The sequence below is a fragment of the Rutidosis leptorrhynchoides genome, chromosome 8, assembly GCF_046630445.1.
Source record: "Rutidosis leptorrhynchoides isolate AG116_Rl617_1_P2 chromosome 8, CSIRO_AGI_Rlap_v1, whole genome shotgun sequence".
Lineage (NCBI taxonomy): Eukaryota > Viridiplantae > Streptophyta > Magnoliopsida > Asterales > Asteraceae > Rutidosis > Rutidosis leptorrhynchoides.
This window is the reverse complement of record NC_092340.1, coordinates 115,944,254-116,016,342: the sequence shown is the minus strand read 5'-3', so window position 1 is coordinate 116,016,342 and position 72,089 is coordinate 115,944,254. Positions and strand designations below refer to the sequence as shown.

Here is a 72,089-nt window from a genome sequence, read left to right as displayed (position 1 = left end):
AATGTGAGATAGCGTAATGTAATGACCGGGATTACATTACGGTAACTCATATAGAAGTTCCGACATCGCGAAATAAGGAATTGGGGCCGAGTCAAGTAGGTTACCTGGATAGACAACGTTTAGAACACAAACCGCATAACCCCGAATGTGAGAAGAAACTTACCATGTGCAAATTAATTGTTAATATAGCTTGTAAGTAACTTGTGATCTTGACCCAACTCATCACTACTCGACACTGTCTGTCACCACCAAACACTACTTGTCACTACTAAGACACCACTTGAACACACTCGTCATCTCATACCACTACTCAGTACTGTTTATCACTGATAACTACTACTCAACGCCGCCTCTCACTGCTAGTCACGACTGATCACTGCTTCTCATTACTAAATACTACTTACTGCTACCCCTTGCTACTTACTACTACTCAATACTACTCATTACTGCTTACCACTACTAAGTACTACTCGACACTACCAACACCTCCGCGTTTTACTACTCGCTAATGTGCATCACAACTCATTTCTGATACGTCTTTAGAGGAGGAATTCATGATAACCGCCCACACAATACGTAGTAGATATTGTCCACTCGATTACCAACTTACCTATCATTCAGCCATCCGCCGTCCATGATTTTGTTTTCCAACACGACCCTACCGACTGAAGACCATTATGCCTTATTGGGTGCATTAGAGTACATGTGCATGTACTTATGATGTGAGCATGCTATCTAGCAACTTATACGTCACTACTATCATCACTGCTTATCACAACCCATCGCTACTTATCACTAATGCCACCACTCATTGCTACTAGTAATGCTACCCGTTACCATATCCCACATCATTTTGTTCCAACATACTATTCTTAAGCGACAATCATTTTCATTATACCCACAAACATTACCAACCAACTTTGAACACATCGACGCGAACTACACTTCATCTGTTCCTGCGAGACACACCCGTCTGGGAGTTTGTACCAACCCTTTTCAATTAAATATCATATTTTGTTTGAGTTGCCATTACACCTTTTTCATTTTCGTTTTCCATGAAAATCATCACGTTCTCGCTCATCAACCATAATGTTTATATATGCTATCAACACCGGTGCTGAGAGAAGCTTTAACGCTAGAGAAATTGGTCACGACATTTATAAACATGTACCTTCCTTAGACAACATGTACTCTATAAAACTATTAAACTGGGAAGTTTTAACTTAGTGGTTGAAACAAACTGGTTATCTGACCATACAACCGAGGCAGTTACGACCAGAAGACTATTCAAATTTCTTTCACCAACGATAATAGTGTACGAAGAAGAGATCAGTACACCGTCATGTTACACTAATTACTCGAAGGTCCAGAAGTACAGGAGATGAGAATGTCTCGCAAATCTGGCACATGTGAGTAAAAATGAGCCGACATTTAGGAGACCCGAATATTTCCTAACTATTAGAGATTGTCCTGAGGTTACACGTCCACCTCATCGTGAAGTCAAATTTCGGATTAATTTGGTGCCAACAGCTGCACCCGTTACGCGTGCAATATACGCATTTGCACCTTTAGAACTACAAGAGCTTCTCATAGTGAAGAACATGAGGGTTGTGATGCCCTAAATTGTGACATGTACTAGAAGGTGTGTCACATAACCACGAATTCCCAAGTTGGAGCTCCGGTCCTGTTTGTTAAGAGGAAGGATGGGCCGATGAGATTGTGTATCGACTACAGAGAATTGAACAAGTTGACAATCAAGAATCGGTACCCGCTATTGAGGATTGATGACTTATTTGATTAGCTGCAGGGATCCAGTTGTTATTCGAAGATTGATTTGAGATTCGGGTATCACCAATTGAGAGTCAAAGAAGTTGATGTCCTGAAGACAGCGTTTAGAACACGTTATGGAAATTATGAGTTTACAGTGATGTCATTTGGTTTGACAAATGCACCAGCAGTGTTCATGGACCTCATGAACCGTGTGTGTAAGCCATACCTAGATAAATTCGTCATTGTGTTTATTGATGATATATTGGTGTACTCCAAGAACAGAGAAGAGCACAAGCAGCATCTACGTTTGATATTGACTATGCTTAGAGAAGAGCAGTTGTATGCAAAGTTCTCTAAGTGTGACTTTTGGTTACCAGAAGTACAATTTCTTGGCCATGTTGTAGGGGCCAATGGAATACAGGTTGATCCTGCAAAGATTGAGTAAGTTAAGAATTGGGAAACTCCAAAGACGCCAACGCAGATTAGGCAATTTTTGGGTCTAGCTGGTTACTACAGGAGATTCATTGAAGGATTCTCTAAGATCGCCCGACCATTAACCGCGTTGACACATAAGGGCAAGAAGTTTGAGTGGTCAGAACCGCAAGAGACTGCATTTCAGTTGTTGAAGTAGAAGTTAACAACTGCACCAGTATTGTCTCTACCCGAGGGAAGTGAAGATTTTGTTATTTATTGTGATGCCTCACGTCAAGGAATGGGTTGCGTGCTTATACAACAAAACAAGGTTATTGCTTATGGATCGCGTCAGTTAAAGATTCACGAGTAGAACTACACTACGCACGACCTTGAGTTAGGAGCTGTTGTCTTTGCACTTTAAATGTGGAGACACTACCTGTTTGGAACCAAGTTCACTATCTTCACTGACCATAAGAGTTTACAGCACATATTCGATCAGAAGCCGCTCAACATGAGACATCGACGTTGGATGGAACTACTTAACGATTATAACTGCGAACTTCAATACCATCCGGGCAAGGCGAGTGTTGTGGCAGATGCCTTAAGCAGAAAGGAGCGAGAGAAACCTCTTAGGGTTAAAGCGCTTAACATATTTGTCCGTACGAATCTCACATCACAAATCCGCGAAGCACAACAAGAAGCCATGAAACAAGAAAATGTCGATGTTGAATTTCTCAGAGGAATGGATAAGAAATTTGACATCAAGGAGGACGGAACACGGTACTTTGCTAACCGAATTTGGGTACCAAAGTTTGGTGGATTGAGAGAACTAGTGTTGGAGGAAGCACACAAGCCGAGATACTCAATTCATCCAGGATCAGATAAAATGTACCAAGATTTGAAGGCGTTTTATTGGTGGCCAAATTTGAAAGCTGACATTGCTACCTATGTCGGGAAGTGCTTAACTTACGCTAAAGTCAAGGCTGAACATCAGAAGCCATCAGGATTATTAACTCAACCTGAGATTCCCCAGTGGAAGTGGGAAGGTATTTCCATGGACTTCATTACGAAACTACCGAGAACGGCGGGAGGTCACGATACTATTTGGGTTATCGTGGATCGTCTCACTAAGTCCGCACACTTCTTACCGATAAGGGAAATTGATAAAATGGAGAAGTTGGCTCAGATCTACATTAAGGAATTCGTCTCTAGGCATGGAGTGCCTATATCCATTATATTCGACCTCGACAGCAGATTAACTTCCAGGTTTTGGCAATCATTATAGAAAGCAATGGGGACCTGTTTAGATATGAGTACAACATATCACCCCCAGACGGATGGCCAGAGCGAACGAAATATTCAGACTTTTGTGGACATGCTAAGAGCGTGTGTCATTGATTTCGGAAACGGATGGGATAAGTATTTACCACTGGCTGAGTTCTCATACAATAACAGCTACCATGCGAGTATTAAAGCTGAACCTTTCGAAGAGTTGTATGGAAGGAAGTGTAGATCTCCCGTTTGTTGGAGCGAGTTGGGAGATAGTCAGTTGACAGGTCCTGAGATTATTCAGGAGACAACTGAAAAAGTTCTACAGATTCAGGAACAATTGAGAACGGCTCGAAGTCATCAAATGAGTTACGTCGATGTTAGACGGAAGGATATTGAGTTCCAAGTTGGTAACAAGGTTATGCTTAAGGTATCACCTTGGAAGGGCGTTGTACGATTTGGGAAACGAGGTAAACTGAGTCCTAGATATGTTGGACCGTTTGAGATAACTGAAAGAGTTGGACCGGTAGCTTACAGATTGGAATTGCCACAAGCACTCAGCGGTATTCATGACGTTTTCTATGTATCCAATCTAAAGAAGTGCCTAGCCGATGATAATTTGATTATTCCTTTAGAGGAACTACGTATCGACGACAAACTTCATTTCATTGAGGAACCTGTTGAAATCTTGGACCGTGAAGTCAAACAGTTGAAGCAAAGCAGAATTCCCATCATTAAAGTTCGGTGGAACTCGAGAAGAGGACCAGAGTTCACGTGGGAGCGTGAAGACCATATGAGGCTGAAATATCCGCAACTGTTCCCCGAGGAAAATACTTCAGTGAACGATCACTAAAATTTCGGGACGAAATTTTCAATAACAGGTGGGTAATGTAACAACCCTGATTTTTCCGTTACTTCCGTTAACCTTCCGTTAGTTACTTAACGACGATTATTTAACTTTTATGCATTTACGTGTATTAAATGCGTACTTGATCTTCGGAGGGTTTCAATAATTAATATGGGTTGATATTAATTCAAATAAATATTTCAGATAATGAAATACGATAAAAACGATACGATTTTGATAATAGCTTTTTGAGCAACGAAACGCTCGGGTTTATTTTAATAATTAATTTTATTAATTATTAACTTTTTAAAATATTTAATTTATTAGGTTTTTAATAAATCAAACAATTGGTTGCGTTTAACGATCAAGTTAGCGTTCCGGGCCTTCGGTACGACTAAACGGCACTTAAAATGGACCACGATTACACGAGATTGCAAAACGAGTGCCCGGGAACCCCATGTGGGGCCCATTCGGCCGAAACCCCCTTCCCTCCCCCTTATATTTTAATTTTTGACTTAATTGAGGGACTTATTTGTTAATTAGTGATATTTGGCCTAACTATATATGGACTAGTAAACCTAAACTGCTTATTATTTTCCCAACCCTATTAGCAGTCAATCCCTCCCTCCCCTTTTGCTCCATTCGGCGATCACCACCACCAACACAACACCCTTCAATTTTAATTTTTAGCCTTAACCTTGAACATTAAAGTTTCAATTCGTGTCATCCTCTACGCGTGTGTATTGTTCTTTTCGCGATCAAAGGTATAAATAGCTAACCCTAATTCTTAAAATCTGATTTTTATAAGAGTTCATAGTTATGTTGTCAATTGCTCAAGTCTATATGCGTACGTGTTAATTGTAATCGTTGTTTTAATTGTTTTATGCGTAATGGTGTATCCTAATAGATACACGCATAAAAACATCATTTTTATACAGAAAACTCGATCAAAGAGCACAAGAGATAGCTAAAATTGTTGATCTTCAGAATTTACCGCCCAGAGTCCAGCAGGCCGCCCAGCGTCAAGCGTAAGCCCTGCAGGCAACTTCTATGCATAAGCCCTTTAACTCAGCGCGTGAACAGCACGCAGCCACGTCAGCACAGGCCACCGACATTCAGGATACTTCACGTAACAGAACCATTCAGTGATTGACACGTGTATCCCGTGAATTTCGGACATTCTACGCCTATAAAATTTGACATGATTCGGATCTGAACTTCAGTCAGAGAGAAGTACACTTTCTCTCTCACACAGTTCTTTCTCACTCTAAAATAACATTAGTCGCTTAGCAGCAGTGCGCTAGATGAATCATTACAGATTGATCCACAGATTGATTGAGGCCACCCCACAGATCTTACATCTGTGTTCCGGGTCTGCAGAGATTATTTCTTGAGGGCAAACAACAATCAACAGTATACACCACACGCTGAGCAGCTAGTTTTCTGTACTAGTACCTTACAGCCGCTATACAGAAAATCGTACTAACAGATGGCGCCACCCGTTCTAAAGAACCACTAAACTTTCAAGAGCACCAAAAGGCGTAACTGTCAAATAACACCCATTGAAGCAAACATGATACATTCATGGCAAGCCGGACAGCGAAGAAAAGCAGAAACGTTAGAAGATTGGAAACGGGAAATGATTGCTTTTCCTTCCATGTTTAACACAAATCCATCTGACGCTCCTGTAGTGATTGAAGCTCGAATAGAAAATTATGTTGTTGGAGGAATATATACCGATACCGGAGCGGGAGCAGATATCATGTATGAACATTGTTTTATACAACTACCGGACAGAGTTAAGGAAAAGCTAAAGGACACATTTGTTCCCTTAGCAAGCTTTGCTAATGATCCGTCATGGTCAAAAGGAAGCGTAGTTTTAGAAGTTGTATTGGGAAAAATGCCATTTAAAAGAACTGCCCATATTGAATTTTTGGTTATAAAAGCAAATTCGCAGTATAATGTCATTTTAGGACGATCAGCCATGATGGCATTCGGAGCTGTGCCGTCAACGGTACACGGAATGATGAAATTCCCCACACCGGCTGGCATTGCCACGCTGTACGCTGAACGGAGAAGACCAATAGAATGTGTACAAATAAACAGAACAGCTGTTAACCCAATCATTCATGAAGATGGGTCAATATCACCAAATCCAGAGTTTCCAGATCAGAAAATAATAATTGGAAACACAATAACAAAAGAAACAAAAGAAAAGCTTTACAAAATCTTAGCCACAAATTTGGATGTTTTTGCATGGCAAGATTCTGATATGACTGGAGTACCACGTCATGTGGCTGAACATAAGCTTGGTGTGAATCCTAATATTCCACCAGTGTGTCAGAAGAAAAGAGGCATGGCTCCAGATCGAACAAAATTTCTCAAAGAAGAAGTTAAAAAATTGGTGGATGCTGGAATATTAAGGGAAGTAAAATACCAGACATGGGTAGCAAACCCGGTTATGGTAAGAAAGCCAGATAATTCATGGAGGATGTGTGTCGACTTTACAGATTTAAATAAAGCATGTCCAAAAGACAATTATCCTTTACCATAAATTGATTGGAAAGTGGAGTCTGTAAGTGGGTATCAGTTTAAATCCTTTTTGGATGCATTCAAGGGATATCATCAAATCCTAATGGCAATACGTGATCAAGATAAAACATCATTCCACACACCAGATGGAATTTTTTGCTATATCATGATGCCTTTCGGATTAAAGAATGCAGGGGAAACTTACCAGCGCGTAATTGATAAAGAATTTAAAGATTAAATAGGTAAAAATGTAGAAGCCTATGTTGATGACATTGTTATCAAGAGCTATACATAAGACAGCATGCTCAGAGATACTCTTGAAATGTTTGAATCATTACGAAAGGTCAATATGAAATTGTATCCTAAGAAGTGTACTTTTGGTGTAGAAGAAGGCAAATTCTTAGGTTATATTGTTACAGATAGAGGAATCAAGGCTAATCCAAAAAAGATTTAAGCAATTGAAAATATGGTATCTCCTAAAACAAAGAAAGAAGTTCAAAGCCTGAATGGATGATTAGCAGCTTTAACAAGGTTTCTATCAAGAGCAGCAGATCGATCATTACCATTTATGAAGGTTTTAAAGAGCTGTTTAAGCAAAAAAGATTTTAAGTGGACAGAAGAAGCAGAAAAAGATTTTCAGGATATTAAGCAACTCTTAAAAGAATTACCTACTTTAACTGCACGAATAGAGGGAGAAACATTAATTTTGTATTTGGCTACTTCTGCATAAGCTATCAGTTCAGTTTTAATCGCAGAACGGAAGGGAATACAAATGCCTATATACTTTGTCAGTAAAGTATTACAACAGAGTGAAGTTAACTATCCACCAATTGAAAAATTAGTGTATGCTTTAACACACACAGCTAGGCGACTCAGGCGATATTTTCAGGCACATTCAATCCTGGTAATGACAGACCAGCCGATAAAACATATTTTGAGAAATCCAGAGTCATCAGGACGACTAGCAAAATGGGCAATTGAATTAGGAGAATATGAAATAAAATTTTCACCTCGGCATGCAGTCAAAGGTCAAATTTTGGCATATTTTTTATTAGAAACAACAGAAAAGGTCGATCATCCGCCAAATGTTACAGCTAGTAATCATGTTTGGGAGTTGCACACTGATGGCGCATCAAGTGAGGAAGGTGTTGGTGCAGGGTTAGTACTTACTAGTCCAGAAGGTGAGGAGCATACGTATGCATTGAGGTTTTCTTTCTATGCATCTAATAATGAAGCAGAATATGAAGCATTGCTTTCCGGCCTCCGCATATCGTCAGAAATGGGAATAAAACATTTGCGTGCATATGTTGATTCTCAAATTGTGGCACAATAGGTTAATGGAGGGTTCGAAACTAAAGATGTCTCTATGAAACAGTATTTGCAATTAGTTGAGAAAATATCAAAACATTTCGAGACCTTAGAGGTCGTGCAGATACCAAAAAATAAAAACAAGAAGGCAGATGTTTTGAGCAAATTAGTAACATTAACATTTGATCATTTGCACAAGAAAGTTTTGGTGGAGGTCTTAAAAGATAAATCGGTTGATGAAAAGGTGGTGGTTGCAACAGTTGAAGAAAGGGAATCATGTTGGATAACTCCCTATGTCAAATATTTGCAGGACGGAATACTACCAGCAGATACCATGGAGGCAAGATGGATAAGAGTTAGTGCTCCACTTTACGTCCTGAAAAACAGAATACTTTATAGAAAATCCTTCAGTGGACCAAATTTAAGGTGTTTAACACCACACCAAGCAATTGATGTAGTCAATGAAATGCATGAGGGATTATGTGCACAGCATTCCGGTTATAGAACTATAGTTGGACGGATTATGCGATAAGGGTATTATTGGCAGTCAATTTACAAACATACAGCAGACGTAATTAAGACATGTGATGCCTGCCAGCGGCATGGAACCGTACAGCGTTTACCCAAGTATGATTTAATTTCAGTATCATCGGCATGGCCATTTTGTAAATGGGCAATTGACATAGAAGGCCCCTTCCCAAGAAGTGTAGGAAATGCAAAAATTTTAGTTGTTGCAATTGATTTCTTCAGTAAGTGGGTTGAAGCGAAGGTATTAGCAAAAATAACTGGAGAGAATATCAAGAAATTCGTGTGGAACCATATCGTGTGCAGATATGGATTACCGAATGAAATTGTTAGTGACAATGGAAAACAGTTTGCAGATAACCCCTTCAGAAGTTGATGTGAAGAGCTAAACATCAAACAAACATTTATCTCAGTTGCTCACCCACAGGCCAATGGGCAGGTTGAGGTAACAAACAAAGAAATTGTAGCCGGCATAAAGGCTAGGTTGGGTTTGAGTCAGACTAAGTGGGTAGATGAAGTGTCATATGTATTGTGGGCTCACCGCACAATGCCAAAATGGAGCACGGGTGAAACACCATTCAGTTTGGTATATGGCACTGAGGCAGTGATACCAGCTGAAATCCGTGTACCAACACAAAGGATTTTGGCATTTGATACAGAAAATAATTCATCCATTTTATGAGAAAACTTGAATTTATTGGAAGAAGGGCGAATCATGGCCACCATCCGCTAAGCGGATGCAAAACAGAAAATGGAAAAATATTATAACAAGCGGGTCAGATATGTGCAATTCAAAGAGGGGGATTTAGTGTTACGAGATAATGAGGCAAGTAGGCAGGAAAAACAAGGGAAGTTAGGGCCACGATGGGAAGGCCCATATAAAATTACAAAGGCACATCCTAATGGGTCATATACCCTCCTAGCGCCCTCCGGAGAAGAAATTCCATGAACATGGAATGCAATGAATTTAAAGAAATTTTATGCGTAGTATTGCATGTTTGAATAGCTTGATCAACTATTTAGAGCATGAGATGCAATCATAAATGTAAAAATTTCTTTAAAGAAATAAGAATTCAGAAATATTTCTTATGACATACTATTCATAATTTTTATCCAGACAAGGATTTTATATCAGATGTCACAACACAGTGTGTCATCCCTGCCCACAAAAGAGAAGTTTTTTCCTCGGTGGCAGAAGTTCAATCATAAACAAAAGATTGAAATGGCAGTGGATAAACGTAGAAATCCACTGAACATCCAGACAATAGAATGTATCTACGACCGTCATGACGTAAAAATTATACAAACAGTATATGACTAGTCATAATTTTGATTGTTCAAATCAAACATGTAAAGCTTTGACAAAATCATCAGCAAAGTAAAAAACATTTATATATATAATTAACAAATAACACAAGTAATGCAGATCACAACTTCAAATTTAGTACATCGTCTACTGAGGTAGCAGCATTATTACACAAATTCTCTAATTCAGGAAAGGACAGATGTTCTATTTCATCACCCAGCTTTTTCAGTTCATCTTCTGTATCTGGCTTCAATTGAGATATAAGGGATTCAGGCAAAGTTTTTGGAAAGTCAGGAATATCATTTTTTAAACTCTCAAGAAACCGTATCCGGTCAACGTCCAGCGCAACAGTTATAAATTCGTTAAACGGCTTAGTTAACTTTTCAAAGGTGAAGGCACTTTTCACAATTTTTGAAATACCTTCCATCAGACGCCCGGTCTCACCCTTGCTTAACTCCAATTGTTCCTTCAACGACGTTTCAGATTTTAAGGACATTTCAGACTGAGTTAAAGTATCAATTTTATGCAGATACCGTTTTTCCTTTGTTGCCATTTGAACATAACGCGCCTCTGCAGCATTTTTTGCAGCAACATCAGCCTCTAATTCAAGTTCGGCAATTTTCAGTGCCTCTGCATCTTTTTCAATTTTTTCAGATTTGTCACGATGTATTTGATCAGAGCGCTCCAAACGCTTTAAATTATTGAATTCAGATGCAATATTCCAAATAATGCCCTGTGCTTGATATTTTCGAGCATCACTATCAGATAAACTCTCAAAGAATTTAATAAGTGAAGGCGACATCATCGCTTCAAGATACTTCATAAAATCCTCATAATTACTAGGAGGACCAGCTAAGAGAGTTGTTAAGCCAGTAGTATCTAAGTTGGGAATACTTATTTGTGAACTGCTTTCCCCTATTCTGCTACGCTGAGCGGGAGGCAGAAGAGAAAGTTTCTTCTGTGCTTCTTCTCTCGCTGCCAGGGCTGAATTAAAATAACAGTTGTTATTCAAGAAGTTTTTCCAATCCAGAAAAGAAGATTCACAATTCAATATTGCATATTTATCAGGATCAATATTATAATAGCCACCATTGCTAGGCATATGGAAAAAGCAGTAAAGGTTTTCTTCTGCTATTGATTCAAAAGAGAAGTTACCAGCAGCACGGCGTTTCCTTGAATTTGCTCTATTTAAAGGAGCATCATCCTCATCTTCAAGCTCATTTTCACACAAACTATTTTCGAGCGTCTGATCAGCCAATTTTTCAGATCTAAATTGCAGATCATTAAATCTGGTGTAACGCAGAGCGGCGAGCGGAGTAATCACTAAAAAACATAAGAACACGGTAATTATTATTTATTATACAGATAATAACAATAGATAACCAAATCCTAATCAAATTATGCTTTTATTTTTCACCATAACAATGGCACAATCGCGTGTTTCTGCATCCCATTCAGCATTAAGGGAGCATAGAGAGAGCATATGTTCTGGATAATGATGGTTTGGAATCTTCTCTTTTTTAATCACATTTAATACTTTTCGTTCTTCAGATGTTAATCTTGGATGAATAACTTTGGGAGGATCAAGCGACGTACGCCAATAGCTAGCTTGCATGCACTCATTGGGGATAACTTCGCTATTAATAAAGAAGAATGTACTCTGCCAATTCTCATTTGTCTCACCAAAATTAAGCAAAAACCCATCCAAAGTAAGACAAAACCATCCTTTATCATAACGTTTTATGGTTGCAAGATTAGAAAAAAGACGAACAGAAGGGGTAATATCTCGAGCCATACAATACATCTCGAACAACATGATCTTACGAATGGACATAGGCTCAAATTGTCCAACTCTAACATCATAAAAACAGCAAACGTCCAAGTAAAATTTCGTAAAAGGAATACGAAGCTGAGATAAGTACAAAGCACGACCGTAAATAGCAACCTTTCCAATAGGAGGGTGACAGGCACGATCATGTGGACCTGGAACAACAGCATCGGCACCAAAAAATTTGGGAAAAGCAACTCTGACACGGTCGAGGTAAATTGATGAAATTCTGCTTGGGACATCTTCAACATTAAAAATAGCCATTGATTGGGAAGTTAAGAAGGGAATTTTATGACAGAAGTTTAAGGTAGATGAAGCAAATAAATTCAGATGGAAATAAATATCACACAGTAAAAAATTGGGTTTTAAATAGCAAACAGAAGATGAACAGTTGACGGTTAATCACATGGTTGAAGTGCTCCCACGTGTCAGACGTACAAAAATGCGGGAGAAGTAAATTTAATTGAAAATGAAATTCAAATTTCAAAAAGGTACTATCTGCAGGTCATGATCAAAAAAGTAACTGACATAGCAGAAAAAAGTTCGGCTACAACAGATTCTTGTTCCCGAGGAAAAGGCATTACTTATTTTTAGTTTAATGACTTTATTTTTTACAAAAATAAAGACATTAAACTGGAGGGACTTAATGGTGTATCATAACAGATACACGCATAAAAACATCATTTTTATACAGAAAACTCGATCAAAGAGCACAAGAGATAGCTAAAATTGTTGATCTTCAGAATTTACCACCCAGCGTCCAGCAGGCCGCCCAACGTCAAGCGTAAGCCCTGCAGGCAGCTTCTATGCATAAGCTCTTTAACTCAGCGCGTGAACGGCACGCAGCCACATCAGCACACACCACCGACATTCAGGATACTTCACGTAACAGAACTATTCAGTGATTGACACGTGTATCCCGTGAATTTCGGAAATTCTACGCCTATAAATAGACCCCCTGGGTCACCACATTTGACATGATTCGGATCTGAACTTCAGTCAGAGAGAAGTACACTTTCTCTCTTACACAGTTCTTTCTCACTCTAAATTAACATAAGTCGCTTAGCAGCAGTGCGCTAGACGGATCATTACAGATTGATCCACAGATTGATTGAGGCCACCCCACAGATCTTACATCTGTGTTCCGGGTCTACAGAGATTATTTCTCGAGGGAAAACAATAATCAACAGTATACGCCACACGCTAAGCAGCTAGTTTTCTATACTAGTACCTTACAGCCGCTATACGGAAAATCGTACTAACAATGCGTTAGGGTTTAAAAACGAATTTGTATGTGTTTGATCAGAAAAATTAAGTTTTTCAAATGTTAATTATTATGTTATAATCAGATTCCTTGCAAAAAACTATTGAGTTTAGGCTTTGGATTCGCTTGATTTCGTTTCCGTATGATAAAGTTATGTCAATTTGAATTATCGTTGTGTTTTTGTTGCTTGATCAGAAATATGGTATTGATAGACAATGAATTGGAATGAGAGACTTATACCACTGGAAATATAATTTAAAAACACTCAATTTAGACTAGGATATCATGTTTTTTGCTTATGTATAGCCCGAGATATGCTTGAATTAGTGTAAAAGGAGTTTTATACAGCACTTGCATGAAAATAACCTTGTATTATAAAATGTGTTAACTTCTGTGATTAAAGCTTTGCATATTTAAAAACTATACAAAAATTAATTCATCTTTCATGTGGATATCATAGGCTAATTGTATATAGATCTTCGGATAATTGCGTGCGAATGTGACTAACTAAATGAGAATCGAATCTGTAAATTGCTCACGGTTTTGTACTCTGTGAATTATGTGAATTGCATGAGCATGTATGCTTCTGTAAAATGAAACTTAACATGATATAAGACTTATTGTTAGTTTATGTCAATCTCTTAAACCTTATGCATTGGGCACAATAGGGCCATACTTTATGTGATTTCTGATTTGAGCTGAAAACTGAATGCTCAACTTGCACGAATGAACTGTACAAATTGGCTAAACAAAAGTTGCTAGATTTTTGATATGTGTTACTTTCTTTTGTCCTTGAACTATGGCCACCGATCTTGTATCAATTTCATGTTCCTAACTCCAGTTATAGCCAAAATGAAATCAGTGCGAGGTCAGAAACTGACTTGGAAAACCCCAAATGTATCCCTTCTGATTCCTGACTTTTAATTGTCGTATGAGTCCCTGGCTGGACTTTTTGGAATCGATTTTAAGTATATTTATGATCTGGAGTTTTTCATGATTACTTGAATTTTTTACTATGAGATAATGTGCTAAGTATGCTACATGTTCATGAACTTTGTGCATAACGATAAACTGAAATTGTGAAAATAATCATTCATGACCTAAAACGTATTGTTTGACTTAGGTTTGACATGTTGACCAATATTTGACATGAAACTACTGATGTTGACTTTAGTTGACCACATTGACCAAGTTTGACCTTCGGGTTGACTTTGTTTGACTTGCATGATATATGTTGACTTTTACTTAGAAACGCGTCGAGTCGAGCAATAAGACAACGTACACTATGAAACCACACTTATTTAAGATACATATATTGACCAACCTAAATACGCATAATTAGGTTTCATTACTCGGCTATAAATCGTACAAGTTAATTGTTCACTTTTCAATCCGAGCTTTATTCAAAGGTGAGTCTACAGTCCCACTTTTTACATGTTTTCAGGGATGAGAATACACGCTGTTATATTTACATTTTCAAATACTTTGTATTGACATGAGTACTACACATATGCATAATGAGTTTGTTCAAAAAGCCTCTAGCTTGAATACTTTTAATACCATCGGTGTAAGCACAATTTAGATGGACAGATCCGTTAGGTTGACAACCTCACCCGCTATAAAAACTGTGGTGCATTTAATTTGAACATTAAATATATTTGAACAAGTGTATAACATTTTACTAGGTAAGGTCGGGTATAGTGGCTTCTATACTCGGGTTATTGCTAGTATTCAGGTGCTCGGTTTATGCAGACGATAGAATCTCGTGGTCAAGGAAACTAAACTATTTTTCTTATAACTATTTTTCAGATACTGTTACATTACTTTAAACCTGTAGATTCACCAACATTATTTGTTGACCTATTTTTGCGTTTTGTTATTCTCAGGTATTAATTGCTTCCGCTGTAAATTGTTGCCGTTACGTAGAAGTCAGGCCAAGCACTGGGACCAGAGTTAACGTTGTTAAGACCCCGAAGTTGTATAGTGTTAATGTGAAATAAGATTAAATGAAGGTTCCTTAGAAGAGGGCTATATAAGGAACCTAAGTAGTCCTAATTAGATAGCTATTGCATTGTAACCGAGTTCTAGAAGCTGTGGAATGTAATTTTACCGATTCTCTCTAATACCGAGTCTCATTCTTACATATCGAATCTCTCTTTATCTTATCATTTCTCTCAATCTCAACATGATCTGACCTATCATTTGGTATCAGAGCTTCCAGGAAGTGATTCTACATCACTATATCGATCCAGAGATTGTAGATTACAGAATCTGAATACTCTCGGTATTTTGAATCACATTTGGTATTATCGAATTTGATAATCTGACGTTTAGATTCTTGTGATAAGTTCAGCGAAGGTGCATTAGGTCTTTTAGAAAGAGTTTCGATCATCATTACAGCTTTTTAACTTAAATTATGGAGAATCAAGTTGATTTTTAGAGTTTGTGGCTAAAACTCTCGGTATTGCATAATTCAAGCTTGATTCTGGATTTTTGTGAAGATTTAAGGATTCAGTTGTGTTCGTGAGGTGTTAAATCATATTTCTGACGGTTCAATTTCTTCAATTCATCAAGTTTTGAAGATTTGATCAACACTCGGTATCGTAACTGTCATACCGAGTCTGCTTCATTACTTAAATTCATCTTAAGTGTTGAAGATTGTGGTGTGATCGTGATTCTATCACATTCGGTTTGATTATATGCAGCTAATTGGTGTGGTTTGAGAAAGGATTCTGTCATATTTCTAAGTTTTAAACTTAGACTCGGTATTGTCAACTGCTACAGTTGACATTCGGTATCCTATACTTTCGGTATCTTTGATATTTTGTGTGATACTAACTTGTTTTCTTGTGCAGCAAGGTTACAGAATCTAATTCAAAAGGATTGAATTGAGTTTGAACTTCAAATTCATACAGAATCTGACTACCGAGTCAGATACAGAATCTGAGTTTCTGTATCACTTAATCCATTGTTTTAAGTGGTTACAGGCTACAATTCTTGTGATTACCGAATCTATACTGAATCTGGGTGTGTCACTTGTATTTCTGATCAGTTTCTTATACAGAATCTGATATACAGAATGGTTACCGAATCTGCTACAGTACCGAATCTGATACAGAATCTGACTTTCTGATCAAATTGTTGTGATTTTTCATCTTAGATTTGTGTAATACAGAATCTTTACCGAATCTACCTCATTTTCAAGATGTCTACTCAAGATACTTTGATCATTGGATTAGATTCCCGTCCTCCATTGTTGTTTGATGGCAAGTACACTCAGTGGCTTCACCGTATCACTCAGTACATAGACTATAAGGGTGAGAAAGCAAAGTACATTTGGGCTTCTCTGAGAGATGGTCCAGTTGTTGATTATCATCCGGATACTGGTATGCCAATTCCAGTCTATGAATTTTCTGGTGATAAGAGTGAGAGAGCTCAGGGTGACATAGAGGCAAAGAATATTGTTATGCAAGCTATCCCGTATGAATTGTTTGAAAATGTTGATAGCAACACAACAGCAAAAGATATATGGGTTGAGATCAAACGATAGCAAAAAGGTTATGACATGTCAGACGTTACTAAATTGAATAAGGCTCTGGGATTCTATGAAGATTTCAAGCAGGAAACTGATGAACCACTCAAGGATACCTATCGTCGTTTCAATGGTGTTCTTAATGAGTTGAAAAGGTGCAAGATCATAAAAGTAAATGCTGAAGTCAACATGAAGTTTCTCAAAAAGCTCAATGCTAATTGGCTTCCTTATGGAACCATTGTTCGATCTACTAAAGAGATTGACAAGTTGACTATTCATGAGCTTGTTGGAGTTCTTATGCATTACCAACCTAAAGTGTCTAAACTTCAAGAAGGAAGGAAAGAGACTTCTCCGGGCGATCCACTTGCCCTAATTGCCAAAAAGAAGAGCAAATCGTTGACGTCTTCCAAAAGCTTGTCCAAGAAAGTGCTTGTAGAAGAATCAACTGATTCAGAAGATTTGAATCTTTCTGATGTTGATGATTCTCACCTTGAATTAGTCAAGATGGCAGCCATGTTCACAAAAGCCTTGAACAAACACAAGTTTAAAGGCAAATCAAGCAATCAACGCAAAAACTCGTCATCTTTACAAGAAAGCTGATCAATCTAAACAACAACGTGCTGATGATTCCAAGAAGGAAGATTTAATTTGTTTCAATTGTGGCAAAGCTGGTCATTATTCTCGTGAGTGCAAGATACCTAAGAAGAAGGACGCAGCTTACTACAAGAAGAAAATGTTGATGGCTAAGATTGTGGAAACTGGGGGAGAGCTAAAACCGGTTGATGATACTTGGTTTAACTGGACTGATGATTCAGATTCAGAGGTGGAACATGCAAATGTTTGCAAGGTGACAAAGCTCATCAAAGCTAAGGAAGCAATGGAGAATTCTGACTCAACATCCGATGATGATGAGGTACAATCAACTGAATTCTCGCCTGATTTTATAAAAATGCAAAATGACTTGATGAAGAATCTGGTCTCAATGTCAAAAGAAGTCAAAGGCTTAAAATCTGAAAACAAGGTTTTAAAAGATAAAATCAAAATGAATGAGACCAGACCTTCCTCATCCAAATTGCAAACGGATGTGCAATGATTGACTCTCCAACTCAACTCTACGGAAACTGAGTTAGAAGATCTGAAAAAGACAATTCATCCGATTAAAGTTGAAAGAACTGATTATCGTTTAAAATTGGAACGACTTGCAGAAAAAGTTCAATTTTTAGAAAAAGATCTTTCTGATTTGAAAAACCAACATGAACCCACACTTTCAAAACTAAAGAAAATCGTTCATTTGGAAAACGCCATAATTGAAAAGAACACTGAAATTTCTTTATTGTCAAAAGAATCTTTTCAAATGAAAGCACAACTTGCTCGATATGAGGAAAAACTCTATCGAACAGAGCAATCCAAAGCTATCATGGATATGGAACTTTCAAAAAAAACGATTTTCATGAATAGACCAAAAACGATTCATGGTGAAAAGTGGGGGTTGGGTTATGAAGATCCGAAAATTTTAGAAGATGCTTCCAAAAAGATTCCAGGATTATATCATTCTGATTATTTTCAAGCCGGTTTACCATCGCATTTTGTACATGCTTCTGATGCTGATTTTGATGATATTATTGTGAATCGTAAATCTAGGAAATACCATCAAATTAGCTTAATGTATGAAAAAATCAATGCTAAGATAGGTAAATCGAATCCTGATTTCTTGAAAAATCTTGTTGAAACTAAAAAGAACATGCAACGTGAAGATTATGTGCCTAAGCGTAGACTGGTTTATATCCCAACACTCATGCTAGAGAAATACATTTTAATGCTTGAGAATGAAGTGTTTAACAAACCTACTTCTAGCATTACTGCAATAGATGAGGTGTTTGATGAACCAATTTTTGATGTGAAACCAATTCTACCAACTTTACCTGCATGTCCAGATGATGTTTTCCGTGAAGACCTAGCACATGAACTAACTGTCTTCTTTGAGACAGATTCTCTAGGTCAAAATTCTTTAGATGAAAAAGTAGAACCTCAGAATGAACCGAACATTGAACCTTTGATAGATTTTGAAAGTCAACTTGATCCTTTGCATGATTATTACTTGCATTTACCTGCTGTATATGATTTGAATCGTATAGTAGCTCAACTTGAACAGGAGAATATTGACTTGCAACTTAAGTGCCAATCATTAGAACAAATGCTTGCTTTGTGTGATAAATTACCTTCACTGCCTAAGAAAGAATGTACTTATGCTTTTAAGGAGGGTGAAGTGATAGTTTCTGCTGAAGAATTATGTCTTGAGATTAAAAGCTTAAAACAAAAGATACTTCAACTGAAACAGGCTAACACACTTAAGCAAACGTCTAATGTTGCAACCAATGTGCTTGAATGTACTGGTGGGATTACTAAGAAGGGGAAGGGAACAACAATATCTAAGGATGTAAAACCCATTACTATTCTTAAAAATCCTCTACGTTGTAGTGACCCGAACTTTTCCATGTTTATATATATTAATTGAGATTGATATTTACATGATTAAATGTTTCCAACATGTTAAGCAATCAAACTTGTTAAGACTTGATTAATTGAAATAGGTTTCATATAGACAATTGACCACCCAAGTTGACCGGTGATTCACGAACGTTAAAAACTTGTAAAAATTATATGATGACATATATATGGTTATATATATAGTTAACATTATATTATGATAATTAAACATATCATTAAGTATATTAACAATGAACTACATATGTAAAAACAAGACTACTAACTTAATGATTTTGAAACGAGACATATGTGTAACGATTATCGTTGTAACGACATTTAATGTATATATATCATATTAAGAGATATTCGTACATCATAATATCATGATAATATAATAATTTAAAATCTCTTTTGATATTATAAACATTGGGTTAACAACATTTAACAAGATCGTTAACATAAAGGTTTCAAAACAACATTTACATGTAACGACTAACGATGACTTAACGACTCAGTTAAAATGTATATACATGTAGTGTTTTAATATGTATTTATACACTTTTGAAAGACTTCAATACACTTATCAAAATACTTCTACTTAACAAAAATGCTTACAATTACATCCTCGTTCAGTTTCATCAACAATTCTACTCGTATGCACCCGTATTCGTACTCGTACAATACACAGCTTTTAGATGTATGTACTATTGGTATATACACTCCAATGATCAGCTCTTAGCAGCCCATGTGAGTCACCTAACACATGTGGGAACCATCATTTGGCAACTAGCATGAAATATCTCATAAAATTACAAAAATATGAGTAATCATTCATGACTTATTTACATGAAAACAAAATTACATATCCTTTATATCTAATCCATACACCAACGACCAAAAACACCTACAAACACTTTCATTCTTCAATTTTCTTCATCTAATTGATCTCTCTCAAGTTCTATCTTCAAGTTCTAAGTGTTCTTCATAAATTCCAAAAGTTCTAGTTTCATAAAATCAAGAATACTTTCAAGTTTGCTAGCTCACTTCCAATATTGTAAGGTGATCATCCAACCTCAAGAAATCTTTGTTTCTTACAGTAGGTTATCATTCTAATACAAGGTAATAATCATATTCAAACTTTGGTTCAATTTCTATAACTATAACAATCTTATTTCAAGTGATGATCTTACTTGAACTTGTTTTCGTGTCATGATTCTGCTTCAAGAACTTCGAGCCATCCAAGGATCCATTGAAGCTAGATCCATTTTTCTCTTTTCCAGTAGGTTTATCCAAGGAAATTAAGGTAGTAATGATGTTCATAACATCATTCGATTCATACATATAAAGCTATCTTATTCGAAGGTTTAAACTTGTAATCACTAGAACATAGTTTAGTTAATTCTAAACTTGTTCGCAAACAAAAGTTAATCCTTCTAACTTGACTTTTAAAATCAACTAAACACATGTTCTATATCTATATGATATGCTAACTTAATGATTTAAAACCTGGAAACACGAAAAACACCGTAAAACCGGATTTACGCCGTCGTAGTAACACCGCGGGCTGTTTTGGGTTAGTTAATTAAAAACTATGATAAACTTTGATTTAAAAGTTGTTATTCTGAGAAAATGATTTTTATTATGAACATGAAACTATAACCAAAAATTATGGTTAAACTCAAAGTGGAAGTATGTTTTCTAAAATGGTCATCTAGACGTCGTTCTTTCGACTGAAATGACTACCTTTACAAAAATGACTTGTAACTTATTTTTTCGACTATAAACCAATACTTTTTCTGTTTAGATTCATAAAATAGAGTTCAATATGAAACCATAGCAATTTGATTCACTCAAAACGGATTTAAAATGAAGAAGTTATGGGTAAAACAAGATTGGATAATTTTTCTCATTTTAGCTACGTGAAAATTGGTAACAAATCTATTCCAACCATAACTTAATCAACTTGTATTGTATATTATGTAATCTTGAGATACCATAGACATGTATACAATGTTTCGACCTATCATGTCGACACATCTATATATATTTCGGAACAACCATAGATACTCTATATGTGAATGTTGGAGTTAGCTATACAGGGTTGAGGTTGATTCCAAAATATATATAGTTTGAGTTGTGATCAATACTGAGATACGTATACACTGGGTCGTGGATTGATTCAAGATAATATTTATCGATTTATTTTTCTGTACATCTAACTGTGGACAACTAGTTGTAGGTTACTAACGAGGACAGCTGACTTAATAAACTTAAAACATCAAAATATATTAAAAGTGTTGTAAATATATTTTGAACATACTTTGATATATATGTATATATTGTTATAGGTTCGTGAATCAACCAGTGGCCAAGTCTTACTTCCCGGCGAAGTAAAAATCTGTGAAAGTGAGTTATAGTCCCACTTTTAAAATCTAATATTTTTGGGATGAGAATACATGCAGGTTTTATAAATGATTTACAAAATAGACACAAGTACGTGAAACTACATTTTATGGTTGAATTATCGAAATCGAATATGCCCCTTTTTAATTAAGTCTGGTAATCTAAGAATTAGGGAACAGACACCCTAATTGACGCGAATCCTAAAGATAGATCTATTGGGCCTAACAAACCCCATCCAAAGTACCGGATGCTTTAGTACTTCGAAATTTATATCATATCCGAAGGGTGTCCCGGAATGATGGGGATATTCTTATATATGCATCTTGTTATTGTCGGTTACCAGGTGTTCACCATATGAATGATTTTTATCTCTATGTATGGGATGTGTATTGAAATATGAAATCTTGTGGTCTATTGTTACGATTTGATATATATAGGTTAAACCTATAACTTACCAACATTTTTGTTGACGTTTAAAGCATGTTTATTCTCAGGTAAATACTAAGATCTTCCGCTGTCGCATACTTAAATAAGGATGAGATTTGGAGTCCATACTTGTATGATATTGTGTAAAAACTGCATTCAAGAAACTTATTTTGTTGTAACATATTTGTATTGTAAACCATTATGTAATGGTCGTGTGTAAACAGGATATTTTAGATTATCATTATTTGATAATCTACGTAAAGCTTTTTAAAACCTTTATCTATGAAATAAAGGTTATGGTTTATTTTAAAAATGAATGCAGTCTTTGAAAAACGTCTCATATAGAGGTCAAAACCTCGCAACGAAATCAATTAATATGGAACGTTTTTAATCAATAAGAACGGGACATTTCAGTTGGTATCCGAGCGTTGGTCTTAGAGAACCAGAAAATTTGCACTAGTGTGTCTTATCGAGTTTGTTAGGATGCATTAGTGAGTCTGGACTTCGACCGTGTTTACTTGAAAAATGATTGCTTAACAAATTTTGTTGGAAACTATATATTTTTTTAACATGTGAATATTATGTGATATATTAATCTCTTAACGCGTTTGATATTATGTGATAGATGTCTACCTCTAGAACAAGTCCCATTGACTCACCTAATAATAATGAAGAGTCAAATGTAAATTGGAATGATTCGTGGACTGATTCACAAGTTCCCGAAGAGGAACCGGAAGAAGAGTCGGAACCGGAAGAAGAATCGGAACCGGAAGAAGAATCGGAACCGGATGAAGAAATAGAACCGGTGGGGGAAATAATAAAACGGTTAAGTAAAAGAAAATCCTCAACCAACCGACCAAGGTTAATTATGGTCAATGGTGTTTCCGCCAAGGAAGCAAAATATTGGGAGGATTACCAATTCTCCGATGAATCAGATTCCGACAAGAATTCCGATGATGTTATAGAAATTACCCCAACTGAATTTAAAAAGGCAAAAGAAAATAATAAGGGAAAGGGCATAAAAATAGAGAAATTTAATTCCAACCCCGATGAACTTTATATGTATCGTCAACCCCCGAAGTCCTTAAGTTTTAACAATGACCCGGGAACCTCTAAACCACCGGGTTTTTCTAAACCAATGTGGAAAATTACGGCTCGTATTAGGGGAACATCATATATCCCTAGAAACTTGGCAAAACGAACCAAAACTGAAGAAGAAGAAACGAGCGAGTCGGAATAAGATAGTTGTATTCGTGTGGTGTAATATATGTAATATAGTGTTCTTATGCTTTATGATATATGTAAAAATTGCTTGTATTAATAAGTATTTTTTTATGAATCTAACTCTTGTCTATTTTACAGTTTAAAAACACAAAATGGATAGACAACCCAATATTTTAAGAGACCTACCCGGAGACATGATTGATGAAATCTTGTCTAGAGTCGGCCAGAATTCCTCGGCACAACTATTTAAGGCGAGATCAGTTTGTAAGACATTCGAAGAACGTTCCAAGAATGTCTTGGTTTATAAGAGACTTTCGTTTGAAAGATGGGGGATATCACATTGGGAAACCCATAAGTTACGATCTGTTTACTTTGACGCATATATTGCGGGGAACCCAAATGCTATTTTACGCAACGGGTTAAGAAATTATTTTGACTCAATATATCCGAATATTGGACTTCGTGATTTAGAAAAAGCGGCTAACATGCAACATAAAGAAGCATGTTATGCTTACGGATTAGTAATGTTCGCTTCTCACCAAAGTGAGAACAAGAACATCGGGCTACAACTATTAAACAAAACGTTTCCACAAGTGACGGAGTCGGTAATTGGGGTAAGAAATGAGGTTTTTAGATTATTACGGGACTGTTGGACATTACGTAACCCTCGTCCCTTTGACGACGTTACAACACGCTGTCTTATAAACGGTCATAACGGTTATGTTGCACAAGACCAAGGATGGGAAGTAGTCCTAGTAAAACCAGAATGCATGACTTGTTTCTGGACGTATGAATTACGTGTCTTTATTGCCTTTGCTGAACGACTTGTGTACTAGCTAGAATTATCTTCACAACTATCTTGTATCAAAGTTATTGTGTGCTATATTTCAAGCTTTATGTAAAATAAGCGGTATTGTAAGTTTGTAAAATATTGTATAAAAGTTTGAACGCGAAATATTATTATAATCAGTTTTTCATATAGAATTGTAGTAGTTGAATTGTATATTAGCTACTAAGTATGAACTTAACGGGTAGGTACTACCCGAATTTAAACTTATAAAACGCTAATATGAAGAAAAAGCTTTTATAAATGAGTTCATATTATGCTACGAAATACTATTAACTACTCTTAATATTCTGTATGATTAACTTGTTCCATTTGACTATTTTGAAGGAAATGGCACCGACTACACGACACACCGTGAATATGAATGAAGAGGAATTCCGTACTTTTCTAGCTTCAAACATAGCCGCAGTACAGGCTGCGCTACATACCAACAATAACCTTGGATCTAGCAGTACAGGAAATCGTGTAGGATGCACCTACAAAGAATTCACTGCCTGCAAACCTTTGGAATTTGATGGAACCGAAGGACCGATCGGATTGAAACGGTGGACCGAGAAGGTCGAATCGGTGTTTGCCATAAGTAAGTGTACTGAAGAGGACAAAGTGAAGTACGCTACGCATACCTTCACAGGTTCTGCGTTAACATGGTGGAATACCTATCTAGAGCAAGTGGGACAAGACGATGCGTACGCACTACCTTGGTCAACATTCAAGCACTTGATGAACGAGAAGTACCGTCCCAGAACTGAGGTCAATAAGCTCAAGACAGAACTTAGAGGGTTACGAACCCAAGGATTTGATATTACCACGTACGAAAGACGATTCACAGAATTGTGCCTATTGTGTCCGGGAGCATTCGAAGATGAGGAAGAGAAGATCGACGCATTTGTGAAAGGATTACCGGAAAGAATCCAAGAAGATATAAGTTCACACGAGCCCGCCTCTATACAACAGGCATGTAGAATGGCTCACAAACTAGTGAACCAGATTGAAGAAAGAATTAAAGAACAGACTGCTGAAGAGGCCAATGTGAAGCAAGTCAAAAGAAAGTGGGAGGAAAACGGTGATAAGAATCACCAATACAACAACAGCAGCAATTACAACAATAATCGCAACAATTATCCCAACAATCGCAACATCAATCGCAACTACAACAAACGGCCCAACAATAACAACAACAACAACAACAGCAACAGCAACTACAACAATCATCCCAACAACAATAATAACCGCAACAACAACAACAATCAGAAGCAGCTATGCCAAAGGTGTGAAAAGTATCACTCGGGGTTCTGCACCAAATTTTGCAACAAGTGTAAAAGAAATGGTCATAGCGCGGCGAAGTGTGAGGTCTACGGACCAGGGGTTAATAGAACGAAAGGAACAAATGGTGTCGGAACGAGTAATGGTGGAGCAAGTAGTGTCGGAGCAAGTTATGCCAATGTAGTTTGTTATAAATGTGGAAAACCGGGCCACATTATTAGAAATTGCCCGAACCAGGAGAACACGAATGGACAAGGCCGCGGAAGAGTTTTCAATATTAATGCGGCAGAGGCACAGGAAGACCCGGAGCTTGTTATGGGTACGTTTCTTATTGACAATAAATCTGCTTACGTTTTATTTGATTCGGGTGCGGATAGAAGCTATATGAGTAGAGATTTTTGTGCTAAATTAAGTTGTCCATTGACGCCTTTGGATAGTAAATTTTTACTCGAATTAGCAAATGGTAAATTAATTTCAGCAGATAATATATGTCGGAATCGAGAAATTAAACTGGTTAGCGAAACATTTAAGATTGATTTGATACCAGTAGAGTTAGGGAGTTTTGATGTGATAATCGGTATGGACTGGTTGAAAGAAGTGAAAGCAGAGATCGTTTGTTACAAAAATGCAATTCGCATTATACGAGAAAAAGGAAAACCCTTAATGGTGTACGGAGAAAAGGGCAACACGAAGCTACATCTTATTAGTAATTTGAAGGCACAAAAACTAATAAGAAAAGGTTGCTATGCTGTTCTAGCACACGTCGAGAAAAGTACAAACTGAAGAAAAGAGCATCAATGATGTTCCCATTGCAAAAGAATTTCCCAATGTATTTCCGCAAGAATTACCGGGATTACCCCCACATCGATCCGTTGAATTTCAAATAGATCTTGTACCAGGAGCTGCACCAATAGCTCGTGCTCCTTACAGACTCGCACCCAGCGAGATGAAAGAACTACAAAGCCAATTACAAGAACTTTTAGAGCGTGGTTTCATTCGACCAAGCACATCACCGTGGGGAGCTCCTGTTTTGTTTGTCAAGAAGAAAGATGGTACATTCAGGTTGTGTATCGACTACCGAGAGTTGAACAAACTTACCATCAAGAACCGCTACCCACTACCGAGAATCGACGACTTATTTGATCAACTACAAGGCTCGTCTGTTTATTCAAAGATTGACTTACGTTCCGGGTATCATCAAATGCGGGTGAAAGAAGATGATATTCCAAAGACTGCTTTCAGAACACGTTACGGTCATTACGAGTTTATGGTCATGCCGTTTGGTTTAACTAATGCACCAGCTGTGTTCATGGACCTTATGAACCGAGTGTGTGGACCATACCTTGACAAGTTTGTCATCGTTTTCATTGATGACATACTTATTTACTCAAAGAATGACCAAGAACACGGTGAACATTTGAGAAAGGTGTTAGAAGTATTGAGGAAGAAAGAATTGTACGCTAAGTTTTCAAAGTGTGCATTTTGGTTGGAAAAAGTTCAATTCCTCGGTCACATAGTGAACAAAGAAGGTATTAAGGTGGATCCGACAAAGATAGAAACTGTTGAAAAGTGGGAAACCCCGAAAACTCCGAAACACATACGCCAGTTTTTAGGACTAGCTGGTTACTACAGAAGGTTCATCCAAGACTTTTCCAGAATAGCAAAACCCTTGACTGCATTAACGCATAAAGGGAAGAAATTTGAATGGAATGATGAACAAGAGAAAGCGTTTCAATTATTGAAGAAAAAGCTAACTACGGCACCTATATTGTCATTGCCTGAAGGGAATGATGATTTTGTGATTTATTGTGATGCATCAAAGCAAGGTCTCGGTTGTGTATTAATGCAACGAACGAAGGTGATTGCTTATGCGTCTAGACAATTGAAGATTCACGAACAAAATTATACGACGCATGATTTGGAATTAGGCGCGGTTGTTTTTGCATTAAAGACTTGGAGGCACTACTTATATGGGGTCAAAAGTATTATTTATACCGACCACAAAAGTCTTCAACACATATTTAATCAGAAACAACTGAATATGAGGCAGCGTAGGTGGATTGAATTATTGAATGATTACGACTTTGAGATTCGTTACCACCCGGGGAAGGCAAATGTGGTAGCCGATGCCTTGAGCAGGAAGGACAGAGAACCCATTCGAGTAAAATCTATGAATATAATGATTCATAATAACCTTACTACTCAAATAAAGGAGGCGCAACAAGGAGTTTTAAAAGAGGGAAATTTAAAGGATGAAATACCCAAAGGATCAGAGAAGCATCTTAATATTCGGGAAGACGGAACCCGGTATAGGGCTGAAAGGATTTGGGTACCAAAATTTGGAGATATGAGAGAAATGGTACTTAGAGAAGCTCATAAAACTAGATACTCAATACATCCTGGAACGGGGAAGATGTACAAGGATCTCAAGAAACATTTTTGGTGGCCGGGTATGAAAGCCGATGTTGCTAAATACGTGGGAGAATGTTTGACGTGTTCTAAGGTCAAAGCTGAGCATCAGAAACCATCAGGTCTACTTCAACAACCCGAAATCCCAGAATGGAAATGGGAAAACATTACCATGGATTTCATCACTAAATTGCCAAGGACTGCAAGTGGTTTTGATACTATTTGGGTAATAGTTGATCGTCTCACCAAATCAGCACACTTCCTGCCAATAAGAGAAGATGACAAGATGGAGAAGTTAGCACGACTGTATTTGAAGGAAGTCGTCTCCAGACATGGAATACCAATCTCTATTATCTCTGATAGGGATGGCAGATTTATTTCAAGATTCTGGCAGACATTACAGCAAGCATTAGGAACTCGTCTAGACATGAGTACTGCCTATCATCCACAAACTGATGGACAGAGCGAAAGGACGATACAAACGCTTGAAGACATGCTACGAGCATGTGTTATTGATTTCGGAAACAGTTGGGATCGACATCTACCATTAGCAGAATTTTCCTACAACAACAGCTACCATTCAAGCATTGAGATGGCGCCATTTGAAGCACTTTATGGTAGAAAGTGCAGGTCTCCGATTTTTTGGAGTGAAGTGGGGGATAGACAGATTACGGGTCCGGAGATTATACAAGAAACTACCGAGAAGATCATCCAAATTCAACAACGGTTGAAAACCGCCCAAAGTCGACAAAAGAGCTACGCTGACATTAAAAGAAAAGATATAGAATTTGAAATTGGAGAGATGGTCATGCTTAAAGTTGCACCTTGGAAAGGCGTTGTTCGATTTGGTAAACGAGGGAAATTAAATCCAAGGTATATTGGACCATTCAAGATAATTGATCGTGTCGGACCAGTAGCTTACTGACTTGAGTTACCTCAACAACTCACGGCTGTACATAACACTTTCCACGTCTCGAATTTGAAGAAATGTTTTGCTAAAGAAGATCTCACTATTCCGTTAGATGAAATCCAAATCAACGAAAAACTCCAATTCATCGAAGAACCCGTCGAAATAATGGATCGTGAGGTTAAAAGACTTAAGCAAAACAAGATACCAATTGTTAAGGTTCGATGGAATGCTCATAGAGGACCCGAGTTCACCTGGGAGCGTGAAGATCAGATGAAGAAGAAATACCCGCATCTATTTCCAGAAGATTCGTCAACACCTTCAACAGCTTAAAATTTCGGGACGAAATTTATTTAACGGGTAGGTACTGTAGTGACCCGAACTTTTCCATGTTTATATATATTAATTGAGATTTATATTTACATGATTAAATGTTTCCAACATGTTAATCAATCAAACTTGTTAAGACTTGATTAATTGAAATAGGTTTCATATAGACAATTGACCACCCAAGTTGACCGGTGATTCACGAACGTTAAAAACTTGTAAAAATTATATGATGACATATATATGGTTATATATATAGTTAACATTATATTATGATAATTAAACATATCATTAAGTATATTAACAATGAACTACATATGTAAAAACAAGACTACTAACTTAATGATTTTGAAACGAGACATATGTGTAACGATTATCGTTGTAACGACATTTAATGTATATATATCATATTAAGAGATATTCGTACATCATAATATCATGATAATATAATAATTTAAAATCTCTTTTGATATTATAAACATTGGGTTAACAACATTTAACAAGATCGTTAACATAAAGGTTTCAAAACAACATTTACATGTAACGACTAACGATGACTTAACGACTCAGTTAAAATGTATATACATGTAGTGTTTTAATATGTATTTATACACTTTTGAAAGACTTCAATACACTTATCAAAATACTTCTACTTAACAAAAATGCTTACAATTACATCCTCGTTCAGTTTCATCAACAATTCTACTCGTATGCACCCGTATTCGTACTCGTACAATACACAGCTTTTAGATGTATGTACTATTGGTATATACACTCCAATGATCAGCACTTAGCAGCCCATGTGAGTCACCTAACACATGTGGGAACCATCATTTGGCAACTAGCATGAAATATCTCATAAAATTACAAAAATTTGAGTAATCATTCATGACTTATTTACATGAAAACAAAATTACATATCCTTTATATCTAATCCATACACCAACGACCAAAAACACCTACAAACACTTTCATTCTTCAATTTTCTTCATCTAATTGATCTCTCTCAAGTTCTATCTTCAAGTTCTAAGTGTTCTTCATAAATTCCAAAAGTTCTAGTTTCATAAAATCAAGAATACTTTCAAGTTTGCTAGCTCACTTCCAATCTTGTAAGGTGATCATCCAACCTCAAGAAATCTTTGTTTCTTACAGTAGGTTATCATTCTAATACAAGGTAATAATCATATTCAAACTTTGGTTCAATTTCTATAACTATAACAATCTTATTTCAAGTGATGATCTTACTTGAACTTGTTTTCGTGTCATGATTCTGCTTCAAGAACTTCGAGCCATCCAAGGATCCATTGAAGCTAGATCCATTTTTCTCTTTTCCAGTAGGTTTATCCAAGGAAATTAAGGTAGTAATGATGTTCATAACATCATTCGATTCATACATATAAAGCTATCTTATTCGAAGGTTTAAACTTGTAATCACTAGAACATAGTTTAGTTAATTCTAAACTTGTTCGCAAACAAAAGTTAATCCTTCTAACTTGACTTTTAAAATCAACTAAACACATGTTCTATATCTATATGATATGCTAACTTAATGATTTAAAACCTGGAAACACGAAAAACACCGTAAAACCGGATTTACGCCGTCGTAGTAACACCGCGGGCTGTTTTGGGTTAGTTAATTAAAAACTATGATAAACTTTGATTTAAAAGTTGTTATTCTGAGAAAATGATTTTTATTATGAACATGAAACTATATCCAAAAATTATGGTTAAACTCAAAGTGGAAGTATGTTTTCTAAAATGGTCATCTAGACGTCGTTCTTTCGACTGAAATGACTACCTTTACAAAAACGACTTGTAACTTATTTTTTCGACTATAAACCTATACTTTTTCTGTTTCGATTCATAAAATAGAGTTCAATATGAAACCATAGCAATTTGATTCACTCAAAACGGATTTAAAATGAAGAAGTTATGGGTAAAACAAGATTGGATAATTTTTCTCATTTTAGCTACGTGAAAATTGGTAACAAATCTATTCCAACCATAACTTAATCAACTTGTATTGTATATTATGTAATCTTGAGATACCATAGACACGTATACAATGTTTCGACCTATCATGTCGACACATCTATATATATTTCGGAACAACCATAGACACTCTATATGTGAATGTTGGAGTTAGCTATACAGGGTTGAGGTTGATTCCAAAATATATATAGTTTGAGTTGTGATCAATACTGAGATACGTATACACTGGGTCGTGGATTGATTCAAGATAATATTTATCGATTTATTTTTCTGTACATCTAACTGTGGACAACTAGTTGTAGGTTACTAAAGAGGACAGCTGACTTAATAAACTTAAAACATCAAAATATATTAAAAGTGTTGTAAATATATTTTGAACATACTTTGATATATATGTATATATTGTTATAGGTTCGTGAATCAACCAGTGGCCAAGTCTTACTTCCCGGCGAAGTAAAAATCTGTGAAAGTGAGTTATAGTCCCACTTTTAAAATCTAATATTTTTGGGATGAGAATACATGCAGGTTTTATAAATGATTTACAAAATAGACACAAGTACGTGAAACTACATTCTATGGTTGAATTATCGAAATCAAATATGCCCCTTTTTAATTAAGTCTGGTAATCTAAGAATTAGGGAACAGACACCCTAATTGACGCGAATCCTAAAGATAGATCTATTGGGCCTAACAAACCCCATCCAAAGTACCGGATGCTTTAGTACTTCGAAATTTATATCATATCCGAAGGGTGTCCCGGAATGATGGGGATATTCTTATATATGCATCTTGTTATTGTCGGTTACCAGGTGTTCACCATATGAATGATTTTTATCTCTATGTATGGGATGTGTATTGAAATATGAAATCTTGTGGTCTATTGTTACGATTTGATATATATAGGTTAAACCTATAACTCACCAACATTTTTGTTGACGTTTAAAGCATGTTTATTCTCAGGTGAATACTAAGAGCTTCCGCTGTCGCATACTTAAATAAGGACGAGATTTGGAGTCCATACTTGTATGATATTGTGTAAAAACTGCATTCAAGAAACTTATTTTGTTGTAACATATTTGTATTGTAAACCATTATGTAATGGTCGTGTGTAAACAGGATATTTTAGATTATCATTATTTGATAATCTACGTAAAGCTTTTTAAAACCTTTATCTATGAAATAAAGGTTATGGTTTGTTTTAAAAATGAATGCAGTCTTTGAAAAACGTCTCATATAGAGGTCAAAACCTCGCAACGAAATCAATTAATATGGAACGTTTTTAATCAATAAGAACGGGACATTTCATACGTTCTCAATTTGGCAATCATGGTTCGAAAGTTGTTTCTACAACTCAGTATATTGTTAAAAAGGTTCATTCTCCAAATGGTTCTGTGTTAACTGAAAAGATTCCTATGATTCCTATGACAAAAACTTCAAAAGTGAGTCTTTTAAAGAAATCAGTTAAGTCCACAACACACACAAGTTCTAAACCTGATTTAAGTGAGTATGATGCAAAAGAACGTACAATCAAATTGGAAATTCTCCAAAATCAGTCATCTCATGTGTCAACTGAAAAGTTTGGACGTCTAACTAACAAAGGTGTTTTTCGTGTCACAGGTCATAATCCAAACTTGAATTACAAATCTGTATGGGTTCCTAAGTCCACGACTAAGAAAGTAGCAACCAAACCAAAGCAATCTGCTAGTCGACCTAGGAAATCATCTCATGTTTTTCAATTTTCGTCTGTGAACAAAACATCTACTTGGAATAAATTGTGTGTTAAGACTTCTGATAACGATGTAAAGATTGATATTGCGTATGATGCTTCATGTAATGTGGTTTTAAATGATGCTTTATTGTCTAAACTGCATGATGCTTTACGTGATTATTTCATCATTGATCCACAGTTTGTTGTGTAACATCCCGCATTTTTCCGTTAAATTATTTTAACGCCCGTCTTTTTATTGTAATATTATCCTCAGTATCTCGATTCATAGCCTCCATTAGCTAACCTTCTTAAAATATTTTCGTTATTGGATTTTAACATCTCTCGTACTCTCGTGTAATTCAAAATAATTCGTTTGGTTAATTCACGCACCCGCACCCGAACTAGAGGGACTAAACTTGCAAAGAGGCCAAAGATTTGACTAGGTCAACTAGTCAAACCTTCAACCTCCTCCTCTCATTTTCTCTCTTTCTCTCTTTTCATACTTCCATTTTCCTCTCAAGAACTCAACCAAGATTCATCATCTAATTTCGGATTTGGAGGCTAACATCAAAACAAATTACATATTTGGAATCCTCTCTTCATCCTCTTCGACTTGATACCAATTTCATCTCATTTGGGTAACTTTCTAAAATTACTAGATTTTGTGTTCTTGATGTTTTTGAATTATAAAAGTGTTAATTAGTGTCTATGGCTCGTGTATAACATGAATATATGTTTTGTTTGTTCGATTTGTTGTTTTCAGTAACTAGTTTGAACACTTGAAAATGGGTTTGCTTAATCTTTGATTTTGGAAGATTAAATGTTGTTAAATCGTTAAAGTTCATGTTTTAATTGTGTTACTAGTATCACTAGCTTCATTTTGATGTGTAGGTTGATTTGTAAAACTTCAAAAACATGATTAATGATTTTGTGATTCTTGATTAGGGTTTGATCGTTCTTGAGATGAACTTTTTGATGCTTGAATACCATGAAATGTTAATTGTTAGTGTTTAGTTGTAATGCATGTTTCATTACCTTCAAAACGGCATATCATATGTGTGAATTGGATTCCTGAAACTTAAAATGCATTTTGTGAACTTGAAACTTGAAAATGGACTTTAAATGATCACATGACGAGAAATCGGTCATTGGAAATGATGTTTTTGTTTGATGAAACATGTTTAGTTATGTTCTTTGTTAAAAGAGCTTTCCAACGATATAAGGTGCGAGTTCTAAATGTTTACGGTTTGCATTTTGTGCTAAAACGAATTTTGGATCAAGACTTGAACATTTGAAACTGGCCAGGTACCAGCTCCCGTGTATTGTCGCGGCGCGACAATTGTGGGCCGCGGCGCGGCATAAGCCGTGTCCAGGCTCTGACCTCCATGTCCAAAATACGAAAAATGTTTGGCATACTACGGACCTCCGATTCACATGAAACTTGTTCTAACATGCTCATATATGATTAAAAACCTCAGAAAAATAGTTCGGGACCCGACCCGAACATGTTGACTTTTTCGTTGACTTTGACCCGACCAAGTTGACTTTTAATCAAACTTAACCAAATATTTGTGCAATCGTTCTAACATGTTTTTATACTTGTACCTTGCATGAAACATGACAATTTGATTCAAATGCTATTATGATCGAGTCTTAACGAGCCATAGGACTAATTGAACATCTTTGACCTATCGTGTTTACCGTTATTGATACAACCTATTGTTTAGGTCAAGACTAGCATTGTTCTTTGCACACGTTTACTTGTTGAAGTACTTTACTACTCGTGCACTCAAGGTGAGATCATAGTCCCACTTTTACTCTTTTTGAACTTACATTTGGGATGAGAAAACATAAACATTTCTTTACTAAGTGAACACAAGTACAGGAAAACAAACATTCTACATACGAGTTTAGAACAAAATCCTCAATTCGATTATCATTAGTTACACTTGCCGGGTGTAAGCGAGAACTTATGTTGTATGGATCCATATGGGTTTGACAAACCCTCATTTAAACGGTTCGCTACCGTTTACGAATGAAATATATTTTCGAGAAACAGTGTATGTTCTAGCACTAAGTGATGGGGTTCTATGGAAGGAATGTTAAGCATTGATAATTGGGTGCTCGTGAAACAAACTTTTGGAATGTATTACTATTATTTCATTGATGCAAATCTTGTGGTTCACTTGTACTTACTTACTTAAACCTATGATTTCACCAACGTTTTCGTTGACAGATTTCTATGTTTTTCTCAGGTCTTTGAACGCTATGTGAAACATGCTTCCGCTCATTATTTTGATACTTGCATTGGATGTCGAGTATACATGCATTTCATGGAGCGTCTTTTGACTTTCTTTAAAACTGTGTCGCATAGGTTTCACATGTAACTATAACTTTGTAACGTAACTTTTGGATGAACTGTAGTGACCCGGAAATTTCCGATCAAATTTAAACTTTAATCTTTATATGTATCCGACACGATAAGCAAAATCTGTAATGTTGAGTCTCGAAAAGTTTGAAAACTATATTCATGTAATCAATTACCCTTTGACCATGTCTGACGATTCACGAACAAAAATGTGTAAATAGAAATGTATGTGTATGTACATATGTGTATTTTTTTTAAGCTAAGAAATATTGATAAAACATTTAAGAGCTTGGTGATACAAAAATAGATTATGAGATTATTATGTGACTTGAAAGCATTGAACGAATTAGTTGATATGAATATAAGCTACGAGATCTATTTTATGAACATAGAAATGCTATCACAGTAGTTAGTGAATAATACTTTACTTGAACGTATTTGTTCGATGTAAGTTTATCAATGAGATTAAAAGATAATATCAAGTGATTGATTTATTAGGTACATTGAATTATAATTACGAGTCTTTGTTATGAGGTCCACTTGAATTAGAAAACTCTTACTTTTAACGGTATTCGGAATATTTAGTAAAGTGATTCCATGTAAGAACAAAAGTGTTATTATTGAGGATTAGACAGAGGTTAGCGGAGAGTCTCGTTTAATTATCAAAAGCGTACCTTGCAATGATTGACTTGTGTCACTTGGTAGGTTAATTATTTAGTTTTCTTAATATTGAAGACGTTTTACGATATAGATGAAACCTTTTAAAGAAGGATTTTGAATATAACTAATTCTGGAAAACTAAATTATATTTATTCAATTTAGTACAAACACATTTTTTTCGATATAATAGAATTTGATTATAAAATATTTTTATGGATTTTCAATGATATAAAAATAAAAATAAATATAAAATAAAGATTTCTAATGAGCACCAAAAGACTACAACATTTCATCACAAGATTGAAAGTTAAAATGTTGGAAATCACTAAACCTGCGCACTTGTACGAGAAAAATCATAACTAAATCATACTGACTCGAAAAAGGGTGATTCCGGTGTCCAAACGACCGTAACTCAAAAATCTACAACTTTCATGAAGACACCATACACGAATCGTGTACCTATCTACACGAAACGTGTAATCTTGTGCCGACATATTTTGGTGGCGGCTCACTATGCAACATGTTTTTAATTTTTATTAATATTATATTATATTATTATATTATTTATAAATCTATATATATAGGATCGATCATAATTGTTTTCTAACTATCTATCTCTCACACTCTCTCTATAATTATATTTATTATTATTATTGTTAGTGTTATTATTATTATTATTAGTATTATTATACATAAAATACTACGACGAGGTCATGGGCGAGTTATTTCAAAACGGGTTTTATGAGCGGGATAGAGCTAAGGAAATTATGAGTTATGGTTATGGAGGTGATGGGTATTGTTCATGGGTATGCTTGTGAGGTTAAACTAGTGTTTGTCACCTCCATTGCGTCTACGTACCTTTCCTACAATATTGAACCTCAATATTGATACGTGAGTACTCCTAATTTAATTTTTACATACTAATAGTGTATCCCTGACTAGTGCTCGAGAAAATAGGATTATGCATGCTTGTAAATTTGATAGTGCCCTTAGATAGGTTATGCCGAATCTTAAAGGTTGTTATATTATAGTTGAAGGAAGATATAAGATTTGCATGTCCTTAAAAAGCTAGAAAAAAATTAAGAACTTTTCCTTTAGATGCCAAATAGATTTGATGGACGGATTAAAAGTTATAGTCAATTAAAATTTCGTAAAAATGATTATTATCGTCGTTAATATCGTTGTCTTAATTTTTTTTTATCAAATTGTTATTATTCCAAAATAACACGACTGTTACTTATTATTATTATCAATACTATATTATTAACTAGAAATGTAATACAAATTATATAACTACCTTAATAGAATCTATCGCAGTATTTTTATGATATTAAATGAACTTTATAAGTTTTATTACTTAAGATATATAAAAGTATATTTTAATATAAAATTTTATTTATAAACGAATTATATTATTTACTTTATTAAATCTTTAAAAAAAAAATATTTTAAAAATATAAAACGACGATATTTAAATTATATAATAAAACATTTATAAAGTTTTGAAATCATTTGGAGTTAAACTAATTTTTGTCGACCTTTGCATACTAGACTCGAGCATTAGGATTGTGGTACACTATGACTTAACTTAATGTATTAGACAAATATTGACAAATACATAATTATATATAAATAATTTAGGTTCGTGAATCTAAGGCCAACCTTACACTTGTTCAATGATGTTATATGTATTTTTACTACAAAATACAGTATGGTGAGTTTCATTTGCCTTTTTACCCTTTATATTTTTGGGACTGAGAATACATGCGCTTTTATAAATGTTTGACGAAATAGACACAAGTAATTGAAACTACATTCTATGGTTGAATTATCGAAATCGAATATGCCCCTTTTTATTAAAGTCTGGTAATCTAAGAATTAGGGAACAGACACCCTAATTGACGCGAATCCTAAAGATAGATCTATTGGGCCTAACAAACCCCATCCAAAGTACCGGATGCTTTAGTACTTCGAAATTTATATCATGTCCGAAGGAGGATCCCGGAATGATAGGGGATATTCTTATATGCATATTGTTAATGTCGGTTACCAGGTGTTCACCATTTGAATGATTATTTTTGTCTCTATGCATGGGACGTATATTTATGAGAACTGGAAATGAAATTCTTGTGGTCTATTAAAATGATGGAAATAAATGATTATGATAAACTAATGAACTCACCAACCTTTTGGTTGACACTTGAAAGCATGTTTATTCTCAGGTTTGAAAGAGATCTTCCGCTGTGCATTAGCTCATTTTAAAGATATTACTTGGAGTCATTCATGACATATTTCAAAAGACGTTGCATTCGAGTCGTTGAAGTTCATTAAAGATTATTATTAAGTAAATGACAGATTAGGTCATTTATAGTTTGGATATTATGAAATGGTATGCATACATGTCAATTTTCGATGTAAAGAAAGATTGTCTTTTAAAAACGAATGCAATGTTTGTAAAATGTATCATATAGAGGTCAAATACCTCGCAATGTAATCAACTATTGTGAATCGTTTATAATGTATATGAACGGGTCCTTTCAGTTGGTATCAGAGCGGTGGTCTTAGCGAACCAGGTCTGCATTAGTGTGTCTAACTGATAAGTCGTTAGGATACATTAGTGAGTCTGGACTTCGACCGTGTCTGCATGTCAAAAGTTTTGCTTATCATTTCGTGTCGAAAATTACCTGCTTATCATTTTTAAGTCTAGACGCGCTTTCCTGCATTTATTGCATAATAGTGTATAGACGAATTCTTATCTTAGCATATCTGATACTGTGAACTTTGACTGACATTTTTCAAAGATTCTCCGTAATTTATGGGATTTTGGTATTATATATACATATGTAAATTATGTATAGAAAGATATCAAATCTAACTCCTATAATCTATTTCATATCAAAAATTCATTCCCTTGATCATACGAGATGGATCCCTCAACCAGTTCGAATTCCTCAGATTACGACAGCTATTCCGATATGGAGTCTCATTCCAGCTCCGAAAGCAGTATGACCGGAATAGATCAACCAATCAGTCATCACCTATTCTGGATGAAATGGGGATGGGTTCGTAGCCTCCTCAATTATTGGAGACAAGAAGAAGGTGATCCTTTCCATCCACCAAATTGCCCTATTGACAATGAACCTGAAGCACTTACCGGCGAACCTGTTCGAGAAACCATTTTCTCTCTCATCTCCAGAGTATCTCGTCACGATTATATACTACACCAAATTCTTGATTATATTTATCCGCTCGTCCGAACCGACGATCACCCCGGTGTAATAGAAGAAGTTAACGAGCTTCGTGCTCGGGTAGTGGCTTTGGAGAATACGGTGCGAAGGTTACAAACACCATCAGCAGCACCAGCAGCGTAACCAGTACCGCCAGTAACATCCACATCGCAAGTCTCAATACTAAAAGCACCAGCAGCATCACCGACATCAACATCAACCACCATTATTAACATCAACAGGATCATTACCACCACCAACAATCACATCCGCATCACACACCTCAATATCCCAATCTGTATATCGGATATCAACGTCACACGCACCAAAGATACCAAGGAGTACCAACAACAACAAACGAAGAAGTATTGATTCATAACTTCATCGGAGAAACATTCTGTGGTGATTAGGTAATCTCTAAAGTTTTAGAGATTATCTATCTCAGCCTTAACCGTAAACCAGATGAGTGGACAGAGATGATAGAGAGAAGAACCGAAATCCTAACAAGACTGGTGCGTAAGGTACAAGCTAGACTTGTTTTACCAACATCATCAGCAGTACCAATAGCCTCACCAACACAGTCAATGCTGTCAACATTGTTAGAATCGTCAGCACCTCTAACCTCACAAGTTTCGCCAATTCAAGAATCACTGTGGAAACCATTACAAATTAATAACAAGTATATTGTATCAACGAGTTATGAAGTATTAACTCAGTTCCTCCGAAGAATTTATATGTATATTCTATAAAAAAAAAATTTTACCATAATAAATCTTTCTGTACTAAGCTATTATGTATGGAACTTAACTATCTGGTTAATTCATATTACTAATTTGCTATGATGTACATTCTTCGTTAACAATTTAATCATTGTTAACTACAATCTCTGCTTCAACTCAATGAATTTTATTTCATAATAAATCAAGTGTATCATTCAATAACATGTTTGATTATACACTTTCATCTTTGATATACCCGAAATTTACGAGAAAACAATATTCGTATCTTGCGAAGTTAGCAAGAGTTCCATGAGCATCAGCATGATTCACTAAGGAAATACATATAAATATTGAAGCATTGATTACATTAGTGAAATACTCCGCAAAGTTTATGTAATCTCTAATGTTTTAGAGAAAATTCATTTCTAATTCAATCCGAAAATCAAATGAGCTTAGTATGATATTAACTCATTGAATCTGTACTACATCTGAAGAAAATATACCCACATATATTTTCATAAAGATTGTAATGAGAATTCTTGTTCAAAATATTATTTGTGAAATTTTTTTAACGGGTAGGTAATACCCGAGAGATATATAAAATCACAATTAATATGTTACATTCTTCAATTCTGATTCAATAATCATCAACTAAACCAATATACATTCTTCTATAGAAATCAAAACAATCATACTCATTCGAATCTAATTACATATTCTGATTTTGGGAATTTCAGAATTCAACTCGAGATACAACCAAAATCATCACTCTTAGATCCTTATATTTTTCAAAGCTATACTTTGACTTCAAAACTGTGATAGCACATCACTTTTAATCGTAACACACAAGATGGATATGAGAAATCATTCGGGATTTAGGACGATTTCATCATTTGGATATTGACTATGACAATCTGCAATCAAAACCCTCCGAAATTCTAGAAGACACTTCAAATAATAAACAATTGAGATGATGATCCAACCACACGTTACCCGAAGTTTTGTACCTGAAAAACTCTCGAAACCAAAGTCATAATCTAACATGTACCTGCGTCGAATTCTTCTAGCAAGAACAACATTTCGATTCCTTTTCAAAGTAGCCAATTTTGTCACGGATCCAGCAAGTCAACTTCGATTTTTTCAGTCGGACCAGTCTTATTATAACCCTGATAGATACGTTGCCCTTTCGTCATTATTACTGGGGAACCTTTCATATTCCACCATATTACCACCAGCGTTTAATCATCTAAAACACGATTCTTCTGAACCCACCTCAGATTGATAACCAGAGATTCAGATATTATTGCATTAAATGCAGAGGAAACATAAAAATGGTAGATGGTTTAAACGGTCAAAAGTTTGATGATAAAAGATAGTGAGTTGGTAAAGCTCAGAAAAAGAAAGGATTTGGTACTGAAAAATGGATTGAGCAAAGTATGAAGGAAGCCATGGACAAATCACAGAGACTGAATCTGCCTTCAAAGGATCCAAATGATTCAGTGCCTGCTGAACTCGTTAGCGAACACCTTATTTCTTATTCTAAATCTCCACAGACAAATATTATTCATCATCATCATATCTTGAATATTCTAAGATATCATAGTATCTTTCATTATAAATATCCTTTATAATTCTGAAGATATTTTCATAAGTATTCTCATTTGAAATCAATTATCTCTCTGTAATATCTGCAACATAAAAAGAAACTGTGTTAGTTTCTAAATACTGAAAAATTCGAATATGAATGTTTTTGAAGTAGTGTTGGGAACTGATACATGAGTTAATATAATATAATGACACTTGATCAACGTCATTATATTACAGTAGGTCATGTTAAGTTTCTAATGGGATGTGATGATTCACAGCACCATCATCATGTGCCATTTACACGACTCTTACATTCGATCTAATCCTTAAACATAGCAAGAAAATATTTCTTGATGATTCGATCTTTTACAGGATATTCTGGTAATTTGACAAGTCAAAATCGCATCATTAAGATTTCCTTCTTAGAACATTAACTATGTTCATTCCGAAATTCATAACTGCAAATTCTGGACCATTACTCGCTTGACTCGAGGACGGGAAGAGGAAACGAAAGAATGAAGCTCCAAACTAGAAATTGGAGCATAAACCGCAGAAAATAAAAGAGAATATTAATTATGGGTGACAATGATTATAGAAGACAGATGCAGGGGCATCGAAATATAAGGGAAGATATAAAACTCAACAACCACCCTGAAGCTACAAACCGTGCATATCAATACGTATTGCCACGTAAAGGCACGGAAAAATTAATAACACTATAACCCCAAGATAATAGTAGAAGTAAATAAAATCTTCCGGTGGTAGATGAAAGAGAAGGATGACAGATGTAAAAATTAAGAGTATATCAAGGATCAAAATGGGATGGAGCATATTGACGAATGTTTTAAAGTATGAACTGAGGAGAAAGAATAGAAGGTGTGAGTTGTAAGGAAACAAAGAGGGTGGATTTATAGAAAAATATCCGACAGAGCAATCGGAACAGATTATTACATTTACTCAAAGAAGATCCTGATTTCCTAAGTCGCCGAAGAACCAAATCTTATTACGAAAATTTTCTTTAAATCCCTTAAATTCTGGAAATCAATCATAGCTACGTCATCAGTTAAAACAAATCTACATTTACTCATTTCGCTCTTTTACGATAGCTTCACTCATACGCTTCGAGAAATCGAATTATTTTATCCGTACTTCTAAATCATGATAAAACTCTATGTATCAGCTTATATTCGTCATAATAACATTCTTACTATTAGCTATGACGACCTCTATCAAATTTCGGGACGAAATTTCTTTTAACGGGTAGGTACTGTAGTGACCCGGAAATTTCCGATCAAATTTAAACTTTAATCTTTATATGTATCCGACACGATAAGCAAAATCTGTAATGTTGAGTCTCGAAAAGTTTGAAAACTATATTCATGTAATCAATTACCCTTTGACCATGTCTGACGATTCACGAACAAAAATGTGTAAATAGAAATGTATGTGTATGTACATATGTGTATTTTTTTTAAGCTAAGAAATATTGATAAAACATTTAAGAGCTTGGTGATACAAAAATAGATTATGAGATTATTATGTGACTTGAAAGCATTGAACGAATTAGTTGATATGAATATAAGCTACGAGATCTATTTTATGAACATAGAAATGCTATCACAGTAGTTAGTGAATAATACTTTACTTGAACGTATTTGTTCGATGTAAGTTTATCAATGAGATTAAAAGATAATATCAAGTGATTGATTTATCAGGTACATTGAATTATAATTACGAGTCTTTGTTATGAGGTCCACTTGAATTAGAAAACTCTTACTTTTAACGGTATTCGGAATATTTAGTAAAGTGATTCCATGTAAGAACAAAAGTGTTATTATTGAGGATTAGACAGAGGTTAGCGGAGAGTCTCGTTTAATTATCAAAAGCGTACCTTGCAATGATTGACTTGTGTCACTTGGTAGGTTAATTATTTAGTTTTCTTAATATTGAAGACGTTTTACGATATAGATGAAACCTTTTAAAGAATGATTTTGAATATAACTAATTCTGGAAAACTAAATTATATTTATTCAATTTAGTACAAACACATTTTTTTCGATATAATAGAATTTGATTATAAAATATTTTTATGGATTTTCAATGATATAAAAATAAAAATAAATATAAAATAAAGATTTCTAATGAGCACCAAAAGACTACAACATTTCATCACAAGATTGAAAGTTAAAATGTTGGAAATCACTAAACCTGCGCACTTGTACGAGAAAAATCATAACTAAATCATACTGACTCGAAAAAGGGTGATTCCGGTGTCCAAACGACCGTAACTCAAAAATCTACAACTTTCATGAAGACACCATACACGAATCGTGTACCTATCTACACGAAACGTGTAATCTTGTGCCGACATATTTTGGTGGCGGCTCACTATGCAACATGTTTTTAATTTTTATTAATATTATATTATATTATTATATTATTTATAAATCTATATATATAGGATCGATCATAATTGTTTTCTAACTATCTATCTCTCACACTCTCTCTATAATTATATTTATTATTATTATTGTTAGTGTTATTATTATTATTATTAGTATTATTATACATAAAATACTACGACGAGGTCATGGGCGAGTTATTTCAAAACGGGTTTTATGAGCGGGATAGAGCTAAGGAAATTATGAGTTATGGTTATGGAGGTGATGGGTATTGTTCATGGGTATGCTTGTGAGGTTAAACTAGTGTTTGTCACCTCCATTGCGTCTACGTACCTTTCCTACAATATTGAACCTCAATATTGATACGTGAGTACTCCTAATTTAATTTTTACATACTAATAGTGTATCCCTGACTAGTGCTCGAGAAAATAGGATTATGCATGCTTGTAAATTTGATAGTGCCCTTAGATAGGTTATGCCGAATCTTAAAGGTTGTTATATTATAGTTGAAGGAAGATATAAGATTTGCATGTCCTTAAAAAGCTAGAAAAAAATTAAGAACTTTTCCTTTAGATGCCAAATAGATTTGATGGACGGATTAAAAGTTATAGTCAATTAAAATTTCGTAAAAATGATTATTATCGTCGTTAATATCGTTGTCTTAATTTTTTTTTATCAAATTGTTATTATTCCAAAATAACACGACTGTTACTTATTATTATTATCAATACTATATTATTAACTAGAAATGTAATACAAATTATATAACTACCTTAATAGAATCTATCGCAGTATTTTTATGATATTAAATGAACTTTATAAGTTTTATTACTTAAGATATATAAAAGTATATTTTAATATAAAATTTTATTTATAAACGAATTATATTATTTACTTTATTAAATCTTTAAAAAAAAAAATATTTTAAAAATATAAAACGACGATATTTAAATTATATAATAAAACATTTATAAAGTTTTGAAATCATTTGGAGTTAAACTAATTTTTGTCGACCTTTGCATACTAGACTCGAGCATTAGGATTGTGGTACACTATGACTTAACTTAATGTATTAGACAAATATTGACAAATACATAATTATATATAAATAATTTAGGTTCGTGAATCCAAGGCCAACCTTACACTTGTTCAATGATGTTATATGTATTTTTACTACAAAATACAGTATGGTGAGTTTCATTTGCCTTTTTACCCTTTATATTTTTGGGACTGAGAATACATGCGCTTTTATAAATGTTTGACGAAATAGACACAAGTAATTGAAACTACATTCTATGGTTGAATTATCGAAATCGAATATGCCCCTTTTTATTAAAGTCTGGTAATCTAAGAATTAGGGAACAGACACCCTAATTGACGCGAATCCTAAAGATAGATCTATTGGGCCTAACAAACCCCATCCAAAGTACCGGATGCTTTAGTACTTCGAAATTTATATCATGTCCGAAGGAGGATCCCGGAATGATAGGGGATATTCTTATATGCATATTGTTAATGTCGGTTACCAGGTGTTCACCATTTGAATGATTATTTTTGTCTCTATGCATGGGACGTATATTTATGAGAACTGGAAATGAAATTCTTGTGGTCTATTAAAATGATGGAAATAAATGATTATGATAAACTAATGAACTCACCAACCTTTTGGTTGACACTTGAAAGCATGTTTATTCTCAGGTTTGAAAGAGATCTTCCGCTGTGCATTAGCTCATTTTAAAGATATTACTTGGAGTCATTCATGACATATTTCAAAAGACGTTGCATTCGAGTCGTTGAAGTTCATTAAAGATTATTATTAAGTAAATGACAGATTAGGTCATTTATAGTTTGGATATTATGAAATGGTATGCATACATGTCAATTTTCGATGTAAAGAAAGATTGTCTTTTAAAAACGAATGCAATGTTTGTAAAATGTATCATATAGAGGTCAAATACCTCGCAATGTAATCAACTATTGTGAATCGTTTATAATGTATATGAACGGGTCCTTTCATGAACAATTCTTGTAAACTTTGAAACAATCTTTATTTTTGAAAGGAATGCGACATATCTTTGGTCAAATGTCACGTTAAAGACCTATGACCATGCAACGGGACCTAAGTAGTCGACGCCGTCAATTGACGATTTGTCGGGGTCGCTACAAGTGGTATCAGAGCATTGGTTGTAGGGATTTAGAGTTCATTGGTGTCAACCCCGAGTCATAGGTTACATTAGTGAATCTAGACTACAACCGGCATATAGACATGAAGTAGGAATTACTTGACTATTTGTGCATTTATACTCGAACGTTTCTACTCATAACTAACTCTCGCTTCATCTAAATCTTTCGTTGTTTAATTTGATTGACGCGCCACCTTGACTTTATAGAATAATGTCGAATGCACATATGAATCAGGGTAATATAATTGCCGGGATTATATTACGGTGACTCATATGAACGTTCCGACATTACGACATAAAGAATTTAAGGCGAATCAAGGAAAATTTTCTCTTCATCATTATTCCATATCACGATTAGTATTGTTAAGAATACTAATCAACGATATTCTTGTGTCATGAAGGAACAATGGCTCACCAAGGTCAACACAATACCCTTCCCGAAACTTTAGAACAAGCCCTTCAACGAATGATAGCCACCGCCGTGGGTGAGGCCGTGGCCGATCACTTCTCCAACCACAACAACAATCATGGAGCCGATAATTCAAACGAGGGGTGCTCCTACAAAAACTTCATGGGGTACAAACCTCCCACTTTCGATGGAACCGGGGGACCGATTGCTCTCACCCGATGGTTCGAACAAACGGAAGCCGTTTTTAACATAAGCGGTTGTCAGGACCAAGATAAGGTCAAGTTTTCCACCCTCACTTTCACCGGTGTTGCTCTCTCATGGTGGAACAAGTATGTAAAATCAGTGGGTATCGATGAGGCCCTTACACTCTCTTGGACCGAATTAAGAGAAAGAATGATCACCGAATACTTCCCGCGCGACGAGACTCGAAGGCTCGAACAGGGTCTAAGGAATTTAAAAACGGTCGGGAATGACCTCGAAGCTTATAATCAACGGTTTACCGAACTAGTCTTAATGTGTCCAAATCTCATGACTCCCGAATCCCTAAGAGTCGAACTTTACATGGATGGCCTCCCGAAGAGCGTTCAACACGGGTTAATGTCATCCAAACCCGCCAACCTACAAGAGGCTTTAACGATGGCCCGCCAATCTATAAAAACAGTGAATGAAATTGAAGCGCCGACACCTACGGCCGAGGACCAACCGGGTAACAACAAAAGAAAATGGGAAGCCTCTCCATCGAGCAACTACAACAACAACTTCACCAAGAAGTCCTTCACCTCCGACGGCAAGAAAGGGTATGCCGGAAACCTGCCCTACTGTAACGAATGTCGCAAACATCATTTGGGTGAATGTGGCAAACCATTTTGCATCAGGTGTCAAAGAAGTGGCCATGTGGCCCATATTTGTAAAAGTACCATTACCGTCGCTCAAAAGACGCCCAATGCGCCAAGGGCGGTTGTTTGTTTCGAATGTGGCCAACCGGGTCATTATAGGAATGCGTGCCCAAAGAAGAAAGCCAACCCCAACGCCCGCCGTTGAACTTTCAACATCGACACCTAGGATGCCCGAGACGACGATGGACTAGTCACGGGTACGTTTCTTCACAACAACCCGCATATTTCATACTTATTCGATTCGGTTATCGTTAGACGTTTTATAACCAAGACTTTGACTCGTACTCCTTGCACTCCACCACTCCCCCTAGATATTGCTTAGGCCATTCAAGTGACCCACGAAAAACTATTGTGTGCCACCAAATTTATATCGGAGGATGTACGTTAAACTTATTGGGTGAATAATTTGAATTTTGACTTAACACCTATAGAGTTGAGGAGCTCAAAACCTATTCGTTAAGAAGAAATGTTTCCCTATCGTCTTGTATAGATTATTGTGAACTAAATAATTTCCGGTTAAGAACCGATATTCTTTTTCCCCGTATCAATGACCTCTTGATCAAGTACGAGGATCTCGTGTGTATACCAAATCGATCTCCATCCTTGTTATCATCAATTGAGGGTTGAGGGAGACGATGTCTCCTAAACCATTTTCTGAACTCGCTACGATAGTTGTAAATCTCTCTTAGTACCGTTCAATTAATCTAAGGCTCCGTCTGTATTCATAAACCTCCGGAGCCGCGTGTGCAAACTTATTTAGACAAATCGTTACCGTACTTATAATTGATGTTCTAAACCTATTCAAGCGAAGAAGAAAACGAACAATGTCTCCGACTTACGCTCGAACACTTGAGAAAAGAGCAACTCTATACCGAATTCTCCAAGTGAGAATTTTGGTTAAACGAAGTTCAATTTTTAGACCATGTTGTTAGTGGTCAAAGTATCTCAATACATCTCGCAATCGGAACCACACGTAATCGGGAAACCCTCACGACTCAGACTTGTATTCGTAAAATCTTAGATCTCGCCGGTTATCACTGAAGATTCATTTCCGACTTTTCTCGTGTTGCACGACCTTTAAACTCGTTAACTCACTGAGGGAAAAATTTAAACCTCTCCGTGTCTGAACTTTGAACATGATCTTTCACACAAACCTTACTAGCTAAATTCGTTTAGCACACTGGAACTCAAATATGGAAATATTTCTACTTGAACGCCCGAAAGACATACTCTCTCGACTCGAAATCAAGGGAACTGAAATTCGTTAATTTGCTCGATAAATTTGAATACTTAATCATGGACCCGATCAACCTTCTCATCAACACGTGCCACGTTACATAGCCCTGTTATTTCACCATTTTCCGCCTGATATTACTGGAACTTAAGATAACACCCAATCCAAGGATGCTTCACTCTTCTTTGACTTATCATACAACTACGTGTACTATCTCGTTATCCCACCAAGCCTCAACATTCGACCACTAAGTGCACGACATGGTTACCTCAAGGTGTGAACTCATCCTATTCTAAGTTCTCATTTTACTCCTGTCTTATTGCTCGCATTTCCGTGTAAGGAAACTTTTTATAAAACTTCTCAATGGAGAGAGAAACTCTTCACATTATATTAGTATTCGCCACAATGGTGAATAGTCCTAACAACCACTTTCGGGAACCGATGGATCTTCCGCGGTGCGGACCTCTTGAGAAACGAAACCTGTTCAAACGTGTATTAAAGAAAATTCTAGCTCGGCACGGCGTACCATCTCCATTAAAATTTCAGATCGGGATACTCGTCTCACTTCTAAATTCGGGATGCCTTACAAGGAACTGTAGGGACACGTTTAAACATGAATGCCGTGTATCATCCACAATCAACGGACCAAACAAACGTACGTTTCACATCTTGGAAAGACATGTTACAAACTTGTATTGTTGCCTTTAGTTGTCTCCTCTCACACAGCAGTTACCATTCGTGTATTAACGCCACACTTCCGAAACCCTATATGACCGCAAATGTCATACCCCTATTCGTTGGATCAAAGCATGTGGCAAGCAAACCACCGAATCCGAACTCATTCAAGAAATAACAGTTGAGATCGTCCAAGTCTGAGAAGGACTCAAGATGACCCGTAGTCGCCAAAAGGACTATACCGATATTCGACGTAAACCTCTCGAATCCCAAGTCAGTAACCGTGTAATATTGAGACCTCGCACCTTGGAAAGGTGAAATCCGTTTCGGGAATCAGGGAAATTTAAACCGCGAAATATTAATCCTTTTGAAACCTTGGGGCGTATTGGAACCGCTCCTACCGTTTAGAACTTCCGACTCAATTAAATTTCCGTTTACTCTACGTTCCATGCAACAAACTTAGAGACGTGTCCTACGGAACAGGAACGTGCTACTCTCCTAGATAAACTTACTATTGATGGCAAACTCCCCTTCATGGGAAACTGGTTGAAATTTTGGATCGTAAAACCAAGTCTTAATACAAACTGAAATCTCGACTGTCAAAATTTGTGGGAATGCCCAAGGATGTATCTTCACTTATTCATAGCATTGGCAACGTAAGGTCTCGAGTAAGAAGCAACGACTATTGCTTCCAACTAAATTTCGGGACGAAATTTCTTTTAAGGTGTGGGTAATGTAACATCCCGCATTTTTCCGTTAAATTATTTTAACGCCCGTCTTTTTATTGTAATATTATCCTCAGTATCTCGATTCATAGCCTCCATTAGCTAACCTTCTTAAAATATTTTCGTTATTGGATTTTAACATCTCTCGTACTCTCGTGTAATTCAAAATAATTCGTTTGGTTAATTCACGCACCCGCACCCGAACTAGAGGGACTAAACTTGCAAAGAGGCCAAAGATTTGACTAGGTCAACTAGTCAAACCTTCAACCTCCTCCTCTCATTTTCTCTCTTTCTCTCTTTTCATACTTCCATTTTCCTCTCAAGAACTCAACCAAGATTCATCATCTAATTTCGGATTTGGAGGCTAACATCAAAACAAATTACATATTTGGAATCCTCTCTTCATCCTCTTCGACTTGATACCAATTTCATCTCATTTGGGTAACTTTCTAAAATTACTAGATTTTGTGTTCTTGATGTTTTTGAATTATAAAAGTGTTAATTAGTGTCTATGGCTCGTGTATAACATGAATATATGTTTTGTTTGTTCGATTTGTTGTTTTGAGTAACTAGTTTGAACACTTGAAAATGGGTTTGCTTAATCTTTGATTTTGGAAGATTAAATGTTGTTAAATCGTTAAAGTTCATGTTTTAATTGTGTTACTAGTATCACTAGCTTTATTTTGATGTGTAGGTTGATTTGTAAAACTTCAAAAACATGATTAATGATTTTGTGATTCTTGATTAGGGTTTGATCGTTCTTGAGATGAACTTTTTGATGCTTGAATACCATGAAATGTTAATTGTTAGTGTTTAGTTGTAATGCATGTTTCATTACCTTCAAAACGGCATATCATATGTGTGAATTGGATTCCTGAAACTTAAAATGCATTTTGTGAACTTGAAACTTGAAAATGGACTTTAAATGATCACATGACGAGAAATCGATCATTGGAAATGATGTTTTTGTTTGATGAAACATGTTTAGTTATGTTCTTTGTCAAAAGAGCTTTCCAACGATATAAGGTGCGAGTTCTAAATGTTTACGGTTTGCATTTTGTGCTAAAACGAATTTTGGATCAAGACTTGAACATTTGAAACTGGCCAGGTACCAGCTCCCGTGTATTGTCGCGGCGCGACAATTGTGGGCCGCGGCGCGGCATAAGCCGTGTCCAGGCTCTGACCTCCATGTCCAAAATACGAAAAATGTTTGGCATACTACGGACCTCCGATTCACATGAAACTTGTTCTAACATGCTCATATATGATTAAAAACCTCAGAAAAATAGTTCGGGACCCGACCCGAACATGTTGACTTTTTCGTTGACTTTGACCCGACCAAGTTGACTTTTAATCAAACTTAACCAAATATTTGTGCAATCGTTCTAACATGTTTTTATACTTGTACCTTGCATGAAACATGACAATTTGATTCAAATGCTATTATGATCGAGTCTTAACGAGCCATAGGACTAATTGAACATCTTTGACCTATCGTGTTTACCGTTATTGATACAACCTATTGTTTAGGTCAAGACTAGCATTGTTCTTTGCACACGTTTACTTGTTGAAGTACTTTACTACTCGTGCACTCAAGGTGAGATCATAGTCCCACTTTTACTCTTTTTGAACTTACATTTGGGATGAGAAAAAATAAACATTTCTTTACTAAGTGAACACAAGTACAGGAAAACAAACATTCTACATACGAGTTTAGAACAAAATCCTCAATTCGATTATCATTAGTTACACTTGCCGGGTGTAAGCGAGAACTTATGTTGTATGGATCCATATGGGTTTGACAAACCCTCATTTAAACGGTTCGCTACCGTTTACGAATGAAATATATTTTCGAGAAACAGTGTATGTTCTAGCACTAAGTGATGGGGTTCTATGGAAGGAATGTTAAGCATTGATAATTGGGTGCTCGTGAAACAAACTTTTGGAATGTATTACTATTATTTCATTGATGCAAATCTTGTGGTTCACTTGTACTTACTTACTTAAACCTATGATTTCACCAACATTTTCGTTGACAGATTTCTATGTTTTTCTCAGGTCTTTGAACGCTATGTGAAACATGCTTCCGCTCATTATTTTGATACTTGCATTGGATGTCGAGTATACATGCATTTCATGGAGCGTCTTTTGACTTTCTTTAAAACTGTGTCGCATAGGTTTCACATGTAACTATAACTTTGTAACGTAACTTTTGGATGAACAATTCTTGTAAACTTTGAAACAATCTTTATTTTTGAAAGGAATGCGACATATATTTGGTAAAATGTCACGTTAAAGACCTATGACCACGCAACGGGACCTAAGTAGTCGACGCCGTCAATTGACGATTTGTCGGGGTCGCTACAAGTTGTTAATCCAAAGTTTATTGCTGGTACTAACCGAAAAGGACCCAAGAAACTTTGGGTACCTAAACTCTAGGAAATTTACATTTACAGGGTTTCGACGTCTATGTTTGGTATATCAATTCCGGTTGTTCTCGACACATGACGGGCGATAAATCCTTGCTTGTCAACTTCATTGACAAATTCCTAGGAACGGTTACATTCGGAAACGATGAGATTGCAGCAATAACGGGTTACGGAGATTTTGTGCAAAATGGCATAACAATCAAACGGGTTTCATATGTTGAGGGTTTGGGGTGCAGTTTATTTAGTGTGAGCCAATTCTGCGATGGAGATCTCAAAGTTTTGTTTGAACGTCAACAATGCTCGGTGCAATCCACCGAAGGGAATGATCTTCTTGTTGGTAAACGTTATGCTTCACTATATACTATTGACCTCAATGATGCACCATCACATGCAACCATGTGTTTGGCCACTCGTTCTACCAAAGAAAATTCATGGTTATGGCATCATCGGATGTCACACCTGAATTACAAGGGTATCAATCGACTAGTCTCTAAAGATTTAGTTGATGGTATTCCAACCTTTCAATATGATAAGCATCATGTGTGTCCATCATGTGCGATGGGTAAGCTGAAACGGACCAATCATCCGCTTAAGCAAAATCCCAGTACTTCATCGTCTTTGCAATTATTGCATATGGACTTATGTGGACCCATGCGTATTTCTAGCCTCGGTGGCAAGAAACATGTGCTTGTCATTGTTGATGACTATACCCGATTTACATGGATTTTTCTTTTGCGAACTAAGTCAGAAACCCCCGCCATTATCATTGAGTTCATTAAAAAGATTCAACGCTCTTTTAACAAACATGTTAAGAGCATCAGAACTGATAATGGGACGAAATTTAAGAATGACCCGCTTGATAGTTATTTGAAAGACCAAGGCATTGAACATCAGTTCTCTGCTGCTCGGACCCCCCAACAAAATGGAGTAGTCGCCCGAATGTCAAATATTTGTATTGTGGGGGGAGGCCATTTCAACTGCATGCTATACCCAAAATAGTTGTATTGTAAACAAACATTTTGATAAAACTCCATATGAGTTATTATATGGTAGACGCCCGAATGTCAAATATTTCCGTGTTTTTGGTTGTATATGCTATGTGATTAACGATTTTGACAGCCTCGGAAAGTTTGATCCTCATGGCGATCAGGCCATATTTCTTGGTTATTCCTCGAACAAAGTTGCTTATCGTGTTTATCATAAGCGGACAAAGATGATTAAAGAGAGCATTAATGTCAAGTTCGATGAATTTTCGGGAATGGCTTTTGAACAACTCAGTTCAAAACCCGATCCTAACCTGGCTACTATTTCTTCCGCGTAAAACTCAATTTTCTCGAAGAAGGGTGTTCCTACGGTTACATCAGAGGAACTAGATATCTTGTTTGATAGTCTTTATACTCCTAAATGGGATTCAAATGTTCAAGCCGTACCGGTTACACCATCACAGTCAACTACTGTGGAGACTCTTCAAAGTCTTTTTGATGAAGATTCAACACCAACTGATTCACCTGTTGCTTCTTCATCCTCCCTCCAACCTCCTGTTACTGATAATCTTGAACAAGATCAAGATTCATCATTTGATACAACTCCAGCTGTTTCTCCAGATACTCTATTGAATCCATTAGATAATGTTACATCAGATCAAGCAGATCAAGGCTCAACGTCAACAATGGTTGATGTTCTGATGGATACAATTGATGTTCAACCTCTTCCCCACACCCGATGGACTAAAAGTCATCCAATAGATCTTATTATTGGTGACGCATCTGCTCCAGTTTCAACTCGAAGGGCTACTCAGAATATGTGTCTATTCACAGCCTTTCTTAGTAAGATTGAACCAGCTACAGTTGCTCAAGCTTTACTAGATCCATACTGGGTAGTTTCAATGCAAGACGAGATCAATCAATTTGAATGATTGAAAGTATGGCGATTAGTTCCAAGACCAACGATTCAACGACCAATAGGGGTTAAGTGGATTTTCAAGAACAAGAAGGATTCTGATGGAATTGTGGTTCGAAATAAGGCACATCTTGTGGCCAAAGGATATTGACAACAAGAGGGCATTGATTATGACGAAACGTTTGCTCCGATTGCTAGGATTGAGGTAATTCGTCTTTTCCTTGCATTTGCTTCTCATATGAAGTTCACGGTGTTTCAAATGGATGTCAAAACTGCTTTTCTGAATGGTTATCTTCAAGAGGAAGTCTATGTTGATCAACCAGAAGGCTTTGTCAATCCCATTCATCCAAACCACGTTTACTACTTGGAGAAAGCATTATACGGTCTAAAGCAAGCACTGCGTGCATGGTACGAGACCTTAACAAAGTATTTGCTGGACAATGACTTCTCTCGTGGAACGATTGATACAACGCTATTCATCCATAAAAACCACGGTCACATTCTCTTGGTTCAAATTTACGTTGATGATATTATTTTTGGTTCCACGTCCCCGGCCTTATGCAAAGAATTTTCTTCTTGGGGTTACAAGTAAAACAATTGCCAAATGGGATTTTTATCAGTCAAACAAAGTATATCAATGATATGCTAAAATATTTTAAAATGACTGCTTTAAAACCAATGACAACCCCAATGAGGACTTTACTGGATGCTGATACTAATGGGGAACCCTTTGATTTTACGCTTTATCGAAGCATGGTTGGTTCTTTAATGTATCTGACTGCAAGTCGACCAGACATTACACTTGCCGTAATTGTCTGTGCCCGCTTTCAGTCCAACCCTAAGAAATCTCACTATAAAGCGGTTGTTAGGATTTTTCAATACCTTAAAGGTACACCTAACCTTGGGATCTGGTATCCTCATGGATCCGATTTCAATCTCACTGCTTATACTGATGCGGATCATGGTGGTTGCCATGTTGATAGAAAAAGCACATCTGGATCAATTCAAATGTTGGGGAATAGGCTAGTTGGTTGGTCATCCAAAAAGCAAAACTATGTGTCTTTATCAACAGCTGAGTCTGAGTACATTGCTGCAGCTTACTGTTGTTCACAAGTTTTGTGGATGCAAACTCAACTCTTGGACTATGGCTTTAAGATTTCTAAGACCCCGATCTATTGTGATTCACAAAGTGTTATTGCAATAACAAGCAACCCGGTTCATCATTCTAAAATTAAACACATAGATATTCGTTATCATTTCATTAAGGACCATGTAGAGAAAGGGGATGTAGAGTTATACTTTGTGCCTACTAAAGTGCAATTAGCTGACATGTTCACTAAACCTTTAGATGAACTTAGGCTAAAATTCATGATCAAAGAGATTGGCATGGTAGAGTATAGTGCTTGATATTCCTTAGATCTGTTGGGACTTATTTTTGGGATCTTGTGTTTAGGGGGAGTATATACTTTCTAGGGGGAGCAACTAAGTTTCAGTGCTTTAGATAATTTTTCTTTAAGGGACTGCCTTTAGATTAATGATAACTTCCTAGATATATTTATTCAATGGTTACGCAAGGGGGAGGTAACTCATTGATACCCTATTTCAAGGGGGAGTTAATTCATTTTCTTGGGAACATAATCAAAATGCTGATTTACTTTCTTGTATATCACATTTTGAGGGGGAGAAAAAGGGAGAAAATGAGAAAATTATTCAAAAATATTGTTTTTCAAAAGTGAATTCAAAATTTCTTTGTTTTTATCTGAAATAATTCACTATGGCTTGTATACATCTCAGTATGCAACCCGTGTCAACAATTGGTATCACTGAAGATTTGTACTTTGTATAAAATTCAAAGTTCTTTTAAGTACAAATCTTATTTTGAAAAATTCATAAAAATTGGAAAAGATAAAATCCAAAATATTATTTAAATTTTACTGAATAAATGCTATTTTTAGCATTTTACCGAGTCTGACAACCAACAGTACAAATTCGGTAAGTTCAAAGTTTTCAATAATTGTCTCAGAATTGTTTTTCATGAAAAGATTGAAATGGATTTCAAGAGGAAAAATCAATTTGTCAAGATTTGGAGTAAAATTATTAAAGTTTTGAAAAATTGGACTGTATTCGGTATATTAGGCCCATTCTGTAAAGCCCATTCGGTATTTTACCTTCGGTATCTATAAAAGGAGAGTCAAAGTCAAACATTACTCTCTTACTGTTATTAATTACCTACCGAGTCTGTTGATTATACCGAATCTGCCTAATTCTACCGAGTCCGTCATTCTGTTTCTTCAAATCCTTGGTAATTGTTCATTTTAATCAATGTTTAAGATATATAATTGTAGATCTGAGATAATTAAGTTTTTATCAACCAGAAAAGATCAAAAATAACTGGATTATGACCTTTAATTTTTGAAATCTTGTTGATTATACCGAGTCTGAGTCGATTTCAATTAATCTTTGATTAAACTCAATTGATTTGGAAAATCAACATGAAATCTTGTCTAATCTGAGTTAAATTGACTGATCTATCATTTGACCGAGCCTGATTACATGTTTAATTGCTTATTTGATGAATTCTGTATCTACCGAATGTGTTCTTATCCTGATACCGAGTTTGTTCATACAATTAACATGTTAATATGCTTGTAATTGAATGGTTAATTGATCATGGTTGTGAAATTACATGATATGTGATAGAATATGCATGTTTGAGTGACTTTCTGTTAATTGTTGAAGATACCGAATCTGGTTTTCTTTCTTGATACCGAGTCTGAAATTCGGCACCTTGAAATTTTCTGATTTTTATCTTCAAACACTTAACATGTTTATTCTATATCTTTCTGATATGAAAACTCAAGCTTATTTGATTACAGAATCTAAAGTTTTCATAAATACCGAATCTGCTTGAATTGTGCTGAAAATTGACTAAGTGTTGTTCTGATTCCTTGTGTTATATAATTGACTTTGCATGATGATTTTGTACTAAGATGAATATCATATGAATGTCATGGTTGTCAATTATTTGTTCATATTTGGAATAAATGATTTTTATATCTTAGAAAAGTCATAAAAATTATAAAATTTGAAAAATATAAAAAGGATTTCAAAGGAAATAAGAATAGAGAAATGTGCTTTATGATAACATTTTGTGGTCTTCTATTTCTTATGTATACAGCTAAATGGCGAATAATCACTTTATCAATTCTGAAACCAATATTCCCTGCAATTATTGGACTGCAATTCTAGAGAGGCATACTTTATGGCCTGCTCTGAGCTCCACAGTTAGTGTGCCAGAAATAGACTTGGATATTCTTAACAGATCAATCAGATTTGTGGAGGCCACACAACCAAATGCTACTAATCTACAGGGTGAACCAGCCAGATTTGAATTTAGGCTGAGGGGAGTACAAGGATTCAGGAGTATCACAAAAGCAGACTTCAGGAGGATATTCAGACTTCCTCTTGTACAGAATGCTCCTGCTTTTCCTGCCACAAAGCAGATGATGTCTTCAATCTTTTCTCTTGGATATGTTGGAGCAACTAATGTTCCACCTGCTAAGTTTCAAAAGAAGTATCTGCACACCAGGTGGTATGTGATATTCTCAATCATCAACAGATGCTTGTTGATGACAAGAAGTGGATCTGATAGCTTACCTGTGCCGATGCTCAAACTTTTCTACTCATTCACAAGAGTAGAGAATCCTGATTATGCAGAACTTATATGGGATTTGGTTCAGGCACAGGTTGAAAAGCCAAGAGGTGCTTATATCCCTTGCGAAAGGTTTTTCTGTATCTTTATCCATGATGCTATAAATGCTTGCAGAAATGCAAATATATTTGTACCAGGTACACATGGATTACAGATGAAAAGGTTTGGAGAGCTGAAGATGAACACCCCTATGGTGTCTGATAATCAATTCACTGCGCCAATTCCAAATTGGCTAGTGAGGCTAGCTGAACCCCAAGACGCTCTTATGCGTTCTTATTTTCAGGTTGTAGGAATACCTCTTCCGAACCCGGTACAACAAGAACAAGTTGAACCTGTCGTGGTTCCAGCCCCAGAGGTTGTAGAGGAACCTGTAGTTCAACCATCCGGGCCAACTAATCCTCCACTTAGGGTGAACCTCAAACGATCTAGGGTAGCACACCAAGCTCAGCCCATGAGGATCAGGGAACCTAGTTCAACTAGGATTGAACCAACCCTTTCCACAACACCCGAAGTAAGCAGTGACACTTCAGCAACAACATCTGAATCATCTCCTAAACATTCTCCAAAGAGAACTCGATACATGCCGGATGAGATGATTCAGACTCCGCCAACCCAACGAGTAACTAGATCTAGGACTTTGACACCCATCGTCCGCCAAACAATTACTCCAACCATTGGTGATACGGACCAAGACCTAGAGCCAATTAGGTCACCTTCACCCATCTCCGTATCACATCCAAGAATAACAGTAAGCCTACACTAAATGAAGCGCAAGCTTTGGTAGGCAAGAGATCTAAATGCACGGATGGTAAAAAGACCACTAAGCCCATCCAATCTAAAGAGGACTTAAGAATAAATCCCACAAAGCAAGATGCTTCTACATCTAAGGAAGTAAAGTCTTCCTCTGCAGTAAAGTCTGCGTTGACTCAATCGATTGAGGACACTCAATCATTGAAGTCCAGGAAGGCCGAAGGGGAGCCAAAAAATCTTGAAAAGGCACCCTGCGTATCGGCTGGAAATCCTCCTGTGCCTCAACGTACAACATGGTCTCGAGGTCCGGCTTATCTTGATGAGGAAGATCTGCTGCGTCCCATGAAAAAAAGTCAACATGACAATCCTTCGGGATATTTATCAGACTTCCAGCAGACTGTTCCCTTGGTTCATGAAAGTGATCCATTGGTTCAAACCACTTCTCTTCCGGATTCTGAATCTCAGGGTCTGGAGGAAGAGTCTTTAACTGAAAGAGATGTGCCACCTCATGGTATATCAATGATTTCAGGAGTCGGGGATAGCAATATCTCTGCGAGAACTAAACAAACGGGTAGTTCTACTACTCTGTCAGAGTCCCATGAGACCAAAGTCATGGAGGCGGATGCTTCGAAAGAAACTTCGTCGGTGACAACTCCGGTTGTTACCCAACCTCCATCAGAAGGGGATATCACAAATCTGACTAGTAGTATGTATAGCCCTACATATAAGAATAATACCGCACAATCATCCTTACCTGCCCTCACGGCTAGGGATGGCAATGGATTGGATATGGATCGGGTGAGGCCGTATCCATATCCATATCCATTTATTTTTTTTACTTTTCATCCATCCATATCCATATCCGTCGGGTGAAGCGGGTTAATGGATAATTATCCATATCCATGTAAATTTATTTTATTTTTAACAATTATAAGCGGTAGTTCACTATATACGATCAAACATAATATTTTTAATAGTTTATGCGACCGAAAGTCACATTTTACTAATCTATATAACAAATATTCAATAGATAACCTATTAAACGTGTATAGATATCGACATGTAAGTTGCTTACTTTTAGTTACATGGAATCACATTTGAACCACTAAAGTACGATAAATACATTTGATTATTTAAACAAATAAAAATATAAGAAGAAAGTTATATTTTTAGAGAAAATATAAAGAAAGATGAATATGAATATAATTAATGAAATATCACTACATAAATGATACTAATTTGAGTGATAAATTTATATATTTAGTTATTTCGGGTGAAAGCGGGTTCATCCATGGATGAAATTTTTTCATCCACATCCATATCCATATCCATTTAGATCATCCATATCCACGAATAATCGGGTGGATCGGATGGATATCCACTGGATCGGGTATCCATTGCCATCCCTACTCACGGCAACTCAAACACTTCCACCAACATCGCCTTCAACAGTTGCTGCTGCTGGTGTTCCTATTGTTACTTTTCCACCTTCACCCTCTCGTTTACCACATTTCTATGATGCTTTGGAGCAAGAGTATTTCAGTCGTATGTTTTCTAGAGTCAATCTAGATGTTCTTCGACGCACTTCGCTTCAAGCATTGTTACGTGCTCGTGTTCGATATCCACTTAATTCCTGCTCTTCTCCGTTGAGTCCTCACCGTGATGATGAACATGACGATTCTGATCCTCAGAATAGCCATGAGGGGGAGATAGGAGTAGATGGAGAATATCTAACGGTAAACATTTCAACTAAGGGTGGTGGTGTGAGGTCTTCATCAGCTTCACAAGCTCAACAAGTTCAGATGGAATCAGAAATGGTTACTACACATAATGAAATTGATGATAAGGAGCCTGAGCAAGTTATAATTCCAATTGTTCAGAATGAGGCTGATAGTGGACTGGTAGATGAGGATTTGAACTTGAGTGATTTCTATCTTGAAAAGACGGATGACGATGGATTTGTCATTCTAAGCAAGTTATCATCAGTATCTTCAATTCCGGAAGATATAGAGATTGTAGATGAAGAGAATCCTGAACCAGTCATAGAAAGTGATGATGAAATGGATTCTTCTGATGACGATGAAGACAATCTTTATGTTAATCCAAATGAAGATGAGATCTTTGATCATATTGAAGATGATGATGTTCCTAATGATGATGCAACAAATCCTACTGATCATTCATCAAATTCTACACCCTCATCGAGTTCAAATCCAACAAATGCTAATGAAAGTTCAACTTCTGGTACATCTACATCAAGTGAAATAGTGGATTCCAGATTCAAATACAACCATGGAATATTCTTTAAGAATCAGGAGCAAAGATTATTGTTGGGAGTAGAACAAGATTTTATAACATTACGAAACACATTCATCGAGGAAAATGCTTACAAGATCTTCCGCATCAATGAATTACCAAGGAGTAAAAGGTTTACTTATATAGGTTCACGATTGCTTCCAGCAAGTGGAAGGAATTGGTATGAGTTTATGTGGAGGAAACATATCAACAAAGATGAAGATGATCTGTGGCTTCAAAGAAAATATCGTATTTCAGAAGTGTTGAATATTACTCGAGTCGGAGTAGAGATAAGCGAAAAGAAAGACGTCATCAGTCAGGTCCACGTTATCAGAGAAGATGAGAAAGAGTACAAGTTCACTGAAACAGATTTTCATAATCTAGATATGCTTGACATCATTCACATCTACAACTACCTCAGTATCATCACCATACGACCTTTTGCTAAGGCTCAAGCTTTGGAAGCTGTGAAAAGATACATGATGGAGACAATTGAACTGATGAGACGTGAAGATTTTCAATAGGTCTCGAAGCAAAAAGGAAAAAGATTCGAATTACGTGTCCGAATCAATTTACAGAGGGACTGAAGGATATGAGGATGTTTCAAATGCAATTCGAAGCCGAAGGGTTTGTTTTTGTAAATTCTCAAAAAGAAAAGGTGTTCATTCGTACTGAAGAGCTGAACAAATATTCAGATGGAACACTTAAGGCTGCACTGAAGTATCTTAAGATTCATCAAAGCAAGTTCCATGACATTGATATGATAATGGGTCTTGGAGAATTCATAAAGCATATAAGAGATCGTCTGAAACTCCGAGTTCGTACAAGACAGTTTGAGATACTTCGTGGACAGAGAAAGAGAAGATATTTCAAAGAAATGGATGAATATCCATTACATGAGGGAGATCCAAGAAAAGCGTGGGGTGTCTGGAAACCTTCTAAGCAAATTTTGGAAAATCAAGTAGAAGTTTCAAAACCAGATGGCACACGATGGAAACTAACGTTTGGACCTCTCAAGATTACAAAATAGGATTATGTTGTAAAGTTCACTCGGTATTCAATTTGGACCCTGGACTCGGTATTTGGTTTCAAGGCTTACTGGATATATTGTGTGTTACCTTAAAGCCCAATAAAAGCCCAATTACAGAATCTGTTAGACTTTACCAGAATCTGGCCCAACAAGTGAAAGAATCTGATAGATATTCGTAATCAGTCCCTGACAAATTTGAGACTTTTCCGAGATAAGTCCCATACCGAATCTTAGGACTTTTTGACACTTTCATCCCCTGTCAGTTTATCAGAACTTACAAGAGTGGTCCATTACCGAATCTGGACTAACGAGAACTTAACCAAAATTACCGAAACGTTCAAAAACAAAATTTAATTCACCGGAATCATATTTTGAGGGGGATAAAAGGCGATAATACTTGATATTATTCAACAATTAGTCATAATGATGCATGTTACACAAGATTTTCGTCCGAAACCGGATTTCATTGTGAGATTTAATCATCGAGACAAGAGATGTTCTTGTTGTTACAACACTCCCAAAAAATGTGCTTTTATCAGATTTGTGGAAGATACAAAAGCTACACAACTTGATTCGATTGCTTTGTTAATGACTCCACGTGAACCATCGTCTGTTGAAGAGACTGCACATTATGAATATGGTTGTTCATGCCACAACAGAAGTCAACCTTCCAATTGTATCTTTATACAATACAAACTTCATCAACAACTTCAAATAGAACTTCAACAGATGAAAGAACAAGAAGTTCAAACAACATCTTCAGAGATTTCCAAGTTGCAAGCTCAAATCAAAGAACTGGAATCTCTCGTTGCATACAGTAAATCAGAATCTGAAAAGCTTCAAAAGAAAGTGATTACTCTTCAAAGTTCACAGGTTGTTGAAAAACTAATACTTTCTAAGGAACGTGAGCTTGATTCGAAGATCATCACTCAACTTCGCAATGATCTTTATCATGCTCGGATTCAAAATCAAACATTAACTCGTGACTTTGAGGAACGCTTTTCCGAGTTACAAAAGGAGTTAGATGTTAAATCAACACCAATTTCGAAACCCAAAATGGTGTCACTAAGAGTTAATACTGATCCAATATCAGTAGTGGATAAATCAACGACTACGATTCCAGATTCTCCTCAAATGGTTGAGAAGAAGGTCATCAAGATGAAATCCACTCCTCCTACAATTTCTAAACCCAAGACAACATTTTCCTCAAGCAAAAAGATTTATTCCGGTTATGAAACCAACGTGAATCGTTCGTTTCTGAAAACCTCATACGGGGAGAATGGAAAGATTACGGGTTATCGTGATCAATATGGTTGGTTTCCACACAAAACAAGAAGTCATCCATAGGTCGAGAAAAACCCCTCGCACCAAAGTTGACCTAGTTTCTAAAACTTCAAAGATTCAGTTTCCGAAACAAGTGTCAATCAAAGCTAGCACCACACCCATTTTCGCAACAACAACAACCAAATACTCTTTTAAAGAGTTACTCAAGCTTAAGCCAAGATCCGTGAGTATGGCTAAAACTTCATTCCCTTCAATTCCACCGGAACTATTCTCAAAAGCTAAACCAAATGTCCCGAAAAAGTGGAGTGAAGAATCTATAGATGCAATTGATAATACCTACTAGTGGTATTTCAAACGACGATGATTTAACTTCACTACAGTTTCCATATACTTCAGTATGGGACCCAGTCTTCAAAGAGATGTTAAACATCATACCTTGACTGACGTAACTTTACAAGGGGGAGAAAGTGTTCTTACTTCCAGGGGGAGCACCGGTTATTCTTTCCAGGGGGAGTGAACACACGCTTACCACGATTCCTGACTCTGATACTTTGATTAAGTTTCCGCATTAGTCAAGGGGGAGCTATGCATGAAGATTCAACGCCTATTATCTTTGCGTAGGCTCTGATACCCTTTCTCTCTCAGATCAAAATATGCTTAAGGGTTAATCACATTTTGAGGGGGAGATATAAGGGAAAGTACGAGATCTCCAGCAAATTGCAAAATCAAAGAAGATTCTCAAGAAGTCCGTTGAAGCTTCAAGAATTCAAGAAATTCAAGTTCATCAATAACGGCTACATACATGAATCGAAGACTAGATTTATAGTTTTAGATTTTTTGTATGTAATTTGTAAGGTTGCTAACACAATCAATGCAAGGGGGGAGATTGTTAGAACCCCAGGAATTGCATAGATTATGTGCTAAGCCTTGTAAAGGTGGGATATAGATGAGGGCTATATATATCCCACAAGGCAACCTTAGATGTGAGCCATTCACACACATAGCCAAAGATTTGTAAAGGTGTTCAAGGAAGTTGTGGAATAGAATTCTAGTTCTCTCTCTACAATCTTCCTACCTTCACACACATTCATACGATATTCATCCTAACACACCCCAACAAACGTTCAGTCAAAGGGATTTTGACGGGGTGTTACATATGTATTCGAAAATTTCTAGGAATCATTATTCGTGCCTTGTGAAGTTCACAAGAATTCCACGAGCACCAACATCATTCACCGAGGAAATATCAATAAAAATGAATAATGAAGTATCAATTCATAATTTCATTTACGTTGAAGAAATAATCTGCGAAGATTACGAAATTTCTAAGTTTTAGAGTTTATTCATTTCAAATTCCAGCCAAAAATCAAATGAGTTTAATTTAATATTAACTCATTAACTATGTATTACATCTGAAGAAAATATGCATATATTTTTATAAAGACTGTAATGAAAATTCTCTTGTACAAAATATTATTTGTGAAACTTTTAACGGTAGGTAATACCCGAGAGATATATGAATTCACAATTAATATGTTACATTCTTTGATTCTGATTCGGCAAATCATCAACTATACTCACTACTTTCACAACAATATACATTCTTTCATAAAAATATGAAACAATCATTTTCATCCAAATTCGATTACATATTCTGATTTTGATAGATCAGAATCCAAGTCAAGATTTAAACAGGAGACATCGTTCTTAAATCCCTACATCTTTCAAAGCTATACTTTGATTTCAAAACTGTGATAGGACATCACTTCTATTCATAAAACCCAGAAAAATATTCGTATCATTCAAAATTCTAGAACATCATAGGTATATGGACGATTACTATCTGCATTCAAACCCTTCATGATTCTTGAAAACACCTCAATTAAGAAACAATCGATAGGGTGATCCAACCACACGTTACCTACAAAAAGAAAGTCATACATCTGGAAAACTCCAGGAACCTAAGTAGAAGTTTAACACGTATCTGGGTCAGATCTTTTGACATTTATTACCAAAAATAACTTTTTAATCTCTTTTCAAAGTAGCCAGTTTTGTTACAGCTCCAGCAAGTCAACTTTGACTTTTCAGTCAGACTAGCATTATTATAACCTCGATATATACGTTGCCCTTTCGCCATCGTTACCGGGGATCCTTTTATATTTCACCACATTATCAGCAGATGTACCAGCAACTTTGACTTTAGTATCTCTGAAAAATATCTATATTATTTATGAAACCCCTTCATGTGCTCATCTACATCCTGTAACAATAATTTCCATACCAACTACCGGGAATCATCAATCATCAATCTCGAATCTCGCAGCGTTTTCACCTCAACAATTATATATATACATATAACGTGTCACTCCTGGAAATTTTGACCTTCAATTCTGAAATTCTGAATAGCACCCAGTCTACGAATCAATACCCTGAATTTTAAAAAAGCCGAATGAAACAGTAAAAACTGTAGACAACCGTAACAGTCAAAAGTTTGATGATAAAGAATAGTGTGTTGGCAAAGCTCAGAAGAAGAGAATGTTTGGAACTGGAAAACGGATTGAGCAAACCATGAAGGAGGCTGTGGACAAATCACAAAGACTAAATCTGCCTTCAAAGAATCCAAATGATTCAGTATCTACTGAAGTCTTTAGCGAATACCTTACTCCTTACTCTAAACCCTTGCGGACAATATTCTTCATCATCCTCTGATCTTAGATATTCTAAGATCTCATCATATCTTTCATTATAAATATCCTTGATATTTCTAAAGATATTTTCATAACCATTCTTATCTTAAATCATTTATCTCCTCGCGTTATCTAGATCAGATCATAAAGGAAACTGTTTTAGTTTCTAAACATCTGAAACCTCTGAGTGTAAAGTATGAATGTTTTTGAAGTAATGTTGGGAACTGAAGCATAAGTTAGTATAATATAATGACACTTGATCAACGTGATTATATTACAGTAAGTCATGCTGAGTTTCTAATGAAACATGATGATTCACAGACCATAACGTCATCATGTGCCATGTTACACGACTCTTACATTCTACCTAATCTCCAAACATATTAAGAACATATCTTCTTGATAATTCTATTTTTTCGGATTTTCTGGTAATTTGACAAATCAAGATCGTGCCATTACAATTTCCTTCTTAGAACATTAACAATATTCATTTCGAAATCCATACCCACGAATTCTTGACAATTACTTACTGTACTTAAGGTCGAGAAGAGAAGATAAAAACATGAAGCTTCGAAGTATAAAGAGGAGTATAAATCACAGCAAATTTGTGAGAGTATTAACTGTGAATGCTAATGATTATAGAAAGACAGAAGCAGAGACATCGAAATATAAGGGAAGATATAAAACCCAACAATAACCCAGAAATTACAAACCTTATATATCGATGCATATAGCAATATAAAGACACGGGAGGACTAAAAACACTATAAAACCATGAGTATAGTAGAAGTAAATAGATTCTTCTGGCGGCAGATGAAAAAGAAGAATAACATATATGAAAGTTAGGAGTATATCAAGAATCAGAACTGGATGGAGCATATTGACGAATGCTTTAAAGTATGAGTTGAGGGAAAAAGAATAGAAGGGTGGTGTAACGTCCTCCAGATAGGGTCTGGAAGAAACGTCACTAATATCAAATAAACCAACATATTATAATATACAAGAACAATACTACATGATAAAATCAAACTTTATTGAGAGTACGCAGCGGAAAATGAATTGTCGTTACAAGAATTGAAATTACAATAAAGTAAATGTTTAAAATGCAAGAATAGTAAATACGATATCTCTTGTTCCTAAGTCCAAGTAGCATCACAAAAGTAGTAAGTAAGTAAGTAAGCTTGAATCAATCAGCACCTGAGACAAACATGCTAAAGTGTCAACTAAAAAGGTTGAGTGAAATCATAGGTTTAACAAAAGTAGTTATCGTTGTTTTTAGACCACAAGATTTAGTTTATAAAGTTGATCTCGCAGATCAAAAAGTTATGCCAATGCGTGATATTTAGACTAAACGTTCAAGTTTGCCCCAAAGAAAAGTTGTAGTTTATACTTGTCGGTTTAATTTCATTATTAAGTAATACAATGACTTAGTCAAATGTATCGGGGACGTTACTCCCGATAGGCCTACCCCCAATAATTAAGCATGCATTCAACGAGCAATTAAAAATATCACTGTAGGGACTTAGTGGGACATAGCCGGTTATAGCATAGTTTAGTAGTATGGTACTTGTGTCTAAGTTATAAAATGTAAAAACAGCATGTGTCTCACCCCAATAAAAGTAAGTAAGTTTGCTAGCAATAAAGAGTGGGGCTATGAATTCACCTTAGTAAGTAGAGAGAGAGAGAGTTATTCCTCGAAATAGAAAGTTGGATGAGTGAGCAGAAAAGTCAACCTATTGACATTTAAGAGTAGTAAGTGTTTTTGCCCAAGTTTAAGTAGATGTTTAAGTATGATAGTGTTGTAAGTATAGTTCGTTTTACTAAGTTTCCTTTCCTAGTAAGTTTCTATTTTTAGAAAGTTTCCACTTTTAGTAGATTTCTTATCTTAGTAAGTTTCTATAACTAGAAAGTTTCTACTTTAAGAGTGTTTTCCATTTTAGGATACTTGCCGTATTAGATAAGCTTCCAATCACCCCTTTCCCTTCGAATGGCCATTTCAGGTCTAGGGGCTTGAGCTATAGGATCCTTTAAATTGAAAATCCAAACCCTTCCACCTAGAGTTTCGTAGAAACCATTCGTCAAGAAAGTTCGAAGATCTATACATCTCTAATACATATCCCAAAATATTTTTATGTGTTATAATATAAGTAGTAGGTTATAGGTGTTAGTAATAGTAATAGTGTATACATGTTAATTAATAGTATAAGTAGTATTAGAGTTTCATTAATTAGGGTTAGTTAATTAAAGTAGTATTTTAATGATTAGGGTTTTGATGATCTAAATAATATGAATGTTAAGATCATGCACGAATATGATTATGAATATAAACATGAATTGAAAGAAAGATTTAAAAGTTTTAAGATTTTGGATCATACCTTGTTAATGATGATGAAGATTAACAAGAAACAAGAAGAAAACTTGGTGATGCAGATCAAATAACCCAAATAATGAAGAACACGCTTGAAAATCTTGATGAACACGAAGAACAAGCTTGAAGATCCGAATACCACAAGAGAGGGAGAGGGAGAGATTGTTTTTGAGAGAGGATTTTGGTGTGATTTGTGAATGAGAAACTAGGAGTCTAGAGGTGTTTATATAGTGCAAATATTATAGTGTTAGTCAACATAAGGATGTTCTAATTAATAATTTTATTTTATTTTAAAATTTTTAGTCAACAATAAGTGGTACTAGTTTATATATATATATATATATATATATATATATATATATATATATATATATATATATATATATATATATATATATATATATATATATATATATATATATTATTTTATTTTTTTAGTCAACATAAGGATGTAATTGTTTAAGATTCTTTAGTCTCATTATTATTATTATTATTATTATTATTATTATTATTATTATTATTATTATTATTATTATTATTTTTTTTTTTTTTTTTTTTTTTTTTTTTTTTTTACATTTACTACATGATAAGTATTATTTTCTTTTTACTAATTGATGACTTGTATATATGTTTTTTTTTAGTTCCCAATTGTTTTATTATTTATATAAATGTCACTTTTTATTTATTACTTATAGGTTATTTTTTATAATATTACATAAATGCATAAATTTTAATTAGCAGTGAGTGTCGACTAACAGTTTATTATTTTCATCTTTTATTAACTTGTCAATTGTTGCAAAAAGTTAATTAATATGTTTTATAACTCTTAACACTTAACAATTGTTGATTAATGTTTAATCATTAAGTTTTAATTATATTATTTGGCCATTTAATATTGTAAAAATATAGAATGGAAAAAATGAGGGTCGTTATAGGTGGGTTGTGGAAATAAAGAAACGAAGGGAGGGGATTTATAGTGAAATATCCGACAGAGCAATCGAAATAGATTATTGCATTTAACCAAAGAAGATCCTAATTTCCTTAATTATCGAAAAACCAAATCTTATTACGAAGATTTTCTCTAAATCCCTTAAACTCCGAAAATCAACCCTATCTACGTCAAAAGATATGACGAAACTTTATTTTTCTCATTTCACTCTTTTACGATAGCTTCGCTCGTACTCTTCACATAATCGAGTTGTTTTTTCCATATTACTCAATGATGATAAAACTCTAATTTCCAGCTCATATGAGTCATGAAAATGTACTTATTGTCAGCCATAACCATCCCAATCAAATTTCAGGACGAAATTTCTTTAACGGGTAGGTACTGTGACGACCCGGAAATTTTCGACCAAATTTAAACTTTATCTTTAAATGATTTAATGTTTTCGACACGATAAGAAAAGTCTGTAATGTGAAAAAATCAAAAAATTTTGAACTGTGTTCATATAATCAATTACCCTTTTATTCCTACGATTCACGAACATCATAATTTGTATTAATTATATATATGTATATATATATATATATATATATATATATATATATATATATATATATATATATATATATATATATATATATATATATATATATATTTAATTTGAAAATATGATAATTAAATATCTCATTAAGTATATTAACAAAGTATTATATATATATTTTCATACTACTAATTTAAAGAGTTTTCGAACAATATATATGTTATTATTTAAACGACGTAATTAACTTATGTTAAAATGTATTTACATAAAATGTATTATGAGTATAAATACAATCTTAAAAGTATTAAATACACTTAATAATATACAAAAACATATAAAGGATAGTTATACTCGTATTTCCGTTCATTTTTCTCAAGAATCCTACTCGTATTCATACAGTATATATACACGTATTATACGAAGCTTCTAGAAGTATTTACTATTGATATATACTAATAAAAATCTGTATTAGTAGAGTATTATGTCATGCATGACGTAATCAATCTTATTATGTCATGCATGACATCATCAAATTAACTTATCTAGATATTAGTCAAAAAAAGACAACATAAAGTATTTACTATTCGTATATACCAATAGTAATTTGCATGATTGATGTATTATGTCATGCATGACATCATCAATCTTATTATGTCATGCATGACCTCATGGTATTTAACTTATCCTAGATATTTGTCATAAAATAACAAAATACAACTAGTATATAAAGACCTTACATGGTATTTTTTTTACACACATTTACATCCATTCTACTTTCAATTCTCTTCCAAGTATTCTCTTATTATTTCTCTATAAAAACACTCTCTAATATCCTCTCTTCAAGTTCTAATAAGAATTCATTATCTACAACAAAAACTAGTTACAAAAATAATCCATAAACACCATAGAAGTAGTAATCAAGAACACCTCCTTTGATTTAAGTTTTGCTTCCAAGTTTGGTTATCTTTAAGCACCCTTTCAAGGAGTCTTTCAAGCTCTAGAAATCCTCCTCATATTCAGCTACTTCCCTTTCTTAAATCAAGGTATTAGCCTTACTAAAACTCTTGTTCAATTTATATAATTATAGCTATCTATATAAGAGTTTATAAACTAGAACATAGTTTAGTTAATTCTAAACTTGTTCGCAAACAAAGTTAATCCTTATAACTTGACTTTTAAAAACAACTTAACACATGTTTTATATCTATATGATATGCTAACTTAATGAGTTAAAACTTGGAAACATAAAGAACACCGTAAAATCGGACATACGCCGTCGTAGTAAAACCGGGGGCTGTTTTGGGTTGGATAATTAAAAACTATCATAATCTTTGATTTAAAAGTCGTTATTCTAGAAAAATGATATTTCATATAAACATGATAAAATATCCAAAAATCATGGTTAAACACAAAGTAGAAGTATGTCTTTCAAAATGGTCATCAAGATGTCGTACTTTCGACGAAAATGACTACCTCTTTTAAAATAGGCATGTAACCTATAAATCTGACTATAAACTATCACTTTTTCAGTTTAGTTTTACAAATTTCAGTTCGTTACGAAACCATAGCAATTTGATTCACTCAAAACGGATTTATAATGAAGAAATTATGAGCAAAACAATATTGGTTAAAAATGGCTAAAATGACTACGTGATGATTTTACAAAAATCTATACTAACCATATCTTAGCTAACTTTTCTTATATTATACATGTATTCTAACATGTCATGGTTACACAATACATTGGATAAATCAAAAGACACCACATACACAATACGTGTAACTACAATAGCGGTATTGTAAGTCATGATTGAGTCTTATACAATACGTGTATACTATGTCTTGATTATTTCAAGGTGATGTATCGATCTATATATTTACTACTAACTGTGGACTACTAACGATGGACTGCTAACTTAACAACTTAAAACATGTGATTGAAAATATAAACTTAAACAATCACACGTGATTGAAAGTATGAACTTAAACAATCACATGTGATTAAAGATATGATATGAACTTGCTATATTAATTTTGTTCACATGTATTATTACCTGAATTGTTATTATTGTTATAGGTTCGTAAATCCAAGGACGAGGGCCATATTTTTAATAAGTTGAAAATTTATTATTAATATACTTTTACTACCGTGAGTATATAGTTCCATTTTTAAACTCTACAAATATTTTGGGATGAGAATACATGCATCTTTTGTTTTTCGAAATAGACACAAGTACTTAAATATATATTCTATGTTGAGTTATACCTTTGTATATATCCCTAATAGTCTGGTAACTATTTGTTACATGTGGTTAACATGTAAGCGCGGATCCTATTGATAGATCTATTGGGTTTGACAACCCCACTCGGGCTAGTTAGCACTAGTTCATAACGGGTGTTTAGTACTTTGTTTTACTACACTTGGTACGGTGTAGAGATAACTTTGAAAAGGGAATATGCACAGAAAATATCTGT

The 72,089-nt window shown here is 35.3% G+C and overlaps 2 protein-coding genes and 2 long non-coding RNA genes across 4 annotated transcripts; all 4 read left to right on the top strand.

Moving 5' to 3' along the window:
- Window positions 1–5,873: 5,873 nt before the first annotated feature.
- LOC139863763 (uncharacterized) lies at window positions 5,874–6,854 on the top strand. Its single transcript, XM_071852369.1, has one exon. It carries the CDS (start codon window positions 5,874–5,876, stop codon window positions 6,852–6,854), a length of 981 nt encoding a protein of 326 aa, XP_071708470.1.
- A 750-nt stretch (window positions 6,855–7,604) lies between these two features.
- Window positions 7,605–8,165, top strand: LOC139863762 (uncharacterized). Its single transcript, XM_071852367.1, has one exon. It carries the CDS (start codon window positions 7,605–7,607, stop codon window positions 8,163–8,165), a length of 561 nt encoding a protein of 186 aa, XP_071708468.1.
- Window positions 8,166–32,961: 24,796 nt separating this feature from the next.
- LOC139861334 (uncharacterized) lies at window positions 32,962–34,995 on the top strand. The gene is made up of 3 exons (XR_011763723.1): window positions 32,962–33,226; window positions 34,316–34,382; window positions 34,844–34,995. It is a non-coding gene; the product is annotated as an uncharacterized lncRNA (long non-coding RNA).
- Window positions 34,996–46,813: 11,818 nt separating this feature from the next.
- Window positions 46,814–51,937, top strand: LOC139862473 (uncharacterized). The gene is made up of 3 exons (XR_011764194.1): window positions 46,814–50,114; window positions 51,204–51,270; window positions 51,732–51,937. It is a non-coding gene; the product is annotated as an uncharacterized lncRNA (long non-coding RNA).
- The last annotated feature ends 20,152 nt before the right edge of the window (window positions 51,938–72,089 follow it).

Coding starts and splice junctions, on each gene's coding strand:
- LOC139863763 (XM_071852369.1), top strand. CDS start 5,874: ATGATACATTCATGGCAAGCCGGACAGCGAAGAAAAGCAGAAACGTTA.
- LOC139863762 (XM_071852367.1), top strand. CDS start 7,605: ATGCCTATATACTTTGTCAGTAAAGTATTACAACAGAGTGAAGTTAAC.